The sequence below is a fragment of the Erigeron canadensis genome, chromosome 7 (genome assembly GCF_010389155.1).
Source record: "Erigeron canadensis isolate Cc75 chromosome 7, C_canadensis_v1, whole genome shotgun sequence".
NCBI classification, from domain to species: Eukaryota; Viridiplantae; Streptophyta; class Magnoliopsida; order Asterales; family Asteraceae; genus Erigeron; species Erigeron canadensis.
In genome coordinates, this window is record NC_057767.1 from 36,264,850 (window position 1) to 36,335,305 (window position 70,456).

Below are 70,456 nucleotides of genomic sequence, written 5' to 3' on the forward strand. Positions count from 1 at the left end.
TAGACACGGAAAACGGTCCGGCTGACAAATTTGTTTTGGAGGAATCTGCAGAAAAGGATGATGATAATGAAGAAGGCTACATGGATGATTCTCATTCAGATGAAGAAGAGACAGATGGCGTAGTTTTTGGAAGCTCGGAAGCTGCCAAGCAGTTTATGGAGGAGTTGGAAGGTGGGAGTTCCAATACTGGTGGAGAGAGTTCGCAAGACCGTTCACAGATGGTTGATGGTCAGATCGTTACTGATTCTGACGAAGAAGATGATGAAGAAGAAGACGGTAAAGAAGAATTATTTGACTCAGCTGCTTTAGCTGCACTTTTGAAAGCAGCAGCCGATGGTGGATCAGAAGGTGGAAACATTACGTTTTCATCTCAAGATGGTTCCAGGCTTTTCACTGTGGAACGCCCTGCAGGGTTGGGTTCTTCGTTCCAGGCCATGAGAGCACCCCAAAGGCCCGCAACCCGTTCCAGTCTTTTCAATCCATCAAATCTTATGAGTGCCGGTGAAACTGATACCATTTTAACTGATGAAGAAAGGAAAAAGCTTGAGAAGTTACAGTCCATGAGGGTGAAGTTTTTAAGACTTGTGCACAAATTAGGCCTTTCACCAGAGGACTCTGTGGCTGCACAGGTTCTGTACAGGCTAGCACTCATTGCAGGTAGACAGACTGGTCAATCTTTTAATATTGATGCTGCAAAAAGGACAGCTATGGAGCTTGAAGCCGCTGGCAGTGACTTGGACTTCTCCCTGAACATTTTAGTCATTGGTAAAGCTGGGGTTGGCAAAAGTGCAACCATAAACTCTATTTTTGGGGAAGAAAAAACCGTGATCAGTGCTTTTCAGCCCGCTACCAATTCAGTGAAGGAGATACGTGGTGTGGTAAATGGAGTTACAGTTCGGGTTTTTGATTCACCTGGCCTTCGAACCTCTGTAATGGAGCAAGGGTTTAACAGGAGTGTATTGGCATCAGCAAAGAAGTTCATAAAGAAATATCCGGTAGATATTGTTCTTTACGTAGACCGTCTGGATGCACAGACCCGAGATCATAACGACATCCCTTTGTTGAAGACCATAACCAGTTCACTGGGCGCGGCTATCTGGCGAAATGCAATTGTTACTTTTACACATAGCGCGTCTGCTCCTCCAGAGGGATCAAATGGAGTCCCTTTGAGTTATGAGATGTTTGTGACTCAACGTTCCCACGTGGTTCAACAAGCCATTGGTCAAGCTGTTGGTGATTTAAGAATGATGAGCCCAAGTTTGATGAATCCAGTGTCTCTTGTTGAAAACCATCAGTCATGTCGTAAGAATCGAGATGGTCAAAAGGTACTTCCCAATGGTCAGACTTGGAGACCCCAGCTACTTATGCTTTGCTACTCGATTAAGATTTTATCAGAAGCAAATTCTCTGACAAAACCACAAGACCCATATGACAACAATCGTAGGCTATTTGGCTTCCGTGTGCGCTCTCCACCTCTGCCATACATGTTATCTTCAATGTTACAGTCTCGTGCACACCCGAAGCTCTCGTCTGAACAGGGTGGCGATGGTGGTGATTCGGATGTTGACTTGGCAGATTTGACAGATTCTGACCAGGAGGAAGATGAAGATGAGTATGATCAGCTCCCGCCTTTTAAACCTTTGAAAAAATCTCAACTTGCAAAGCTTAGCAGAGAGCAAAAGAAAGCTTACTTTGATGAATACGATTACCGTGTGAAGCTTCTACAGAAGAAACAATGGAAAGAAGAATTGAAAAGAATGAAAGAGATGAAAAAGAGAGGCAAAGATGCTGTGAATGATCAAGTTTATCAAGAGGAAGAAGGTGAAGGAGATGCACCAGCACCTGTGGCGGTTCCTTTACCAGACATGGCATTACCACCGTCATTCGATAGCGATAACCCTGCTTACCGATTTCGATTCTTGGAGCCTACTTCACAGTTCTTGGCTCGTCCTGTCCTTGATACCCATGGTTGGGACCATGATTGTGGATATGATGGAGTCAATCTTGAACAAACTATCGCAATTGCCAATAAGTTTCCTGCTTCAGTTTCTGTCCAAGTCACCAAAGACAAGAAAGACTTCAGCATTAATTTGGATTCTTCGGTTTCTGCAAAGCACGGGGAGAATGTTTCTAGTATGGCCGGTTTTGACATTCAACCAATTGGGAAGCAGCTTGCTTACATTGTTAGAGGTGAAACCAAGTTCAAGAATTTGAAGAAAAACAAGACTGCCGCAGGAATATCAGTCACGTTTCTTGGTGAAAATGTGGTCACGGGATTCAAAGTCGAGGATCAGGTTGCACTCGGGAGACAATACTCAATCATTGGGAGCGCTGGCACAGTTAAGTTTCAATCTGATTCTGCTTATGGAGCCAACATAGAGATGCAGCGTCGGGAGCTCGATTACCCAATTGGCCAAGTCCAGTCAACATTTGGATTGTCTATCATAAAGTGGAGAGGTGATTTGGCATTGGGTTTCAATAGTCTGGCCCAATTCTCTGCTGGGCGTAATTCAAAGGTGGCGGTTCGGGCCGGTATCAACAATAAGATGAGTGGTCAGATCACAATCAAGACTAGCAGTTCAGAACATCTTTCACTTGCACTTGCAGCAGTTATTCCTTCACTTATCTCAGCTTACAAGAAATTGTGGCCTGGCACTGGTGATAAGTACTCTGCCTATTAAGCGTATACACTCAATCAGTACTTTATGATTATTGTTTTGGTTTCATTATTGTGTTTTTATCGAATAATATGCTTAGTCTACTATATTCAGAAAGCAAGCAGCTGAAAACTTTTGTTTACGTAATCATTTTGTGTAATGAACTCGGTATGAAGATGAGATGAAATTATGACGGAATATAGTAATTTTGCTTTTGATTACTCACGGTTTCCTCAGTTTCCAATATAGTATACAATTAGGATTGATAGACGCTTGATTGCTTGCCGATTTGCATGTCTTCTATGCATAGGCTCATAATATCAATTTGTAATGATGTTTGCGTCTCTAAACAGCCTATGGGGTTGTCAAAACTAGACCATAGCTTTAGAGTACAGCCAGTTTCAGTTTGCATTGGTAGTTTCGGTGTGGGTTACTTGAATGGTCTGCAGTCTTACCGGCTAGGGGCGTGCACTTTTTGGTTCATGGTTTAGCTATGCAAGTTCGTTTCCTGGCCTTGTCCTGGTTATGGGAATTACATTACATTACACTACTGATTGTAACTCAATAGTGTCGGTTTGCTCCACTATCAATAGTCACTAGTATGATGACTGGTCAGATCTCATCAACCCTAGCATCTTGGAACGTCTGATGTATTATAGCAAACCAATAAGGTTGAGTAGCTTATTTAGTGACAGTTATCTGATGATTCTGCATCACATTGACCTTTACTCCTTCCAAACACCATATGTTTCTTGTTTGGTATTTCATATATCCTTTTTATTTCTTTCGATCAAGTATGGCATGCTTGCTTTACTTTATTCAGAAAGCAAGCAAACGAAAACTTTCTTTTCCTTTGTGTAATTTCTAAAGATGAGATGAAATTAAGAGGGAACAGCATAAATTTAGTTTGGTTACGCGTGGTTTTCTTCTTCTGTTGATATATAAATGGTGTTCAAAGTCAACACTTGAATCAGACTCACATTAGTCGAGTTTGCATGTGTCTGTGTTCTTTACTCTTTTTTATTAAACAAGGAGACGTAATTTATAATTTATTTTTAGTTATTGACTGATAAGTGAGAATATGTCAATTACATAACTAAAATTACGTGTTGGTGTCTATGGAAAGCACGGAATGACAAGAGGTTCAACAACGTGGAGGTTAGCCCGGTGAAGATCACTCAAAGCATTAAAGTGCTCGGTACCTTTGGTTCAAGAACAGAGCAAAGCAATATAGGCTTAGTTGGGTAGAATGAGTAAACTTTAGCATACTGGAAATTTGTTTGATACATTATAATTAATTAGGTCGCGAGGACTGTGAATACCTTTCAAAAAAAAAACATAACTAAAATTACATAGTTAAATATTTTTCCAAAATATTGTACACGTTTTTAATCTAACAAATACGGTGCTTTTGAAGCTTAATTTATTTAGGAATGTATGTAACTAGTGCTAATATGGATCGACCATATTCATCAATACTATGTGATTATAGATACGGAGTAATTTTATTTTTTTTTGTGAGTTTTTAAATTTTTTTTTTTTAATCTTTTACCATTTGAGTAAAAAAATTAAGAAAACAAATAATAACCATTGGAGATCCTTGTGGGTATAAATTTCACTTTTTGACCACAAACACTGGCCCTCCAAGAAAGAACAAAAAAATGGGGCTGTGAAGAGGTAAAAGATAAAAGCCCTAACATCATCATTGACTCAACTAAAAGTCAACAATCTTCAAAAGTGCAAACATCGCCCTAAATTTGTTGGATTTTTTCATAGTAAGTCATATATCAATTTAATTTGTTATTAACAATAATACTTAACCAGATTTTAGACCCGTGTCAAATACGTGTATTTTACAACATTATCAATATAAGGATTAATATTTAGAAGAAAAAAAACTTACACGGTAAATGTAAAAATATATACTTAAAAAAGAATTAGGATATTTAAACATGTGTTGATTTATTATATTTTTTTTAACGACAAATTTAGCTCAACGACATGCCTTTTCATATACCTAACTTCAATTCCAGAGGAAACTCATTATGTATTGTCATGTTGATTTAATTATTATTGAGAAATTGATTATTGTGATTAATCAATTGATTAGTTGAGTATTTGTTTATTATTTTAACTAGATTATTATCCCGCGTAATACGCGAGAGAATATATATTTAATTAATTAATGACATATTATCGTTTCATAATATTGTAAATTGACAAATATAGATATAAGATGTAGAAAACGGATTAATTAGTATCATAATGCAAAAGATGTAAATTATTATCATGTTAAAATGAGCTAATTTATAAATAAACAAACTTTCATTGAAAACTATCGCAAATACATTCAAAGTTAAAATATGTCTAATATAGAGAGAGAAAAAAAGACATAAAATTTCATGATTTTATGTTTTTATAAACAATTAGTAAAACTTAAAATTTTAGTATTAAGTGACAGTTTGAAATTCAAGATGATATTTGTTTAACTGACTATAATTAAGAACTGAATATAGATTTGACTTCTTTTTTAAGTCATGTAACTATATTAGTCATGTTTTACGATCTTTCACGTAATTTAATGTTTATATACATACACACATAAAGAAAAATTAACAAAATAAAAAATAGTTTTTATATAAATTATCAAAGCATCATAGCAATATCTACGCATTACACTTACATTTGATATTTTATATGATTAGTGCTCAAGCGAGCAATAAATACCTTTTTTTAAAAGATAAATATCAACTTTTTAAAAGGTATTTAACATATATCAATTTTTTAATTAGATTTATATATATTTTTTTTACTTCTATATAAAAATTCAATTTTAGATAACTTTTTAAAGTTAGTGTTTCAAGTATCATTGTATGGAAAATGAATAAAACTTTTTTTTCTGGGTAACAGGCTAAGGAGTAAAAAAAGACTGAAATTTTGGGTTTTTATTTTTGTAAAGTCGACAGAAAAAATTTAAAAAAAATTAAGCTAAATATAAGAAGTTAATTATATAAAACTATGAGGACTAATGTTGTGTGTCTTCGATAAAGAATTTCGTAATGATATCATTATTTTATAATATTAATTTATATATCGAAGTTGTTTAGTTGTATATACATGTTGATTCCTATCGTAATTGATTAGATTTTTTGATAACACATAGTGTAAAAGAATGTTTAATTTCTAAGTTATAAGTTGACTTAGTTTATACTTACTTAAGTTAGATCAACTTGGATGTCTAAGCTGACCCATTAAGACAATTTAGGGGGCTATTTATAGTTATTTGAAATTAATTAATCAATTATTTAATATACTCTTGATGTTAAAAAAAGATTAATTCAATATACAAATAAAATAAATTGTGAAAATTTATATAATCTTTTATTTGTTTATTTATAGTAAAATATTAAGATTTAACTTCTAGGGAAACCAATATTTACATATACATATATATATATATATATAAATCAATAAAAGTATGTCAAACTTATTTATTCTTCCAATTTTATATATACTTTATTATAATATTAATTAGATACACAAATTTTAATTATCTAAACTAAAGAGACTAATGTTATGTTTATGTAATAATAAATTCGATAATGATATAGTTATTTTGATATAAAAGTTGTAACTAATTTAACGGTCCTTTTTCTGTATAAAAAAAATTAAGACATTCTTATGTATATAATAAAAAAAGAAGTATATATATATATCCCTCTTTACATACTAAAGGAGGGTTGCTCAGGTTTTACAAAAAGCTGAGTTGTCGGCATAACAACGATGCCACATTGGAAGTATGACGTCGTTGGTGATGATTTTCGTGTGTATTTCACGGTGTAAAGAGTGTGAGTAAGATAAGGTGAGGTTTGGGCGGTAAGAGTGTGTATTAAGAGGGTGTAAAAATGGGCGGGTCTTTTAATTTTTGAAAGTGGAATGAAAAGAGTGGGGGAAAATGGGGAGTGGACAGACTAAAAGAAAAGATACTAAGATAATGTATACTCAATTTTCTATCAGACTTTTTTTTTTCTCTCTCTAAAAAATAACATACATTTCATAATATATAATCTTCTCATCTTAGATCTTGATCTTGTTTCTGGTATACAAATAAAACAAGATTTTGATTTTAGATTTTGATGGGGGTATATGTATATGTATATATATATATTGATTATTAACAATGGAGGCTTTTATTGGTTTTGAGTTGTGTGGGTTTCTTTGATTTCAGTGACTGCATCAACAAAACAAAAAATGGTAAGTGAAAACCATCCACTTTATGGAAAGTAGACCATTTTTTGATATATCTATATCTATAATTCTATTATGGCATTTGAATATCATCAGATTCAAGATGAAGGTCAAGTTTCATTACAAGAGAAGACATAAAATAAAAGGTATTTTTTTTCCACCATTGTTCTAAAAAAGGTGAAGTTTCTTTCAGATCTAAAGTAATTTCTCTCTTTTTTTTTTCTATAAATATGAAGTAGTAGATGGAAGAAGCAGGGACATGAAGCAGGGAGTAAAGAGGTACACAATCACACTGATTCAATATGATTGGTGTTTAGTTCAAAGTGCAGATTGTTATTGGGTCAGCCATGGTTGGTGGGATTTAAGCTGGAGCTCAACATTGGTAATACTGCTGGTACAATCGGTATCTAATAAGCTATGCAAAAATTGACTGTATATATATACATATATTTGTATATCCATATGTATGCATATATCTATTAATTGATTTGTTTATATGTAAAAACCACTTTTGTTAAGGCGGATGATGATGATGATGATGATGATGATGATGATGATGATGATGATGATGATGATGATGATGGAGGAAATAAAATATGTTTATATGTTATATACTTTGAAATCAATATATATGCATATTCTTTTCATTAAAGGGAGTATAATGGGTGTTTTGGGTAATGAGCCAAAAAACGTCATTCTTGGAACGAATCAGGTTGGATTGGTTCATTGGTTGTCCTAAAAAACTATTATCTATTTAAAATCAGAACAGATCATTATTTATTTTGAATTCCATAGTACTAATATAAGTAGTCATCATTGTTATAGTTGGGGTTAATATTGTTTGTGATTTGTTGGGTCAACATTGTTATAGGTGGAGCCACCAGTGCCGCAACAGCTACTGGTGGTGGAGGTAAAACTGTGGGAAGGTTGTTGAAGGACATAAAAGAGAAGAAGAAAGAGGAAGCGAGAGTTCATAATGCACAATCACATGCAACTGTATCGGTTGCTGGTGTTGATGTTGTAGTTGCTGCAATTGGAGCCGCCACTGCTGCCTCAGTAGGAAATAGAAAGGATGAAGAGATAATGAAAACCGACTAGGCAGTAGCATCTGTCGTTACTTTAGTTGCAGCACAATGTGTAGAAGCTGTAGAGGCAATGGGTGTGGAGCGTGACCATCTGGCATCGGTTGTTAGCTCTGCGGTTAATGTCAAGTAACCTGGTGATACCATGAATTTACTGTTGCCGCCACTGGTAATTTAAGATTAATGTTGGTTTAGAGTGGAAGCGAAAGCTTCGACTCATTTACTTACATCAATGTTGGCTCATTTTGTCGTAATGTGTAAAACCAAATAAAATTAGATAAATGGAAACGGTTCTGGGTCAAATGGGTTGAATATGTCCCAAAATTATTTTTTTAATGGTTCATTAACCAACTTGATAAAAAGCGTGGTAGTATATAACACACTAAATATTGAAATATTGGAAAAGGTATCAAGCCAATATAGCTTCTACTTATAATTACCCAATTTGACATGTTCACTATTTGTATCATAACTTTTGTATAGCTCCACGTGGTGCGGCAACACTAAAAGCAAGGACTGTAAAAGAAACACGTAATATCCCCTCTGTACCTCGAGCAGAAAAAGGAAGTTTGTATAGCAATGGCACTGGCAGCAACTCAATTGGGAGTTTCAGTGATGAGTTTTTACTTCTCAAACGCACATGTAAAGGTTCGTTCATTAATTTAACTGTCACAACCTTTTTGGATTGTTGTACTGGATGTTTTAAGTGTTGATGAAGTTTCTAAATTATTGCAGGTGATCTTCACTGGAAAATAGTTTCTTTTTATATCAACAATGGATCAGGTGAGTCTTTTAAATGTTTTTGATATGCTAATCAAATCCTATCATTAGCTTTACTTAACTTTGAGCTCTTAAGCTTTATAAGGTATCAAAAGTATGGGCGTACGTCTTTCAAATGGAATAACATTTGCTGAAAACGGGGTTTTTAAAGTGGGTCAAATGTGAGTCTAAACACAGGTGGTCGGGTAACTGTCAAACGGGTAGAATTTGGTTCAGATGTTTAGTTAATGACATGGTTCATGTATTTGTCGAGGGGCTGATGCATTTTAAGGGGCAATCGATGGAGTTATGTTATATGCTGGAGCTTCTATAGGTTACCGGACCATATTGGATGCTCTTATTCTGGCTAAGACAGTTCTCATAGAGGTAAAAGTCATCTGAATATATTACCCTTTATAATTCTTGGTTGAAACGGAAATCATTTGTATTGTTGGAAATGGGATCGGTATAACCATTCTTGGTAGTTAGATTATATTTTAACTTTTGATTTGGTTTTCTTTATAAAACTGCCAAAGCTCTAAATGAAGTTGAAGCATTTGAACGACTTCACAGCAAGAAACCACAACACGCTTTCAGGTAGATTATTCAAATAATCAGGTCGGGCAGCTTGGGTAATCCAGTAACTCTTTGATGTAGATTGAAATGGGTCGGATCTGGCAAACCATTTTGTGTTCATTTGCTAAATGCAGTGACCATTGAGCATTTTATCTTGAGGGTTCCGACTACCCAACCTGGCCAAATAGATGTAAACAGCCACAATAAAATTTGAATTACTGAAACTCGTGTTATGGAGCACGAGTATAGTAGCGAGCGAGATGGTGAAGTCGTCCAATTACAGGTACATAAATATGCACTGTGTCTTTCACTTATTAATGATATTTACAATTGATTTATTTTTTCAACCATGATGGCAACTATGCTGCATGAAATGGTTAATACATAGCAAGTATGTCGCAAAATGGTTATGATGAAAGCATGTTGTATTAATTGGTTAAAAATAGTTAGTAAACTTAGTGATTATAGGCAGAGATTTCAAAATGCAGTAGGTTAGGAGGTTTCGGTAATGGTTTAAATATGCTTTTTTAAGTATGGGTTGAGAACAATTGGACCGGGTCGGATTGGACAAACTGACAAACAATAAACTTAGTGATTTCTTGCAGAGAGGTCAAAACGTAGTAGGTTAGGAGGTTTGGGTAATGGTTCGAATCTATCCTTTTAAGTATGGGTTGAGAACATTTGTGTCGGGTTAGTTTGGGCAAACAGACAAACAAAACTCTTTTAGGATATACGTGTCAACTTCTGACAGACTCAACGTGGAATTCACTCAGCTTGGAAGTCTATAAGTTTTAGGATACAAGACTATAAATGAGGATGTGTGTGTAGAAAAGTATATTGTATAGTGGGTTGTTTGATCATATAAGTGTAGTAGAAAATGAAGATGATGACGATGGCTGTTTAAATATGTGCATGTGTTCCAACAAAAAAAAAAAAAAAGAAAGAAAGAAAGAAGAGGCTGGAGAACATGTTTGTGTAGATAAAGTTTACGACTAAAACAAGGAAATGAGTTTTTTGACATTAGTTAATGCCTTAGGTTCCATCTGCAGGTATTCTTCAACTTCACTTCAATAGGGCAAAGTCATTTGCTTCAAATACTAGAGAGCTTCAATACAGCGGGATGTACAATGATGGTGACATGGTTTGGTTGGCAGATCCATTTCCTTTCCTAAAAGGAAATCATGATGTTTACTTTATTCATGACATGAGTACTATAAATTTGACTTTGCTTCTTAGTTTCATGTGTTATACAAGTTTAGAGGAAATCAAAAAGTTGATTCTAAAAATTTATATACATGGAATCTAATTTGGTTTGTTTTGAAGAAATCAATAATTCTTTATTGGTTAGTCATACAGCTTGAAGAATCATCATTTTAGACGTATGCGACACTATGTTTATGTTTATCTATATTGTTGCAAAAATAAAGATGAAACTGAGATCTTGGCTATTGTCATTCCAAGCTCAAGTTTTTGTGATCAGTGGATTATTTATAGTACATGGACATGATGGATGTAGCAAAACAAATCTTGAAAATGAGTATGACTATTTTGAACATTTTGCTTTTAGAATTTAACTCACGTTTTCATCTGAACAAGTATAAAAGTAAATATATTTTACTAAATATTAATTATTTCACCTTATCGGATATACTAAAAACGATTTTATTAAACTTACCCGCGTTTTCCGCGGGATAAAAATCTATGTTATTAGTATATCTTAGTAATTGGTTTTTATCTAATATGTTAAACTTATAAACTAATTATTTTATTTTCTCAAATATAATTTTGTATCAATTTACTAAAATCGATTTTTAAAAACGCACCCGCGTTTTTCGCGGGATTAAAATCTAGTATACACTAAATTCAATTGACCAATCACAACTCTCAATTTCTCAAAATTAATTAATTCAACACATGTCTAAATTAATTCACACTTTTTGATTTTTCATCACCAATTTACACTTTTAACCTAATTCAAAAATAAATAATAATTTATTGGATAATGTCTATCTAAGAACAAAATATAGCTAAAAGTTAAGGGCGTTACATATTTCTATCAATATTTTATTTTATATTATTAAGTGTAATCAATTTAATTGTAATAATGTTGTTATTAGTAATTGTAAACAGAATATAATTAGGATAATCATTGTTATTAGATTTAAAACTTCCCCTATGGGCCCTAAGCATCATGGGTGACGGGTACCACTGGGCTATTACCACATTAGTATGGTTCTCATTTAAGTAATTGAATAAATATAATTCAATGCTTAAAAGAAATTGTAATATAAGTTTTCAATATTTGATTTTATATTCATATTATAATATTATTATAAAAATCATATGTTTAATATTATAATATATATATATATACTATACTTTTTTTATCCTTAAAAAATAACCATTAAATGATGTTTATTAATACATTTAAATAGTTAGATTATTTTAATGATGTTATTAACATTTTTTTATTTGAGAATATATACTTTATTTATTTATATTTATTTATTTATTGATCATAGAATTAAATATATATATATATATATATATATATATGTGTGTGTATTATTATTTTAGTTATCTTTAAAAAGTTTTTATTTTTTGCTTTGGTTCTGGACTTTTGATGGTCTAGTCATGGGCTTTTTGGATTCTATCAAAGTCCATTCACAGCTAACATAGAATCCAAATATGTTTAAACATATAATCGATACATTAAAAGTTTTCAAGTGTACGAAGATAATATTTGATTAATTATGTAAAATAGAAGGACTAAAGTTGTGTTTTTTCAATAGTAAAATTGGAAATAACACATTATGGTTGTAATCAAAAGTTTGAACTCATCTAACGATCTTTAATTCTTTATAAAAGAATTTAGGACCTTGTTATATATATATTGGTAGATAAACTAAATAAACGGATATATATAATAAACATATAACTAATCTAGATTAGGATTCTTAACATCGACATTATTTGTTTAAAGAAACTGAAAATAGAACTTATTTAATTGTAGTATTTGTGTAGAATTATAACTTATATAATAATTGTGTTTATCTTTATTGTAAAATCTTGAGACATGTTTTTGGTCTACAACATTAGTTAATTTTATTGGTTGAATTAAGTCACATGTTTAATTTGATAATTTAATAAAATTGAGAGTTTTGATTGATCAATTGAAATTAGATCATTTGCCTTTTAATATATATAAAGATCCCGTCAAATACAAGGTTCAACCTCCTAAAGACTAAAGTGTACTAAACTTTATAAACCAGTAAAGTTGGATAAGTATTCAACACCTTTGCCTATATAGACGGAGGTCAAGGGTTTTATCCTCACGCCTTTCAGTGTTGGAGGTTTTTTTCTATCTTAGATAGATGCTGGAAGCAACCTCTCTAAACAGTCATGGTAGGCATAAGAGTGTCTACATTATAACCCCCCATAAACTGTCAAGATATTATGACCCAAAACATGTGAAAAACACTGTCTACATTTTAATCCCCCATAAACCGTCAAGATATTAAGACCTAAAACCCGTAGAATACGACATTGTGTGCTTACTTACCTTTTCTATAATATTCTGAATTGCCATTGCTGTATTGACTTTTCAAATATTTTGACAATTACTAGTCAACGTGCTGTTTAGCTCATATATATTGACTATACACTTCTGATACTTTAATGAAATTTTTGTCATTTAAATTTCAGAATTTTGGGTTTAGATATAGTAATGTATACTAATAAGGAACTGAGTTTTTGAATTTGTTGTATTATTTTACTGAATTTTTTTGCTACCATTAAATCTTTACGACTTTTGCAGGCGTATCATGGGAAAACTTAGAACAATCGATTCGTTTTTTAAGAGAAAACCCAGCGATACATCAGACAGTGCATACCAAGAAAGCAAACGTGCCAAAGTTTCAACAAGTGAGCCTGAGCAAGAGCAAAATCAACCAAATGAACATATTCCCGAGACGCCAAGGCCAAATAGTAATGAGTTGGATATTAGCTGTTTGGAAAGAGATCCAGCAAAGCGGAAACATATGTGGGATTATTCGGTTAATGAGAGGGAAAACGTAAGATTAGCTAATTTGAAGCTAGGACCTTTTCAGCTTCATTTACAAAAGTATCCAGCTAAAGGTTCAGAGAAGCATCCACGCCGATTCCAATATTCATGGTTTAAAGTTTTTCCTAATTGGTTAGAGTACTCTCCTACAACAAATGCCGCATATTGCTTTATTTGTTACTTGTTTAGTGACAAACCAAATGTTCGTAATGACTCAGATGCGTTTACAGTTAAAGGCTTTGACAACTGGAAGAAAGTTAATGGAAAAAATTGTGCATTTCTTAAACACCTTGGTTCTACACAACATAGAAATGCAACCATTTCTAGTATAAATCTTTTGAATCAGGCTGCCCACATTGATAATATCATAGAGAAGCAAAGTGTAGAGCAAGTTTTGAAAGATAGTTGAGCTCATTTATGCACTTTTTGGCTTTAGCGTTCATCTTTTGTCCTATATCTATGTAACAATGAATGCTTTTTGTTCTATATATGAGCTATGAATGCTTTTTGTTTCTATATATATATATAAAGACTATCGTTTATGTCTGAAGCTATTTGTCATGCTGTTAGTGATTTGCGAATTAGGGATCCAAGTTCAGTAAATCGGGCTTCTCTTGAAAAAGAGACCATGGGTTGTGTAGTATAAATCGCGGAGGTCAAAAGGCGCTTCCAAATGGTGAAATACGGATCACCATCTCCAAATGGTGAAATACTGAAGGTCTTAGCAGAAAAGAATTTCTTGAAAGAAGCGCTTGGCATTCGGAGGATAATCAGTTTCGTGCACGGTGGGCATCAGCACTCTGATTTTGCAAATGAAGCCAACGTTGAGGTCCAGCACCATGGTCAAGTGCAGTAATGAGTAAACATTGGGGTTATCGATTAACGAGTGGAAAGGCGATTTTGCATTGGCTCTCATATGTTGGCTTAGTTCTCTGCTGGGACTTGGTCACTTGCATCTTTGCTTGTTTAAGTATGCATATGTTGTTTTTTCTCTATCATTTTGTTAACTTTTAGGTGTAAACAGAATATGAACAACAGATTCTGTCTAGTTTGTTAACTTTTTTTTTAGTTTGCTCACTTTGCAAATGAAGTCAAGATCGAGGTCCAGCACCATGGTCAAGTCCAGTCAACATTGGGGTTATTGACTGAAGAGTAGAACGGCGATTTTGCATTAGCTCTCAATATTTTGGCCCAGTTCTCTGCTGGGACCTGGGACCAACTCTGTCCGAGCTGAGATCAACAATAAAATGAATGGTCAGATTACGGTCAAGTTTAACAGCTCTAAACATCTTTCTCTTGCACTTGCAGCAAGCATTCATGTGGGGAATTCAGCTATTAAGAAAATGTTCCCCAATGCTGCTGACAGGTACAAGTTATTCTGCCTATATAATGTCTCATTCAGTCTTATATGATTATTGTTTTAGATTCATTATTTTGTTTTTGCCTAGTCATATGCCTAGCTTCATTCAAAAGACACTGGCTGCAAATATTTGTTTGTTAGTTTTAGCCTTACGAACTGCATACAAAGATGAGAGACTTGAATTACACTTGGTTTTCTTTCATCTACTTGAAGTAATACATCGTTTTAATACTGAACCTTCACCCGTTTTAGTTATGCAATGTGGTTTTTAGGTATAAACAGAATAGAATGGATTGGGTTTAGTTTGCGTTCTGTATTTTAGTTTGTTTGGTCTCTGCTGATTATCAGGTAACAGCAAGTGACCAAAAGAAAGCAACCCAAAACTGTAATTCGGATGATCTGATTTTAGCTAATGTTTATGATTAGATTTTTCCCAATGTTAAGAGACCCATGAGAATAGGTGTCACAAAAGTTTCGAATTTTTGTCAACTTTTGAACACTAGGTTCTGAAACCACTGGTAAAATTTCAAGATCAAACTAGGAGAAGATGAGAATGCAGATATACAACCAAACTACACTTGGGTCATACTCCCACTAGCATAAAATCCATCTGACTACATATATAAGAACATAAGCCAAAAACATAAAACAGACCAAAAAGAGGTCATCACACTACTAACTTAATTGGACCATCCCGTATGCGGGCAATATGTAACACAGAAATCATGTCTCGACAGGAATACTTTGTCCAGCTGGTGGCTCGTTCTCACCCTCTTTGAAAACCTTTGCAATTTTATCAAGTGGAACCAACGGTAGAAATTGGGCCACGAGATAACCTTTATCAGCTGTGAAACACACTATATAGTTGTACTTCTCAATCACGAATGCAGCTGTGGGAACGGCTACATGGGCTACTTGAGGGAACAATGGAAGTTTGTTCATCGATCTCCAGGTTGATACAGCATACTTCTCAGCCACAGGTTCGTAGTCGGTGTAAAGCTGTTTAGCTGTTGGCTCGTATTTCACATACAATGTATGACCCAATTTTTTGGATGTTTTGAATGCCTCACAAGCCAAATCTTTAGCCACTTCCGGAAGGTTATGAACCACATAATTTGCTTGGTTTGGAAGCTGTTTCATCTGCGCTGGTAGGCGGCGATTTAGCTCAGCCAGCAAGTCACCAACCTACACATCATGAAAGCACCATCAGATTTGAAAATGCAATACTAATAATATAGTCAACTAGCAGTATGATAGAATACTGATTTAAATCAGATTTCAGCAAGGTTCAAGCCCTGCTTTAGTTTAACCTATATCATATACAAAAGGCTTCGAGGTAACCCGTCAACTAAAAGGTTGTGGGTAGTCTAATTGGGAATAAATGTGTAAAGAGTTATGCATTGTGATTTAAAGTGGTTTTTTACATAAATTTTCACTACAATTCGGACCCTAAGGACGGACAAATTGTAAATTATGTATAGGTTTGAACTTTGAAGTGTTGATACTTGATATGTATCTCTTTTAATAAAAAAAAAAAGACCACCCACTTTATTATCAAAAATATTTATTAAACTTTGACCCTAAGAAATACTATATCGACTTCAATGCAACTTGTCTTACTAGCGTCATATTGCACCAACTAAATTTTATTATTTCACTTTCATTTGTGGACTCTACCCACTACTTTTATCTACTATACAACAAATGAGGTCACACATAGATTCATAGAACATGCACATGATAGCATATGACAAAAGAATTCACATTCATATTAAATTTTTTTTTTTTATAAGGCGTTATTACATGCATAAAAAGTAAAAATAAAAGTAACGACCGTAAAATATAAATATATAAGTAATAATAACCTTTAAACAACAAGTACCTTTGAATCAGCGAACTTAAGGAGGTCAGCCGGGACATGGTGAAACCGATCGTACACCGGTCCAACAACCGTTTTAACGGTGCTTTCAACGGATTGAACACCGGGCTTTAACCGACCGGAGTTTTCTTTAGCATAAGCGTAAACAGTCGAGAAACAAACAATGAAATAGATCACCGCAGTTTGCACAAATTCTAGATATTTTAAATCATTCTTCTCTCCTCCATCCCTCTGTGCCTTCAATTTCATCACAATTATTAATTCACATCAAAATTTTAACATCATAAGAAAATAAAAACCATAAAAAAGTAAATAAATACAGATCTGATCAGAAATAGACACATACAAATAATTAAATACAAATATTATATATATATATATATAGTGTTTTTACCAATGTAAAATCAACTTCTATTTAACAGCAACATAATTACCTAAGGAATTATGAATATATCAATTTTTCAGAAATTATAACTGCAATTTACGGTAAAATCATCCTCAGCAGCAATAAAGAGATAGATACATATATAGATACACATAATATATATATATATAAATCAATTTCAAATAAATTAAGTGCGCTTTAGAACAAAATAATCATCAACAGCAATATAAACAATAAAATTACATATACAAAACAATGAAATTAGCGTGTATCTATTTCAATATATATATATAATGAAAATAATAAAAACAATAACAATACCAGAGAATTGTTATCAGTGGTGGTTTGATGATTGGCTTCAGATTCCGCCATGGTCCTTTCAAGAAGAATAGAAAGAGTTTTTGACGGAAATATTTCGATGTTAATGAAGAAGAATGGGAGAAATATATAGAATTTTGTTATATATTATAGAGATACAGGTCTAATACATACATGTAATGATATTACGTTACGGGTTTTTATATAAGGTCCGGATCTGGTGCGGAATTTTCGAGAATAGTTTTCGGGGTTTATATAATCAGAAACTTTTTTTTTTTATTTCTCTTTTTCATTGTCTATTTACATGCTTACACGTGTCGTGTGACTGTGGTAAGTTTGGTATCATTAAATACAAGTAAATCAATGCAAAATTTAGTTCCAAAAATAACCTATTTAATGATATCTATAAATAATAAAATATAGACTTTTAAAAAATTATTATAAAATTTCATCTGCTCCATTTACAAGTTTTAACTCAAAAATCGTATAACAAGGGTGTCCAACATACTTTCGGCTACTTTTTATATTTTTTTTCCCCCAAAGACTTATGTCAATTCCCATTTAGATTTAAGTTCTTCATAAGATTCACATCTTCTATTTTTCCTGTTTGTACTTATTTGTTTAAATTATTAATATAAATAATCATAATTGCACAGTCATGGTGGCTAGGTCTGAGCCAGTTAAGTAGATTACTCTCTCATCGATCACCCCTTATAACCTATCACTCTTACGATTCATCATCCTCACCAATTTCCCTTATTAATTCCCTTAAAGTTGAAACTTGATTATAATCAAAACAAATAAATTTTATTTGGATACCTCACTTTCACATGTGTAAGGTGATAAGGAAAGAAATGATAAAGAATAATGTTAAAAATTTCATTCTTGAGTTTTTTTTAATAAAAGAAAAGAAAAAGGAATGACAAGAAAAGTTAAGGATTTTTAGTCTTAAAATTTTCTTGCCAATTTAACATGATTTGAATGAAAAAGAAAAGATAAATATGTAAAAAGGACTACTTCACCTATCAATCTACTTTTAATAATTTATTTAATAAGGGTATATTTGTAAATTTATATTTTAATTTTTTTCATTTCCTTTCATGTAAACTCAAGAATGTAATTAACTCTTTATATTCCATTGTTTTATTTCATTTCTTCTTAAAACTTGGGGAGGATTCCCTCAAGTTATTTTTATAACTTGAGTTAAGTTGGGGACATCTTGACCCTTAATTGAAAATCAAGGGCTAAGATTCAATCATTATCTTTGAATCTTGGCTCTTGATTTTCATCTAAGAGACAAGATTAGTCATGTTAGTTTAACTTGAGGGAATCCTCTTCCAAAATAAAGAATGCATTATATGCATAAAATTTCTTTTTTTTTTCATCCCTATCCAATCTTATCATTTGGTTTCTTTTAATTTTAAACTTGAGAATTTCTTATCAAGGACTAATTAAAACAGGTAAGTCATATCTCCTACATGTTAATCTGACACAGATACTCATACCAAAAAAGACTAGTATATAAAGCAATGGGAAGTGATATTTGTATCACGATAATATATTACTGACTTGTACAGTCAACTGTGAAATTTATATATTGTAGTAAATTCATCAAAAGTGGTGGTACTATTGCAGTCGACATGAATCCATGATTGACTTATGGCTATATAAGCATAAGTTTTTTTTTTCTTTCAATTCTTTTAGATTTTCTATTGCAATCGTACTAATCTTGGTCATTAAATTAAGTGAAAATGATCTGTACTGTATCGTTTTACCTATCTTAGTTACTGTCATATTAAAAAAAGTTATAAGTTAAAGTTTTGACTTTGATAAACATACACCCCCCTAAATTTTACATAATTCTTCCTGCTTTACCTAAAATAGGTATTGGATGCTTTACCTAACCTTTCACCTTAAATTAACACCACGCGTACCCCCACCAGAGAATAAAGTGTAAGCCGACCAATCACTTTCCCCGGCAATGTCGCCGCAGAATGTCGAATAGGACAAAACTGGCAGCCAACAACCAGCATTAATTACACGCTGACTTTGACCAGACTTTCCGCGACGACATCGCCGGGGAAAGTTATCTCGAAAACCGCGATTCGAATTAGACCGTCCGTTGCCTCCCCTTATCCTCCATCCTCTCCTTATCACTTCACCCCCTTTCTTTCTTCCTTTGCCCCTTTTTCTGTCGACTTCCACCAAAAAAAAACCCCAAAACCTTTTCAAAAATCAAAAATTCACCCCATATTCTCCATTAATTCCGGCCAACTTTCCGCGGCGACTTTGCTTACCACCATCCCCACCTCTCTTTTAAATACCAAAAAAATCTCAAACCAAAACCTTATCTTCAAAACCGATCGTCACTTTTCCGGCCGTCGTCAATTTTTTCGGCGACTATTTCCGGCGTACGCCAATTTTTGGTATGTATTTTCTGATCATTACCCTTTTTTGTTTGCTTTAATTTGTTTTTTTATAGTTTTGGTATATGTTTATGTTTGATTTTTTATAGATTTGTTAGGATTATTAGTAATGTAAATTGATGTGTTAAGATTTGTGGTTTGTAATTGTTGTTATTCTTGTGTTATTGGTACAAATTGTTAGTGTTAATATGTTAGTGTTGTCAAAAATCCCCAATAGTTTAAGAAAAACTTTGTTAGAAAAAAATTTGTACAAAAAATAAAAGTATTATGTAGAAAAAAGTTATAAAAGATAGGTAGAAAAGATTATATAGAAAGAAATAATTTGTATGAAAATAAGTATAAAAGTTGATTATATAAGTATAAAAATCAAGTTTTGACAAACTTAAAAAAAATATAAAAAACAAGGTATAAAAAAATAAATAAATAAAATATATATAACTAGAGTAATTTATATAAAAGATGTAATTTATATAAAAGATGTAATTTATATAAAAGATATATTAAAAATGAAGTATAAAAAGTATATATAAAAAATAACTATAAAAAGATATATATAAAACTAAGTATAAAAAGGTATTAAAAAATTATTATAAAATACTTGTAGAAAATATAACAAAATATAAGTACGGAAAAAAATATAAAACAAGTTTGAATAAGTATATAAAATTATAACTTTTACGTATAAAAGTAATAAAAAGCTAAGTTGTAATTTATGAAAAATGTATATTAAAAATGAAGTATAACAAGTATTTATAAACATAACTATAAAAAGATATATATGTATAAAAGTAACTATAAAAATGTTGTAGAAAATGTAACATTTTAAGTACGAAAAAAGAAATATAAAACAAGCTTACACTAATATATAAATTTTAACTTTAAAAATATACGTATAAAAGTAATAAAAACATAAGTTGTAAATAGTATAAAATGTACTTAAAAAATGAAATATAAAAAGTATATACAAAAATAACTATAACATGATGTGTATATATATATATATATATATTTTGCTTGTAGAAAATATAACAAAATTTAAGTACGGAAAAAAAAGTTTAAATAAGTATAAGAAATAAGTATAAATAAATATATGAAATTATAAGTATATGAAATTATAACTTTCAAAAAATACGTATAATTGTTGAGTTTAAACAGATGTTGTAAATAGTATAAAGAATTATGTGACAATTTACCTTTATCGTATTGTTGTATGTATTATTAATATGGGTATTTTTTGTAACTTACAGTATAAATGGCTACAGTTCATGGTGGGGATGGTGGTAACGACCCACCACGTAAATCGTGGGTGCGAAAAATTTGGGGTTGCATCAGGGGAGGTGATAAGAAATATTGTGTTTATATATATATATATATATATATATATATAATTTATGGACTTCATGTGATATGCGGTAATTTTTTTTGTTTTGTAGCACCTAAAAAAGGTCGGGGGAAGAACAAGACACTAAACCTGGAGAAAGAGTTTCAAAAACATGGTCGGCTTGAAGTTGATTTTGACACGAAAAGGTTTAAGACGTGGCACGCAATGGGGGATTCGGGGTCTATGTTTAAGAGTTATATAGGGACATTGATTCGTGGTAGTGGGGTCCCTATGACTTATGACTCATGGTCGGATGTGCCGACGCAGGATAAGACGTTCCTAGTTCCAGCCTTAAATGTACAATCTCTATAATATTATATTCTTAAATTGATATTTTGTAAAAACTTGATATATCGCTAACTATTACTTAAAAATTGCAAGAACGGTTCAAATTGGATCACTTCATCGATTTGGACCCCAATGATCCCATACGAGGAGCATTTGACAATATGATCAAGGCTGATGCGCAACATATATATCGGAACTAGAAAAGCGGATTCAAATCAACCCACTTCGATCATAAGGGGGGTTTAGAGAAGATTGCAGAGTTGGAGGGAGCTGTTCCCGAGGGTATGGAGCTGGAGGACTGGTCCGCTTTGTTGCGCTACTACCAAAGAGAGGACCGTGTGAAAAGGGCCAAGACCAACAAGGATAACCGGGCACTCCAAAAACTTGCAGGGACACACGGTCGGGAGTCGGCATCTCAGTATGCCGACCGATATGCGGTAACTTGTTATGAAATATTTACTTGTGTTTACAAATACATATTCCCTAAATAATTGCTATTTTTATGATAATTTGATGTATGTGCTTACAGCGAGCTAATCCAGGAGTCGAACCTGATCTGGTCGAAATGTATGGCAACAGACACAAGCATGCAGATGGGTCATGGGAACACCCGACAGCTCAAGCTAATTATGTAAATTTCTCTTTTTAAGTTATTAGTATTACTTATTCGTTTTGTCAACCTTATATATATAAGTTATATTTTTAGCATTACTTATTCGTTTTAGTTTTACTTATTCATGTTATGAACCTTATATATTAGTTATATTTTTAGTATTATTTATTTTATCAACTTGATATGCTTTTTTAACACGCTTTTCTAGAGAAGCTAAAGAAGAAGGAGGAGGATGCTGAACAAGACCCCATCCCGACACCACAGCCAGATCTTTTTCCGGCTACATTTGGAAACCGGTCGGGCTAACGCCGTGGCCTAGGGAGGATCGTTCGGGGTGTGGGAGACAATGAGTATGACTATACTCATTTGACCCAGCCACAGGGTACATCTCAGATCCCTGATCTCAACTCCACTCCTCCGCAAGAGCCTTGGTTTGATCCCGATACTATATTTAATTGGTCCAGTCCTGCACAGGCTCATGGCTCGCAACATGGTTCCACCTCTCCGTATGGCTCGCATTTTGCTGTATCCTCTCCGTTCTCTGTTGCATCTATAAATTTGGGTAGTGATTATATAAATTTGGGTAATGATGATGAGGACAATGATAATTAGCCATTTCATATTAGTGTTTGCTTGTTATAAACGGTACTCATTTCAACATGTGTGTTAATTATGTTTGTGGTTTTCTTATAAATTTATTTTTTGCTGTGTTGAGTTATAAACATAATATAAATAATATTAATAATTATCGGTTGAGATATTAACATACAAACATATAAACTTTTTCAACCACATAACAAACAAACAAAAATGAATAATCATCCACAATACAACATTAAATTTTTATTATACCTAACATATATACAACATGTAATGAATTTAGTCATTTATAACAATAGGAGGCCCAGATGAAATTATTGGGCAGTTTGCATCTATCCATTCTTGATACGCTTGTTCTCGATGTGCGTACATTGATGCCACTGCATGCGCAGCGGGGGTTGCGTAGTATTTCCATTCTGGATTCTTGTAAGCCATTGGGTACTCACCTGCTAATTCAACTGCAATAAAATGGGATTCTCGACTTACAAGAGCAATAGTTATCGGTTGAGCCAACCGTAATTGATCCATGCCAGTTTGCATCGGGAACGCTGTGCGGGAGTCACGTAGGCTTATGAAGTTGATTATTATACCCAGCTTATTGGCCAGGAGGATATGGAAAAAAACTTTACTCATCCAATGGTCTTTGGGTCGCCATTTTTTATAATAAGATGTTCGTAGCGCCTCTAATATGTGTGGGCCCTCGGGCCCATACATTCGCATGTACCCATCGAGGTCAGATTCAAACTCATCGAGCATCTGCGTACGAACCCACTCCGAACCATATCCCTCGTCTAGCCCCAAAGCAACAGCGGTAGCTCGAAATCCACAACTACCATCTCCATCGACATTCTGTGCGCCTACAACGTAAGGTCGAATGTACACTGGTAACTCTGTTAGTGCCCATAGGTAATTTTGAGACAGCCTGGCGTTCCTCACTTCCGCAACATACCCAACCCAACTGGCCTCTGACTCTGCCTCTGACACCATCATTGGGGAATATACAGGTGCATACGTAGGTTGTGTCGGTGGTGCCCGGAACAAGTCATCAACAAAGTTGGCATACGGCTGCTCATAATGGACCTCATAGGCTTGAGACGGGTTCTCGAATGAAAATTAGTACATCATATGTAAATTGGCTCCATAATGACTAGGATTGAAATAAGAACAAAACAATTTCGATTTACAGGTAACATTAATCATATTTTGGCTGGAAGCGAAGTAAAAAATGACTCCATTATAATAAAGATTGAAAATACAACAAAGTAAACAGAAGAGATATATTGTTATTCAAAAGTATTTAACTTGGAAGGGATGTTTTTTAATGCATTGGTGTAGCTAGTTGGCTAGACATAATATTTATATCTATATCCATAATATATATATGTTTACGTAAGATAGATACATATGTTTACGTAAGATAGATATATAAAGGTAGAAAAGAGTATGGACATATATTTACTAATAATATAGATATATATTATTAATAGTTTTATATTATATATAAACATTTATATTATAAGTGTATGTACGGATATATATTGTAAAATGAAACCAAAATGTATGCATAGATACATACCTGAAGATCAAGACTTGCAGGAAGAAGCGAATGTTGTAATTTTTTATATTAATGTATTCTAAAAACGAAAGCGAATGTGGTTTTGAAGAAGCCTTTATATACTGAAAATGAAAACGAAAACGAAAGCGAATGTTGAAAATGAAAGGGAAGAAGCCTTTATATACTGAAAATACACTGTTTGATCTGCAGTGTGGTTTTGTCTTTATGGGACTATCCGCAGCGACATCGACAACGACTTTTCCTGTTGACTATGACTGTCGATAGACTGTTTTGTCTTATTCGACTTTCCGCGGCGATATCGCCGCGAAAAGTTTGTCTTATTCAACTTTCTGCGGCATAAGACAAAACAGTCTGTCGACTATTACTGTTGACTACGACATTCGATGTGACTTTTGTCTTATTAGACTTTCCGCAGTGACTTATCCTGGTCGGGATATCCTTTTTTGAGGTCGGCTTACCGTCTGGCTAAATTAAACAATAATAATAATTAAAAGTTCATTGAAACATCTAATCTAAAATCTAAAATATAAATAAAATACTCGTAACAAAAATAATTAAGGTTGTAGGAGGACAGTGTGTGGTATCAATGTTGACACGTGAAGATGTTGGTGGGGTCCGTAAGTGAATATAAATTCCCTCCCCATTCCAGCTTCACGATTAAGGCACAATCTTCTAGGTTACCTTTTCACGTCTTTTTCCATCCACTTGTTGTGTGGACTCTATGATGAGAAGGACGAAGGTATCTTCACCCGTTCTAGCGAGACTTTAATTATTGTATTGATACGGTTTTTGTTGTGATATTGTATTTGTCTTGAACAGCACTAGTTTCGTCAACATGTTGCTCAATTTTAATTAATTTGTCATTACTTTTTGTTATTGATATCATGTCACTATATATATGTTTACTAAAATTCCCACATATCAAATAGATATTTAAGGAGGTATTTGGTGTACTTTTAGTTTTTTTACTTATCTTGAGCGAAAAAAAAAACTATTTTAAGTATTTGCGTGAGTTTTTAAGCTTGTATTTTTTAGTTTTTATAAGTCACTTTTTGATAACTTAGAAATCAAAGTCTTTTAGCTTTTCTTTCTATTTTTCTTTTTTTTTTTCTTTCAAAAACCAAAAGTTAATCCAAACACTAAATAAGAGCTTATAAACTTAAAGCAAAAAAGCCAAAAGCCACTTATATTTTATAAGCATAAGCCAAAAAATATAAGCTAGGCCAAACACCCCCTAAATAAATACTGCAACCACGTTTAAAAGTTTGATATGTCAAATACATATATATTATTTTTGCAAGGAAACAAGAAATCAAAGACAAAGAAAAAATTGATTAAAAGTTTCTAGTACATAAATATATAAACCAAAAGAAAAGAATATGTGTAACAAACAAAAAATAAAATACATATATTTATTTATTTGACAAAACAATTGTTGAACGAAAATGTCAAATGTATTAGTTGGATACTGGAGGGGAAAAAAACTTTGAAAAGAACTAAGAAAAAGCCTCAGGGATAAAACTAAAAAAGAATGCGATGTGACAAAATCTGAATGATGATATGAGATGCGTCGTGAATGAAAGTTTTTATTGTATTAGTTGGAAAACAAAAGTTAAAAAAAAGTGTGCAAAAAACCAAGAATACGACGTTGAAAAAACTAAAAAAAAATGCAATTGTGGTAAAATTTGAATTATGGTACACTGTGTGAAGAAATTGAACCAGTGTATGGTGGGTTGTTACTGTTTATTTCGTATTTCTTTAATAAAAGTATTAATTTAGTATGACAAATGATATAATTTTTGATAAATAATCTAATAATTATTTAAAAACGATAAAACATGACAAGTGTAATTTATTATTATTATTATTTTTTCATCAAATGATTTTAACAAATGTCATTATCTAATTATTAAAAAAAGATTATTAGACTAATATATTAAGAGGACATATCATTAGGGATTTGACATATCATTTTCCTTAATTTGTTATAAGTTAATTTTTATTATCATTTGTTTTTAAACTCAAAGCCCTATGGGCTATGGCCTATGGGCGTAAGGCGAATTGGTCTATGATTTCAACTTTATGGGCTGCGGTGGTCAACGACAAGAATAAAAAAGGAACAAAACAAATTTCAAACACAAAAACATACATCAAATCAAACCTTAATAAAAAGAAAAAGAAAGTAAAGGATGGACGAAATAAAAACAATAATCCAAGAAGCATTTGGATCATCATCATCATCTGAAGAAGAAGAAGATAGCGACAACGATGATAGTCAACAGCAGCAGCAGCAGCTGGAAAGAAAGTTAAAATTATTTGGTGAAAACCCAAAATGGGAACAAATTACTGAAATCAAAGGATTAACTTTATTTACCCACTTTTTAACCTCTCATCAACAATCCTCTTTGCTACAATCTATCTTTCAAGGTCATCTTTTTCTTTTAACTTCTTTCTTATTTCCATTCCATATTTTATATGATTTGACATTTTTAACCTTGTAACTTACTAAATGATATAAAATGGTGTTTGTTATAGGTAAATCAGTTATCGTTGTTTAGAAATCACTCCACATTCCAAAACAGGAATTCACTTTAGTTTTTGATGTCAAACATATTATTTCCTAAACTTGTATGCTGCTGGTGGTACTTTATGTAAGTTTAGATATGGTTACGAGTCGTTTTCGTGTATCGTGTATATATATATAAAGATGAATGGCATAGTTTTGAAGCTGAAAGTAACCGGCTTGACATTATTTATAGATGTAACATCTAAGTAGTTATCTTCAAATGCATTACTGATTTGAACTTTGTAGCAAGTTAGACCCACATACAATACTTTTTGTATATATTGATATAGTTGAAAATGATTTCTAGAAAGGTATTTAAACAACTTCATTTCGAAATCAAGAAGTTAGCAGTTTTCACAATGTTTCTCGTTTGACATGTGTTTTCATAGTTTTGTGCAACAACTAATGTATCTTAGTGGCATTGGTCTAAATTATGTTAGAAATAGATGGAAAATTAAGGTTGGAGAATAGCGGCGGGCAAAAAAGATGGGTCAGATTGGGTTGGGTTACTGGTCAAAACGGATTTGATTTGAAACGGGTCTGGGTGGAAAATGTATCAAACATGGTTGGGCTGAGTTGAACTGAAATTTCTTAATACTCCTTGAAGAAGTCCAATCTTGAACTGCTCTTGATTGGACAGAACTTTTAATCTGACCTGCTCAACCCATTCAGTGTTTTGTGAACTACCTATGCGAACCTAGTAAGCAAATAAAAGTTAGTCAAGCCTACCTAATTTCCGTGAGACTGAATGGGATTGCTTTCAAGGAGACGATATCACATCACTTATCATAATGCTCAAATGAGCTAGACAGAGATGTTATATATACCCATGTCATTCTCAGCAAGGGACTTGTATTAACAAGAATTACTTATAGATGTCACACTCATTTCTTAGTAGTTCTCTTTATATTCGTAACTAATATGACATTTCTAGCAACTTAGGCAGTTAGTCCCACGTACCATACCCATGTATAAATCTTGATATAGTTAAAAATGATTTCTCGACAGACATATGAACAACTTCATATCTGAAATTGATAATTAAGCAGTTTTGACATTATTTCTCATCTATCATTGTTCTTAATTAATTGTTCTTCTGTAACTTATGGGTGCAGAAGGATGGTTCAGCGACGTCACTCATAATCAGGTTCGACAAATTACATGGCCAAATCATGACATATATTGGATCATTTTATCATATGATTACAGAGTGAGCTTTACACGAATAGTTCCGCTTTCCATAATGCTGTTGTATTTTTTCACGGCACAAGAATGTTTAACATGATAATATGGGTGGTTGTGTTAATAAGGGTTTTATATTCACAATTAAGTAAGCATATAACAATGCTATAAGATCCGTTTTCATGAATTACTCATTTGTGTCTATATATACGCCTCTTCAAATGGACTTATTTGGATGTAAGTATCCAACTGGAACCCTGTTATTGTCTTAGAACGAGTTAACCAATTTATTCAAGATGGGTTTGTTTATATAATGAAGCTCATGTAAGGTGTAATAACTACACACGTGCTCAAGCTTTCTGTTTTCATAAATCATGTTACTGTTGTTGCAGGCTATGAGGTTCGGTGATCTTCCAGCATGGGCAAAGGAGCTCTCAACATGTATTCGAGAGCTTATCCAGTATAGTGATTATGATCCTGAATCCATGGACACAAGCACTTGCAATATGGATAATAAGGACTGCATATTTCCATCAAAGCTACTGCACAGGGAGCCTCTCTTTAATCAACTCATCGTCAACTCGTACCAGCCAGGTGAGGTGCGACATGATATGTTTATTCGGTGTTATCATGTCTGTTACACAAATTTATGTTTACAAATACATGTTTGAGCTAATCGCCACACATAGATTTCGAATAATATCTTGATTACTTCACTGATCAGTTCAACTTTCAGCTTCTAGTTAGAACGATAGAGCCTAGAGGTGGCAATTTGGCCATTTACCTGAAATCGGGTCAATTTGGGTTATATGCTATGTCTAATGGTCAAAAAGCTTGATTAAGATTTAAACTGGTCAAACATCTTCCAAGGTCTATTGTAAGTGCTTACAACCTCAATAGTCGTTTTATTGGAGAACTTGGATTATCATGCTAATAAAATAGAAATTAGTCTTATTTAGTAAGAATTTATAAAGTTAAGTAAAAAGGCAAAATATATTGACGGGTGAACAAAATCGACCGGGCCATTTTTGATACGAATCCATTTTAATTGACATAATAATGACTAACTAGATACCCTCAAAGTTTTCGATGCCAATGTCTTCTTCTGGGATTCATTTCAGGGAATTTGTGCACATGTTGACCTAATGCGGTTTGAAGATGGAATAGCTCTAGTCTCCTTGGAATCATCTTGTGTGATGCATTTTAGCCGAGTTGAAGAAGAATTTGCAAGTAATGGAAAACAAGCCGAGGCCAAGATCCCTGTACACTTGACACCAGGGTCTTTACTCTTAATATCAGGTGAAGCCCGATACCAATGGAAGCATGAGATCAACCGCAAACCCGGTTTCCAAAAGTGGGATGGCCTAGAAATTGATCAGAAAAGAAGAACCTCCATTACATTAAGAAAGCTTTGTAAAAGTGAGTAGTATCCACTGCATTCCGAGTTATGGTGTCTTCAAATGCTATGTAACATCTAAAACATCTTTCCTTTACAAATTCTACCTTCTATATATATAATGTTATGTATCGCAATTTTTTATCCTATAGTACAAAATATAGATTTACAGACGTTAAGAACCCGCTCCAGACCATACAAAGCTTCACTAGGTCACCAGCTATCGGATTAATACGGCTGAACATCTGAGAACATAAGAAAATGGTAATCAATTGACCAAAGCTCATGGCCAATGCCATCTGGTTTGGGCCATTTTTGAGAAAAATCATGTCCCAAGCCAAACCCAGTCCTAGCTGACCCAAATACATAATAATGGCCATGGGTTTGCGGTGAAACCCGCTCTCGGCCCAGACAAGCCAAGCCGATAACCCCATTACAAAAGCCAACGATAAACATGTTAGGTGTATGGCCCACAAGGGTGGGATCCAGAATGGTCTGTCTAGGTCGTTATATATCTGGTTTTCTCCGAACCACATGATGTCTGTGAGGGTTAGAGCTACAGGGAGAGCGATGGCCAAGCCCAATGACTTGACACCTCCACTTGCTGTTGATGGTTTTTTCTGGGATCTTGTTCTGTTGTAGTTCATGTTGCCGGCCTTTTGCGTCTCCGGTGATGATTGTTAATTAGTCTTTTGTTATGTGTTTGAAAAAGTATTGCGTGGTAAGAAGACATGTTTGATGAGATCAAAATGTAGGTTTTAATATGGGATGGTTGAGAGGATTTTTAGGAGATGGTTTGTAAGAGAGAAAGAAACTTTTTTTTCGCGGCACATGGCATGAAACAAACGTTATAAGGAGACACGAGTTATGTAAAGTTCTAAATAAGTTTGGATTTTTTTCTAAAGAATAGCACAAAAGTAAACCGATTAATCAAGTTTTTACATGAATACAACTCTTACGTATTAATCATATCTTATAAATCCAAAAGTTGCAAACTTTTATTTTCAAATAGGCATTTGGGGGTATGAAGTATGAACATTGGCTGACATCTGTGACATGTCAAGTTCACATCAAATAATCCAACTATTATTTAACTGTGGTGCGTTTCAAATCATCTTCAATGCACTATACAAGAAGGATTGACACTTAGGGTAAACTACATTATTTTAATCGGGTATGTGCTATCACAAAGTGGCTTTTCAATGAAATTCTCACGGACATGTCAACTCTAAGATTTGAACCCATGATCTGTGACTATGTGAGTAATGCATAGAGAATTATTTAGTTTGTTTAAAAGCATCTAAAACTGCTTATTATTCATCATAGCTCATCAAATGATAGTTAGGCCTTAGAGGGCTCTTTATTAATTTCTTTCTTCTTCAGTTTTGTCACCTTATTTCTACTTCATTACTTTTAAGTTGGTTTGAAAATGACACGTCTATACCAAAAATACCATTTCACTTCTTTTATCTATTTCTACTTCATTACTTTTAAGTTGGTTTGGAAATGACATGCCCATACCAACAATACCACTTCACTTCCTTATATTTTGATATTTTTTTATTATATCTAACCATCCATTAAATTTTAAAGAAATAAAAATAAAAATGAGAGGTTGTTGGTTGGGAACCCACTTCACTTTCTAACTTCCATTTTACTAAACGGACGAGTTGCAAAGAATTTGAAAACTACAAAGAGCACGCCTTCATTTTGAAAAGTGAAGGGCAAACCGAAAAGACCATAAGGAGCCCTCTTATCGTACTCGTAAAAAGTTTCATACGAGCAAAAGAAGCATATGATCGTGATGGGTCATCCACTATCCAAAATTCATTCAATTAGCATGAATATCAAATAAAAATACTTTAAAATTTAGTTTGTTGTCTTAAAGAATGGACTACACTAATTTGTAGGAAATTGCTTGTATTAATCAAACGTCTTATGTTACAGTGATATCGATCACACATAGGCGAAAGCAATGCAGCTCCTTCTAGCACTCAGTCTAGTACTCTAGTGTACATTTGAGGAAATGTAATGTAAAACTGTCATAAAATGTAATGTAAAACTTTGTCATAGTAGCATTGCTATGAAAACTAATCAAATACAAAAAATCACTTAGAAAAATATCAATACAAATAACCGTCGGTGAATTTGGAGAGTAGGAATGAATAAAGCAAAACTCACAAGTATGTGCCAATTAATGGAAGTAATAGAGCCAAAAATGTATGCACGGTATGTGTAACAACAACATTAGAAAGAGTCTATTGCATCTACATTTGGCAAAATGCCACTCATGTTCTTCCCTTTCAAAAAATTGGCATACCAGTGTGCAGAAAGCTTTGGATATCGTGTTAACTCCTTGTCATACATATCGACGTAGTACAAACCATAACCAGTATTATAGCCATCTAACAGCTCAAAAAGATCAAGAAAAGACCAAACAAAGTATCCTTTCGTGTTTGAACCATTCCTGTTGTCATGTAATAGACGAAAACAACTATAAGAAATACTAGAGAAGGTCACTTCAAGTCTCTATCATTTTACCATGAATAGGTTGATTTGGGTTATGGTTTACAATAATTAGTCAAATGGGGGATAAACTGTGTAGCCAAAAGGGATCAGGTCAAATGGGTTGAAAGTTGTCCAAAATTAATTATCAATACTTACCATCTCCTTAATCATATTTATTTAGTTAACTATACATAAGAAATAGACCAAAAAAATGTTTGCAGGTCATACGCTCAACGCAACCAACCCGTCTGATTTGATCCAGATTTGTAAGTAACTATTTCAAGCGAACCTGTTCAACTCATTACCCAAGAACCCACCCATTTTGTAACCTGTAGAAATAGGCATGATTTGTTAAGTTCTGAAATGGATGGCATATGATGAAAAGAGGGAAGAATGGCATCATCCATGACTATGTGCTCTTTAGTCTTTTCTTTAAACGCTAAACAGCTTTTACCTTAGTGCATCCAACAAAGCACCAATATACGCCTGCAAGTATTCTATCCTTGGAGTGTCATTCAATGTTCCATTACGCGGTTGTACTTGGCCTGTGAAAAAAGGATATGCAATACCATAACAAATTAGTTTTGAAGGACGCATTTAAATAATTGATATTTACGTTTTAGTTTTTTACACTACTAAAAAATACTTTAAAAAAGGGGAAAATCGGAAGGAACCCCTTAATCCCTTGTACCGCATTGGTACCTACACACCACCCTGAAAGGATTTAGTGTACCTAGGTATTTGCACCTGAACGGATACCACCACATGGAGTAGATTAAATCGCCAAATTTTTGTTAGACTTCCCCCACAATGGGCCCCCACATAATGCACATCAAACAGACCACAGGAGTGAAACCGATGCATTCACTTACATGGTCCGAGCATTTCTAACTATTAGGTGAAAAAATGCTAAAACTTTTTAAGATCTGATATATTTACCATTTTCATGAATGTAGACAGGAGGATTTCCATATTCTTCTTTTAGGTATTTAAGGATCTTTTGGAGTCCCATTGGAGCCACCGGAAACTAAGATTGAAAAATTATAAAAAAAACGAACTTCAGTACTATAGGAGGATGAAGGAACATAATAACAAGTAAAAGAGTAACAGATACGATAAATGATCAAACCTGAGTTGGTGTTAGGATTCCATCGACTGCATCCCAAGATAAAGAAATCATTATAATTTTGTTAGCCGCAACTAGCATTATAGCTTTATGATATTACAGGATTTTAACGAAAGTACATGTATGACAAAAGCAAAACGTACATATTATTGTTGCGGCCATGTCTGCAACAACGTCCCTGACATCCATTTCAAGACTGCTTGGGTTGTCCTTGACATATAATGAGGAGTAGTGGTTTATGCCAACAAAGTCAAATGAACCCTTAATTCTCTCTGATTCTAGTTTTGTAAAAGATGGCACGCGGGTGCCTGCATTCTTCTTCACTATTTCTGGGTAGTCCCCGTTTACTAAGGGATTCAAAAACCTGATTCAACCGAGGAATGTACATATAGTCAGACTTTGATTGAAAGACAGTACTTTTGTTTATAAACCCTTAAATATATGATCCCGAGGGTTTCAAATAATAGGTTTTGGTTTAAATTTATGTAGCATACATGATTACTCACCAACCCACATAGAAGTCATTGGCTCTTTGGGTAGCTTCCACGTCTTCCTTAGTATTTGTATAAGGTTCAAACCAATAGAAAAAAATATTTATTCCAACAAAACCATGTTGCATGGCCTGCACTATTAATAATATCAGTTATGCAAACAAATAGCAAATGTTTCTTGCAGAGAAGGGTCATAAACTCATAATTATAGTTGATAAATTTTAATTCACACACTTATTAACAGGTCGATTTTGCATTTTATCTCTTATCTCATACGGGTCGTATTTAAACAGCTAAAAGGGGACAGGTCAAACTGAGATATTCACCCAAAGTCTATATTTAGTGCGCACAGCTTCTCAAAATGTGTATTATTACCTGTACATCATAACTGTGAATCTGTGATAATACTTCTTTTGCCTCATAATGACTTATCAGCTAGTTATAAAGGACAAAAGGGTGTCTAATTTTCAACCAGACCAAGCTTGCCTCATTTGAACCATACTAACAAATGACCCGTTTTAACTATTAACCTGCAGGTGTGTTGACCCATTACCAAACCCATCCATCTCATCACCTATTAACCTCTAAAAATAACATGAACTTGACAGTTTCAATTGCAAGTCATGCAAAGCACTGACTTTTACCTTATACTTTTTCCGGTACAGTCTTACAGTTGATGCATGTGCCAACAGCAAATGGTGAGCTGCAAGGTATGGTTCATATGTAGAGTTGCCTCTGGTACAGTTGAGAATCCCAAATGGAGAACAACGTCCAGGAGGTGTGAAGCCTAAATCATAACCACCCAAAGTAAAGACGTTTACTTCATTAAACGTAGTCCAGTGCAAAACTCTATCACCGAATTCTCTGAAGCAACAGTCTGCATATGCAACAAAGTCTTTCCTGAAAATACAAATAGTAAACCAAATAAAATTTATTGTATGCACCTTATAGGCTTATACAACACAATTGGTCGTAGAACAATAGTTTTCGTTAGGACATTACACTGCTTTTTTACTAATCCATCCTCCATATTCATCTTCAAGAATTTGGGGTAGATCATCATGATGTAATGTAACATGTGGTTGTATCCCTACATAATCAATGAGTTGCTTTTTTATATACAGACAATCGATAACCAAACAGTACTAGCTGACCAAATAATCCAGTTATACTATATACCATAGCTGATAAGCTCGTCGATGAAATTGTTGTAGTATTGTAATCCCTTTGCATTAATGGATCCTCTTCCATCTGCATAAACACAATTATGCATAAGAAAAACAAAAATAGTTTTGCTATATTTGGCATTTAATTAGTTCGGGGAACATGAACATACTTGGGATCAGCCTCGACCAAGAGATAGAAAATCTGAATGCTTCCAAACCTGTGTCTGCAATGAGTTGAATGTCTTCCTACAATGTTTGAATGCAGTCATGTAAATATTTAGTACAATGTGGGCTCATATAGAACATCATCGGTTGTGGAAGACCTGCATTACATGTACCTTGTATTTATGGTACCCATCACATGTGACATCCGCGTTTGCTCCATTGTAGAAGCCTAAGATTTTGAAGCCAAATAAATTTAAACTTGGCATCAACAAACATATACGAGTGCACATATCATGCTATTGAGTTTAAACTTTTGCAAACAAATAAACTAACTTATAAACAATATCCCTTTGTTGTCCCTCAAAAAGTCCTCTCCCCCTTCCCCCCGGGACTCCGGGAGGGAGGTCCTGGGACATCATCACTTGTGCTTGACTATGACAATTATCGAGTCTATGGTACCGACTTACATTAGTGAGTGTTGGCATTGCTCTGTCAGCACACTAATCAGTGACCTAGCTGATGAGTTGATTATGTATTTAAACTAAATAGAAGATTTTGATTCTTGAGTCTATTTTTAGGATTTTCCTTTTACTTTTGAACAGAAATTGAGTATATGTAGCCGAGTATTACAGTAATATGTAAAATTTTATTCAAATAAGGCCCCATTCCATAAGTCCGCTTTAGACCGCCCAAATGATATTTGTGTAATCAAGTCGAACAACTAGTTTCCAAAATGATACCATGATTTACACATACTTCAATTCCTAACAAAGATTTGATATATAACAATAACTTTTAACATATGATACATACATTTTATATATTTATGTAAACTTAATTAAATACCTTCAAAAACACTTGGACTCAGTTAAAAATAGAACAAGTAAACGTAAAAAACGACCTGAATGCGCAAAAGTGTCCCAAATACTATAAGTCCTCCCATCTTCTAGTACCGCTCCTTCAACCTGTCGTCATTATCAGGCGATATATGTTACGTTTGTATAAACGTAACAAACAACCGGATTGTATATATGCATTATATATATATATATATACTCCCTATGATGCAACGGCGGCGACAGATTGTGGTGATGGTAGTGTTGGTTATTGATGTAAATAAGACACTATGTATTTTAAGAGTTAAGGGTATATAGTAAAGGTATTTCAAGTAGATATTATAGATATTTCATGTGGACATGTTTATAATAATGAATAAAAAGAGAGACATTTTACTGTTATCAATTACTTAATTGAAAAAAAGCGAGAGACCAAAGTATAGATATGTCATATGTGTACAATTATTACTTATAATATATACCTGATAAGCGGAAGTACCGGCACCGAAAACGAAATCACTAGCGAAATCATTTCTGGTATATTTATTAGTATCAACATCATCATCACTACTAGAGTATTCACTGAATGCTACTACATTACGAGTATTATTTATATTTATAAGAACAAAAACAACAACAAGACATACAAAACTAGACATTTTGTTTTGTATACTCTTTTAAGTGGTGATGATGAATTAGATCTAGAAATAGTGAAACATGCTGTATGAATGTTTGCTTACTAAAAGGAGCGGATAGCATGCATTTAACTTTATTTTCCAGACTCCTTAATTGGACCACGTGTCACCCAGGAGATTTTGTATATATGGGTGGGTAGAACCAGTCTTTCCTTTTTAAGTAAAAAGTCACCTCAACGATTTTATATGAGTAACAACAAAAACTAAACTTTACAAATAACATAACTGGGTGTCATATTAGTTAGTTAATCTTTATTTATAAATTTTTTAAAAAGGCGTAAATTATTCGCTGATAAGGTAGCACTTTAATGAAACTAGACTTTGTTGGAAATGGCCTTAAATCAATTTTTTTTTATTTTAAAAGAAAAGCGAATAAATGGCTAACATCTCCCAACTTTGATACGTTCACGTCGGGTTCAAATTTTGGCAATGCCCTAAAGGGTTTGCTCTCCAATATGTAAATCAAGGGTTTTACACTTTTATTTTTAGGAAAATGACTTTTGTGTCTAATTTGTATACCTAAAGATAGTCATAAAAAATAGTTCAAGCCATAAGATCAAAGGTAGTAAAGATAATGAAAAAAAATTAATAAAAAACAAATGTCATATATGCATTAGGCTTATTTTTTTAAGTCTATGAATTAGGTATATATGTATATCATTATCCTTTACTTAATAAGGAAATGATTTTAATATTACTCGTAATTAATAAAAACAATGTTATAGTAATAGCGTGTACTAAGCTAGTCATAATAATCCACTGAGCCTCCTTCAATTCTTAGAATCCACTAAACAAACGATTGTTTTGTTATTGCTTTTTGTATGGGGTTAAAAGATAAATATTACATTTAAATTAAAACATGAGATATTTTGTCCCGTTTGTTTTCGACACTATCGAGAAAGCTTGTATTGTGATCAATATGTGTTCGACACCTTTGGTGTTCTTTGTCCTCGAAGCTGTGCGACTTCTGAAACGGATCTAGAAAGTCATTACTAGTAATTCCTGGATCCTTAAGGCCCAAAACGTTGTATTTAGTAAAATCAGGTTTGCTATTCAATACAGTGTATCGATGTAACTTATTATCCGACTACCTGTCATTGTAATGTAATGTCTTTCTGTGTTTTATAAAACAAGTTTTCTTGACAAAAAGAAATTAAAAAATAAATATAATAAAATAAAAAATATAATCTATAATATAACTAAAAGAAGGGGTTGGGGGTACACTTGGCACCCCTAATCCACCTCCTTGAGTCTAATCCTCCCTTCTTATTAATCTTCTAATTTTTTAATATTAATCTAAATTAATTTACACTTTTTGGTTTTTTATCACCAATTTACACTTTAACCCCAATCTAAAACAATTAATTTACACTTTTTGGTTTCCCATGACCAAGTTACGATTTAACCCAATTTAAAATAATTAACTTACACTTTTTGATTTTTCATCACCAATTTACACTTTAACCCAATTTAAAAATAATTAACTATACTTTTACACTTTTAGAATATAAGAAACTGTAAATTTTTAATCTAACTAAAGTTGAAAAAAATGGGGTAAACTGGAATCAATATTTATATGGAGTTAATTTTCGTATGTTTCTTCTTTGGGCGGATAATTTTTGGAGTATTTTGACCGATGAGATGGCTATTCAGCTAGCAAATTTTCAAGTTGATTTTGGTATATCTATTTAATATATTTGAATTTTAATTTTTTAGCTTTAATTAATAATTTTGAGCCTACCCGTCCGTTGAACAAGTCTGAACACTAGTTAATATATATAATATTGATTTTATTACATTTTTCAATAATAGAAAAGCAATGAGGTATAGACGTACGGAGTACCCACGTTACATCCACATATATGTACAACTTGTCCACTAAATAGGTTATCACGCATATTATTTGAAAATGTGATACGAGTAACATAATACATTAACATAATAAGTTTTTTACATGCATATATTTCAATGTATATTATACATTATGAGTTATGACATAGGTATATTCATATATACTATGCTAATTCCTGCTAATCACCAATAATGAAATTAATCATATACTAAATATTTTATAAATGAAATCAAGACAAATAAAGTTGGTCAATTTGTGTGAGTAGTAAAGAATAACGCAAAACTCACAAAAGTTACAATTATGTGCTGGTTAACACTTTTAGCCCTTTAGACCATTTCATTAATAACTCAACTCAATGATATTATTCATTAAAAAAACTAATGTTTTTTTCTTACACAACTTGAAAGAACCCGACTCGATAAACCGAAAATACAAGATTTTTATTTATTTATTTTTTTTTTTACCCCCACTGCGACTCAGTGGGGTTAGGACACCTCCCACTGCGACTCAGTGGGAATTCTCTGGTCGGCAAGTGAAAAACCTCCCACTGCGACTCAGTGGGGTTAGGACACCTCCCACTGCTCAGTGGGAAATCTCTGGTCGGCAAGTGAAAAACCTCCCACTGCGACTCAGTGGGGTTAGGACACCTCCCACTGCGACTCAGTGGGAAGTCTCTGGTCGGCAAGTGAAAAACCTCCCACTGCGACTCAGTGGGGTTAGGACACCTCCCACTGCGACTCAGTGGGAAGTCTTTGGTCGGCAAGTGAAAAAACCTCCCACTGCGACCCAACTAAATCCAACTTTTAAACTTACATTAACAACCTAACCAAATTATTTTTTTAATAGATAATAATGTTATATAATTAGTGTTTATTTTATTTTTTATATGAAATAACTTTAAGAAATTAGAATTATTTTTTTTTATATTCAAAATATGAAGTTATTTATCATTATAAATATAAATAAATTAATTAGATTTTAACAAAAATATATTCATCAAACATATATTATAAATTAATTAACTCATATTATATTATATACAAATTAAATTATAAATTCAAAAAGTAAAAAAGAAAATAAGAAAATAACTATAAAAAAAATATAAATATGCAGAATATATCTTCAAATCTCAAACATGTGGACACTTGATAGTATATATCTCAACTAGATTATTGTCCCGCGTAATACGCGAGCATGCATATAAATTAATAACATGTTATCATTTGATATAAATATAAAATTAATAAATACTTGATTTTATATAGTATTTTATTTGGTGGTGGTGACAGGTGGCGAGGTGTGATTGTTAATGTGAAAAAAAGGGGTACATGAGTAAAGATATTAAGGTTGTTTAAAGCTAAGAGTATTTTGGGTATAAAAAAGTGTCGAATTTATTAATATAGGGAAAGCCATTTTGCTTTATAAAGGATTATATATATATATATATATATATAGGGTAAGTTTATGTGAGAACTATTCACATATAAACATATTTAATTTCAAGTAAAATTTAATATGGTCATATGTGAACAAATTTGCTCACATATATCATTCATATATGAACATCAACTTATAATTTAAAGGTTCTCATGGTTCTTCCAATTTAAATGGTTCTCACATGAACATTTTCCTATATATATATATATATATATATATATAAAACATGGGGATAATAATTTATTCATTAGACATTAAAATAAAATAAAAAATTAACATGTGAGAGAAATTACACCCAATTTAAGTGTATGACAATACCACGTTTACTTTTCCCTATATATATGATGCATTTTTCACTTAATTTTGAGTAAAGTCGATGTCCTTCGTATTATGGATTATATGAATTATTTTATTTAATCCCTTTTTTAAACTATCATTAAAAACTTTGTATGAAAAGTTTATTATGATTTCTTAAAAATAGTTAGACTATAAATCTTAAAATAATTTTTATAAATTCATTTTATAATTTTTTAAATCGTTATTCTTGATTGATCATAATTCGTTAATATTAAACCCAATATAGTTTTCATTATAATTCGTATCCATAATCGTATGTTCCTTTTCTTGTTTCCTTCAATTTTTTGTTGATATATTTTGTCTTTTTATACTATCTTAGTATAAATTGCAGCACAATTCATGTGAATTTATATACAAATAAATTCATTTTATTAGTTACTATTTTAAAAAACTTTAGCATTTGAAAATTAAACGTATAAAGATGAATAAAGTAAAATATAAATGGTAATAATATATTGAAAAGAAATAATGCATGATAATGATAGTAATAGATTGAAAAGAATTAATGCATGAATATACATTAGAAAATAACAGTTATTATTAGTTTATCCTTAAATTTGATTTTTTATTTTGTTTAAAATATATAGTTGAAGAGCAAATGTTGTGTTTGACCAATTATAAAGTCAATGACATCATCATTTTGATCTAAGCGTTGTAATTAAAATTTAATACTCATCCAATGGTTATTGTTTCTTCATTATATATTTTAAGACTATTATCAATACTTCTATTCTTTTATTCTACTATATAAAGATTATACACCCCTTGTTGAAAAGAAGAGTTGCGAAATGACCATTTTACCCTTAATAGATTATTTTACACCATGAGTCCTTTATCTTATAAATATTTCCACCAGCACCTTTACATTTACATCAACCTGCACCATTCGATATTGTCACCACCATCAATAATCGCCACCATGACCACCCGTCGCCGACACCACCAACTGCCATCACGGCCACCACCGCCGCATTGCGCGGGTACCGTGCTATATATATACATATGATGTCATCTTCCACTTAAGTTTAAGTTAAGTGGATTTTAAACCTTTCATATTATGAATTATATCAATTATGTTATTCAAACTCTTTTTTATCAATTATTATTCAAAATTTGCATGGAAAGTTTATTACGATTTTTTAAAACTTTATTTAACTTTAAATTTTAAAATATCTCTAAAAAGCTCATTCTACTATTTTTTAACTCTTTATTATTGATAGATTATAATTCGTTATACTCAACTCAATACTATTTTCATTATGATTCCTAGCCATAAATGTTTATTTGTATTGATATCTTACTAAGCCATAGGTTTGTTTATTTTCTAACTTCTTTTTAGTATATTTGGTCTTTTTATATTATTTTAGTATAAATTGCAAAACATACTTTATGTGAATTTATATACAGATAAATTCATTTTATTAAAACTTTACTGTTTGAATAATATATGTATATAGATAAAATAAAATGATAGTAATAGGTTGAATAGAAATAATGCATAATAGAATGAAAAGAGTTAGTACATAAATATATATATTTAAAAATTAGTATTATTGGTTTATCTGTAAAGTTTGGGTAGCATATTCCAAATTGATGTCCGATAGCAATGATAGACTTAAAAATAATTACTTATGTTAAAAAAAAAGGGGAAAACATCTTAAAACTTTATGTTTAATATAAAATATATATGTATATTTTAGTGTTAGTTGTAAAACGCAAAAATATTTAGTTGTTAAAAATTGTTAATATTTTTATTTTAGCCAGATAAATTATTGTTGGATAAAGGTTATTATAAAGGTTCAGTGCTACATACTTTATAAAAATTATAATTGAAAAATAGCTTTATTTTACATGTTTCATAGTGATAAAAATGATTAACTTAGTATTGTTAAATACGTATATGCTTTCTTCTAAAACCTAAAAATTATTTATTTTTTAAAACTAAAAATAATCATGAATATTATATAGATTTCTTATTATTATACACTAATATATTTAGTTACATAAGGTTATACTTTATCTAAATGTATAAAGTAGAAGGACTAATACCGTGTTTACTTAATAATAATAAATTTGATAATGATACAATTATTTTGATCTAACGGTTGTAATTAAAAGTTTGAATTTATCAAATGGTCTTTAATTGGATTAGTGGGTATCAAATGGTACATGAGATTAGGGGAATCTCATCAAATTACCTTTTTTATTAATGATAAAAAATGATTAATTTATTAAATTTATTTATAATATTTAAATACTATTATAAAAGTTCAGGGTATATATTTTATAAAACTATAATTGATAAATAGTTTTATTTTACATGTTTTGTAGTGATAAAAAAAGATTAATTTATTAATTTCGTTTATAATATTTAAATAGGGCATAACCAAATTGCTTTTAATCTATTAAAAATTACCAATTGATTGTTGATTGTTTTACGGAAGGAGTAAATAAATCTCTAATATAATGATTTAGTAATAAAATATTAACATCTTATTGTTTGTTAAAAAAATTTGTAAAACTTGAATAGGATACAAATACGATGTAGATATCATACATATATTTATTATTAAATATTAATATATTTAATTACAAAAGGTTACAGTTTGTCTAAATATATAAAGTAGAAGGACTAATGTTGTGTTTACTTAATAATAAATTTGGTAATGTTACAATTATTTTGATCTAAGGGTTGTGATTAAAAGTTTGAACTCATCTAACGGTCTTTGTTTCTTTATAAAAGAATTTAAGACCTTGTTATATATATATATTGGTAGATATAATATTTGTCAAACATCAGTTGGCACATCGACTTAGTCGGTCGCATTGCAAGTTTTTTAATATTTTTTAATGTAGAAACCTAGGATATAATATTAAATTACTATATGAAATATTAAATTAGGCTTAAGGACTTTAAACATTTCTTAATGTAGAAACCTAGCCAAACATATCAGCACCATAAGTTTTACAACATCATTTTGAAAGGCAAAAGCTAATGTGAAGAATAGAAAGAGTCTTTTGCATCTACATTTGGCAAAATGCCACTCATGTTCTTCCCTTTCAAAAAACTTGCATACCAGTGTGCAGAAAGCTTTGGATATCGCGTTAACTCCTTGTCATCCAAATCCACGTAGTACAAACCATAACCATTATTATAACCATCTAAAATCTCAAAGAGATCAAAAAATGACCAAACAAAGTATCCTAGGGTGTTTGAGCCATTCCTGTTGTCATGTGATAGACGAAAGCAGCCATAAGAAATAACTAGAGAAGGTCACTTTAAGTCTTTAACAATTTATACATGAACGGGCTGATTTGGATTACGGTTTATTCGAACGGACAAATGGGCCAAATGAAACTCCTTAGCCAAAAGGTTTTCAGGTCAAATGGGTTGAAAGTCTTTTAAAATGTATTCTCAATACTTACCATGTCCACGCTTACGAGTTAACTATTTATAAGAAATGGATTGAAAACATTTGCGGTTCATACGCTCAACCCAACCAACCCGTCCGATTTGACCCAAATCTGTAACTAACTATTTCAAGCGAACCTGTTGCAACTCATTACCCGAACCCACCCATTTTGCTGCCCAATGTAGAAATAGGCATGATTCATTAAGTTCTGAAATGGGATGGTCTAAGAGGGAAGAATGGCATCATCCATGACTATGTTCTCTTTTCTTTAAAGGCTAAATAGATCTTACCTTAGTACATCCAACAAAGCACCAATATATGCCTGCAAGTATTCTACCCTTGGAGTGTCCATCAATGTTCCGTTACGTGGTTGTACTTGGCCTGTCAAAAAAGGATATGCAATACCATAACAAAACTATTTTGAAGGACGCATTCGACTAATATATCTCTATAGTTGGTTTTTAGTTTTTACACTACAAAACAATCTTAAAAAGTTCTTTCAGTATACGCTCAGTTGGACATGCCACATCTAACAGACCACAGTAGTAAAACTGATGCTATTCACTTACATGGCCTGAGGCCTGAGCATATCTGGGGGTGTAAGTAACTTTTACACTTTTCCTATTGTGTGAATGTAACTTTCATTTGGTTCATTGTATGTAACTAACCCGCTAAATTGAACGATTAATGTAAAAGTGTATACATGGCACACTATATGAGCTGCCACGTTGAAGGTTTTGATTGGTTAATGTAAAAATTTTACATTAATCGTTCAAGTTTAACGGGTTAGTTACATACAATGAACCAAATGAAAGTTACATTCACACAATAGAAAAATGTAAAAGTTACTTACACTTCTAGATACTTAACCCAACTTTATAAGGTATAATATATCTACCATTTTCATGGATGTAGATAGGAGGATTTCCATATTCTTCTTTTATGTATTTAAGGAGCTTTTGGAGTCCCATTGGAGCCACTGGAAACTAAGATTAAAATGTTATAAAAAAAAACGAACTTCAGTATTATAGGAGGATGAAGAAAAATAATAGCAAGAAAAAAAGTAACAGATACGGTAAATGTTCAAACCTGAGTTGGTGCTCCAATTCCATCGTCTGCATCCAGAGATAAAGAAATCATTATAATTCTGTTAGTCTTTAGTTCTATCTACCAAATATTGACTGTTGGATAAAGTGTTAAGTTCCCAACAGCATTTAACTACTTTTACAATCAAAACCAGAGAAAAGTGCAAAATTCTAGATCATATTCTCCCTAATTAAGATAGATAGGCTGCGACTAGCATTATATCTATAGGACGTTACAGTATTTTAATGAAAGTAGTTGTATGACAAAAGCAAAACGTACATATAATTGTTGCGGCCATGTCTACAGCAACATCCCTGACATCCGTTTCAAGACTACTTGGGTTGTCCTGGATATATAATATGGAGTAGTGGTTTATGCCAACGAAGTCAAATGAACCCTTGATTCTCTCTGATTCAAGTTTTGTAAAAGATGGAATGCGGTTGCCTGCATTCTTCTTCACTATTTCTGGGTAGTCCCCATTCACCAAGGGATTCAAAAACCTGATTCCAAACCATGGAATGAACATAAAAGTCAGACTTTGATTGAAAGATATGATCCCAAGGGTTTCAAATAATAGCTTTCGGTTAAACTTTGTGTAGCATACTTGATTACTCACCAACCCAGATAGAAGTCATTGGCTCTTTGGGTAGCTTTCACGTCTTCCGTAGTATTTGTATAAGGTTCAAACCAGTAGGAAAAAATATTTATGCCGACAAAACCATGTTGAATGGCCTTCATTATCAATAATATCAGTTATGCAAACAAGTAGAAAATGTTTCTTGCAGAGAAGGGTTATAATTATAGGTAACTATTTTGATCCACACAAGGTCGATTTTATTATTTATCTTTTATCTCAAATGGGTCGAATTAAAACAGCTAAAAAGCGATGTGTGAAACTGAAAAATTTACCCAAAGTCTATATTTAGTCTGCACAGCTTCTCAAGATGTGTATTAAAAACTGTACATCATAACTGTGATAATATTTCTTTTGACTCATAATGACTTATCAGTTATTTATAAAGAACAAGGGTGTTTGATTTTAACCAGACCCAAACTGACTCATTTCAACCATACTAACAAATGACCCGTTTTAACTATTAACCCAAAGGTGTATTGACCCATTACCCAGCCCGTCCACCTTGCCACCTCTAAAAATAACATGAACCTGACGACTTTAATTGCAAATCATGTGAAGGACAGACTTTTACCTTATACTTTTTCTGGTATAGTCTTACAGTTGCTGCATGTGCTAACAACAGATGGTGAGCTGCAAGGTATGGTTCATATGTAGAGTCACCTCTGGTACAGTTGAGAATCCCAAATGGAGAAGAACAACGTCCAGGAGGTGTGTTACCAGAATCATAACCACTCAAAGTAAAGACGTTAACTTCATTAAACGTAGTCCAGTGCAAAACCCTATCACCGAATTCTCTGAAGCAAACGTCTGCATATGCAACAAAGTCTTTCCTGCGAATACAAATAGCAAACCACATAAAACTTTATTGTATGCACCTTACACAACACAAGTAGCCGTGGAACAACATTTTTAGTTAAGAACATTACACTGATTCTCTACTAAGCCATCCTCCATATTCATCTTCAAGAATTTGCGGGAGATCAATATGATTTAGCGTAACATGTGGTTGTATCCCTACATAATGAATGCATTGCTTTTTTATATACAGACAATCAATAACCAAACAGTACTAGCTGACCAAATAACCCAGTTATACTATATACCATGGCTGATAAGCTCGTCGATGAAATTGTTGTAGTATTGCAATCCTTTTGCATTAATGAATGCTCTTCCATCTGCATAAACTCAATTATGCATAAGAAAAGCAAAAATAGTTTTGCTACATTTGGCATTTAATTAGTTAGGGGAACATGAACATACTTGGGATTAGCCTCGACCAAGAGATAGAAAATCTGAATGCTTCCAAACCTGTGTCTGCAATGAGTTGAATGTCTTCCTACAATGTTCAAATCCAGTCATGCAAATTTCTAGAGCAATATTGGCTCATATGGAATCATCATCGGTTGGGATGTTATGCGAAAGAAAAGATCGGCTGTGGCCCGTGGAAGGCATGTACCTTGTATTTATGGTACCCATCACATGCGATATCTCCATTTGGTCCATTACCTAAGATTTTGAAACCAAACAAAAGAAAACTTGGCCTCAGCAAACATCTACGAGTAATTAATATGCAGAGTTTCCTCTTATGCACATATCATGCTATTGAGCTTATACTAATCAGAGACCAAGTCTTCAATGACTTAATTCCAGAACGATTAAACTTAAATATATTTCTGTAAATACTTAAATACCACTAAAAAAAAAAGTTCATTTGTTCACACTTGGTTATAAAAAATGTGAAAAAATTTATAAATTTAATCAGATATAAACATGTGTAGAACAAAGTTACATTTAAAAATGTGAATAAATTTCAAAAGTTTTAATCTTTTCACACTTATAATTGTGTAAACAAAATGTTAACACTTAAAAGTGTGAAAACCAATTTGTAACACATGATTTCTTCATACCCTCCATTTGTGAAGAAAATAAGTGTTACAAATTAACTTTCACACTCTTAAGTGTGAGCAATTGATATATTTTTACATACTTGAAAGTATGAACTTTTCTTTTCCACATCTATAAGTGTGTAAATATTGTAATTTTTTTAATTTCTTCACACTTTGAAACGTAAACTATTTCTACACACTTATAAATGTGATTAAATTAACAAATTTTTTCACACTTTTTAAAGATATGGAAAAACAAGTGTGAATAAATGACATATTTGTTGTAGTGTACCTGAATGCGCAAAAGTGTCCCAAATACTATAAGTCCTCCCATCTTCTAGTACTGCTCCTTCAACCTGTCGTCGTCATTATATATTAAAAAAAGTAAGTAAGTAACGCCCAATGCCGTCTTTTACGGGTTTTTGGGTCCCAATATCTCAACGGTGTATGATATATATATATATATATATATACACATACACTGACACACGTCGTATTAATAATACTCGTATATACCTGGTAAGCGGAAGTACCAGAACCGAAAACAAAGTCACTGGGGAAATCATTTCTTGTATATTTATAAGTATCAACATCACTACTAGAGTATGCACTGAATACTACTAAATTACGAATATTATTAATAAGAATAAAAACAACAACAAGACATACAAAACTAGACATTGTGTTTGTATACTTTTTTAAGTGACGATGAATTAATTTCATAACAATGAAAATTGAAACATGCTGTATGATTGTTTTCTTATTTTTGAAAGGAATGGATAATTGGATAGTATTGCATTTAACTTTATATGCCAGACTATTTAATTGGACCACGTGTCACCCAAGGAATTTTGTGTATGGATAGAACCAGTCTTTCCTTGTTTTTAAGGTAAAAAGTCACCTCAACGATTTTATATAACAACAAAAATCAAACTTTACAAATAACATAACTGGGTGTCATATTAGTTAATTTATTTCGCAGAATAGATCTCTAATTTAAGATTCTCAATGAATAACCCTAGCTACCACTCAAAAATCTAAAGGGGAATTCATCAAGACTCATCATAAATTAATATGACATACTTAGAGGCTTAGGGCACCTTCAAATATTCCTAGAATAGGACTCAAACCTAAAAACTCTTGAGGAGAAACATATGTCCTTATCACTAGAACATTTGCTAATGGTTTTTTATTTTCATTTGCTTAATTACACACTGTATATGCGTACATTTATAATTATATATGCAAAAATGAGTAATATTTTTTCACATAATACTATAATAGTATAATACTTAAAAAGTACAAAGTTTCTCTTCTCTTTCAAATATCTTTTTCTTTTATTTACTGTCATATAAAAATTAACAACTCTTTTTTTATGAAAGTGTTATACAAAAGTTAGTTATGAATATATTGACTAATATATTCTTAATGAAATATAATAAGATTGGTAACAATATATATTTCATTGGAAGAATATTACTCGTGATACATAATGATAATAGTATTCATATACTGTATTTATTATTGAAATATCATTACATCTAATATAAATGGGGTTAGATGTGCATATATTCTATATGTATATCTTTGAGTATTTTCAGTTTTAATTGTTGAAGATTGGTAAGTCGTGTCATTCAAGTATAGTGAAAGGTTGTGTCTTGTGAACTGATCACATATATATATGATGAACATGCTGGCGTTATCAAAATTTGTCATTTTCGCTACATTGCTAATCCGCAGGTTAATCGCCTCTCTCTATATATATTAATATCTCTTCTATCTTTATATACTATCAACGGATATTTTACTTGTGAAATCGAACCCATTATCACTTAGACTATTACCCCATTAATTTCCACATGTTTTGCATTTGATGGATTATAGGTTTACAAATTTGGGTGCTCGTTGTTTAATCGTTAATTTCAGGTTACTTCAATATAATTAAGCTCTTAGAAATATTGTTGTGCTAATGAAATGTGCTTCTTCTTGTTTCTAGTGATAAGAGCCAATGGGAAAAGCAACTCAGCTCATTCTTTCGGTGCACAATCTATACATGGTGATCAAGGTTGCGTTCATAAACTCTGCTTGGGTAGAGTACTGATTCCTGAAGCTGACGTATGCCCTCCTCCACCTTATCAAAGTGACGCTGACTGTGTGGAATATTGTCAATCCGATATTGATGCTATATGTAATAAAATGGGAAATATTGTTGTGCTAATGAAATGTGCTTCTTCTTGTTTCTAGTGATAAGAGCCAATGGGGAAAGCAACTCAGCTCATTCTTTCGGTGCACAATCTATACATGGTGATCAAGGTTACGTTCATAAACTCTGCTTGGGTAGAGTACTGATTCCTGAAGCTGACGTATGCCCTCCTCCACCTTGTCAAAGTGACGCTGACTGTGTGGAATATTGTCAATCCGATATTGATGCTATATGTAATAAAATGGGATCATGTTGTTGCATCGTATAATTAAGAATTTGAAATGATCATCTATAGCTAATACGAGTATGTTGAAATTTATTTAACTTTTTGATATTATTTATGTTTAAATACATACACATGAAAGGTAATATAAATCTTGCTAGAAATTTTGATACTTGGGCTCGACACGATTATTTAACAGATTATCTCAAATTCGACTCGAATAAAAAACCAAATTGATGTTAAATATATTGCGAATCGAATTCGTATAGCTTTGCGAGCTGACAACATATCTAAATTAAAAAAAAGAAAAAAACAACAACAACATAAGGGGGTTCTAGTTTATTGTTACAAACTGAGGGACTCATTATCAAAAGTCCGATGTAAGCTAAACACTACTCTACTACGTGTGCACTTTGATCATCATCATCATCTTCATCCATCAAAATCCCCCAAATTTCAAAACCCTAACTTTAATTTCATCAAAACCATCATTTGATCAATTGTCAATGTCACCAAGAACAATATCTAATTCACGTCACGCAATTGACACGTGTACATTCCAGCTACACAGCTGGCGACCATTTCATCTTGTTCAGAAAACCACCCATGAAACCAAGATTCCCGACAACAACCTTAACAACAGCAACAACAACAACGCAAATTCTAAATCTTGCTCAAAACCCAACAAACGTGCGTGTTTATCTGACCGAGCAAGTTCATTTTCTATCGAAAATCTCGACATGTCGAAACTTTCTTTATTCGAAGACGACGGTTCGGCTAAATCGAGACGAGGGAGGGCACATTGGATGGCTAGAAAGAGACGTAGACGCGGGTCGAGATCGGTTTCGGGTAGAAGCTGTTCTGTTGGTGGTGGGTGTGTTTCGAATGCTTATGGGACGTGTTCGGATTTTATGATGGCGAATAACGGTGGCACGGATTCAAGTGGTGAGCTTTTTGTTAACATTAATAGTTTTCATAATAGTTATAATTATAGTAATGATCATAATGATAATAATGTTGATCATAGTAGTAATAATGGTAATGGTGGTGATGTGAATGGGGAATTATCGGATAATAGTGAGAGTAGGACTATTTTGAAAAATGGAAATGGAAATGGAGATAGGGAAGGATTGAGTTCGAGTAATGTGATTGGATTTAACGGAATGCATTGTTATCATTATAATGGAAATGGGAATGGTTTGGATAGTCAAGGAAATGAGTCAGGGTATGGAAGTGAACCGGGGTATAGAGGTGATGCGGAGTTTGGATACGGGGATGAGTTTGATGAAGAAGAGGATGATAATCGGGTTTTGTTTTGGGGTAATCGATTTGGAGGTACATTCTTCGTCTCTTTGTTTTATAAAGGTTGACATTTATGTGATGTTAAGTGTTATCTATCTTTGATTACATTTATACAGTTCTTGAATGTATCTTTCGACTTTCAAAGTTAACTTTTTTAGGCATGTCTTTATAAATATATGTGAAATGTGTGTAATTAAGAATGAGCGTGAAGAACAGTGGAGTGACAAAAGAAATGTCACACCTGGAAGTATCAAGACCTCAATAAAAGGTCCATGCTTTTTAGCATGGACAAATTGTTTATATCCCAACTCTGACTGTTTCCTGCTTTTCCCATTTAAAATCTCCACCCTAGAAGTTGTGTACTCTCTTAAGTCCCTACCCTTAATAAGTTAATATATCTTTTGTGGTTTTGTAACTTTGATTGCCGTCCCAAGTGTAACTTAAAGGACTATAATCTTTATCTCTTCTATAAGTTTATTTTTTTAACATATGAACGTAATCGATAGAAAGGTGAATTGTAAATTAGATGTGTAGTATCCTGTCTCAAGTTTAATCAGAATGACTGTAGATTTACCTTTCAAGATGTAAACTTTATCGATAGAAATGTAAATGTGAAATAGAAAGCATCTCAGTTGTTGTGATTGAATTTAGCATATTATCATAGGAGCTTTTTAATATTTGAAGATCAATAACAGTCCATGATAATTTTAGTTCCATGCGTATGCTTTATGTTCGTTTCTAGTGAATGTCATAGTAGCATGGTGATGTGTATTTAACCGAATTAAACAGAAGATTGAGACAAGAACTGTAGATAACACAAAAAAGGTAATAGTTGTATGATGATAAACATGGGATTTGAGTTCCCACAACTCCTAACTTGTATTGGAGTTCCAGCCATTCCTAATTGTTCATAAGAACCTCAATAATCAACTGTCTAAAACAATTGGGACTCAGCCCTTATTTAACAAAGACACTTGCACTAACTTGACTTTCATGTAGATACCGGCAATTATTTTAAATTTTTGAAACTCGACAATTCTTAGCCAGTCGATTCATATCACATGGTTCGCCAGACCAATCACAAAGTGTTGATACTTGATATACAGGTGTTCTTATTAAGTTAAGAATTCAGAAGGGCTTTTTTTTAGAGAGAGTTGAATTATATCATAAGAACATTCAGAAAGAAAACTTAGTGTGTTCTAGATGAACAGTTTATGAATCTCGTTTAACCAACTCTATACGACTAGAATGCTGCTCTGCCTTATTATCCATATTATTAATTTGCATCTTTTTGGTTATGCTACAAAAAACTGAAGATTGTTATTTAAGCACAAGAAACTGTACAGGCTATTTTTCTCGCATGGGTTTCTAATGGATTTGCATTGTCTGTCTTTGCATCAGATGCGGAAAAAATGAAGATAATAGGTGAGAATACATTGCAGAAAGCTCATCACAGGTGTCGACGCAAGAAACATGAGCTTAGAATGGTTGATGCTGTTTGACGACATGAGCTTTTGGTAATAACTATATATGTGCAATTATAAAGGATTATTATTGTAATGCAACTATCAGAAGACAGTTAACACTTGTTATTTGTGCATACTTGAACTTCATTTTTTTATCGTGTGGGAGAGGTTGCCTAAGATCCTCCAGCAGTCATTTTACTATAGTCTAATTTTTGTGGCACTATGTAAACTTATCTTATTGGCAAGAGAACATTGTACTGATTTGGTAAGACTTTCTTTTATTTTTTTTTAAATAACGAATTAAGGATGTTGTCTGATATGACAGTCCATATGTTTGTACATTCAGTTGATGAATATTCTAAAGTTAGTCTTTACTACAATGGATCCCATCAACAAATGATATATGATATTGTAAGAATAATAAGCTGTTCTGTGAAAACTAGTTTGCAGTTTTTTATTCCTGTAAATGTGTTTGATGAAGTAGATCTTTCAGTCTAACCAGGACCCGTTTATTGAAGAAGGTAAAACAGTGAAGGAAGAACTTTTTTTTTTTTTTTCTTGGCAGAAACTGCAGTAGCAAATAGTTGTGGAAACACCCGTTCATGCATCTTAATATGCTTAAGAAAGCAAGCATCTGTTGGGTCGAATAGCTTTTCGAGTAGCTCGTATCAGATCCTCATTCGTTCCCAAGTGGAGGCAAACTCTGCGCCACGGTCAGCAATCTGACCCAACCGTCAGATCAATGTAATTCCCTCAGATCGTTTTGCAACAACTATTTTTTTTTTGCTGAAAATTGGAGTTAAATCTGGGAGCAAAATATTTTATCGGTTTGGTCATGTTGATTACTCATACAAATGGCATTTAGTCATTTGCAATTGCTTTTGGGAGCACAATATTTCCCAAGACTTATATATTTTCTTCGCTACTTAATGCTATTCTTGATATAAGATGTGCATCCTGGTGTCTCACTATATAAAACTCAAGAGTTTATGTCAGTTTACCCCACTGACTAGGATTACGCTCCAACTTGACAATTGACATGATCGATTTTGAACTCTACGGACTTTGAGTTATAAGGGTAGGTTAAAAAAGACAAGTTTAAAAACACATTGGTCAAGTAAGACATGAAAAATTAATTTCTCACATAGAAGTGTGTTATAATCACAGATATGAAGCTATAAAAACCAAAAAGACCATTGGTTAGGGGTATAACGACTTGATTCTAACTGGTAAACACAAATCTCATAAATCTTGAATGATTTTTGAAGATGGTGTTTGAGTTTTAACTCAAAAATTTCATCATTATTCGTGCTTAAGGGTGATGCTTGCATATGTTTTTTTTTTTGAACTTTTTTTTCTCGTTAACTAGGTAATCTTTTTTTAAATAGCTAGTTTTCAAGCCCGAATTCGAAAAATTCGACTAATAACTCAGATAGCCTCTATACAGAATTTTATGCTTGCAAGTAACCTATCTCAAAAGCTCATAAATATCACTTAAGTAAATTGAGTTTTCAAGTAAGTTGAGCTGAAAGTTTTTTTCTAAATGCTCATCTTGTGAACCTAATCGATGATTAAGTTTCTACTCGAACTCAAATTTTATTATTTTACAAGTCGACACAATCGATTATGAACTCAAATAACTCGTGAAAAGCTCGACTTCTTTTTTATTAAACCTTCAGTCGGAACACGATATTATAGAATCTCACCGTATAATGGTGAATTATTACACGTAACCTAGACAACGAGATGTTGATCATGAATTCGAGAAATAGCTAGCTGGACTTAAGGGATATGAATTACAAAAACCATCAAACATGATGGGCAAAATTTGAAAAACAAAAAAAATCCCCAAAACAAAAACCTTAAACTACTATTCGCCTGTCTCAACAGAAATAACAATCCATCCTAAAATGGCAGCAAGAGGATTATCCGGAGAAGCTTTAACGGCATACAGATCATTATTAAGAGCAACACGGAGATCGTTCGCCGGAGACACCATCATGCTCGACGGTTCTGCGGCGGAGGTTAGAAAGAAATTTGAAGAGAACCGGCACGTGACTTCCGAACCTGAGATCCGGAAACTTCTAGATGAGGCACGTGAGGCCTCTGATTTTATATCTAATATGATCGTTCAAGCTAAGCTTAATTCTCGCGGCGGTTATGGTATATAATATATATTTTTACTGTAATTATTTTATAAGTTTTTTCAATATATATATTTTTTTATAATTTTGTGTATATATATGTATATATAGATACAGATAGATATAGATGTTGTTGTATGTGTATGTTATATGAGTTTTTATGTTAGGATTGAGATTTGTTGATTAGAAGTTTTTGATGATTTATGTAGAAATGATGAGATGAGATGTTTAATTAATTGTAATGTTAACCTAATTTTGGGGATTTCGGGATGGTCGACATAGACACAAGTTTGTTCCTTTTGCGAAACTTCGGTTACGCCTTAGTGGAGTTGATTAGAGTATTAGGGGTGCAAAGAAGCTATCCGGGATGTAACGTCAGTGCCACACGCTTTATCTCATCTACTTTTGAGACACCACTTTGACGCCTTGTTGTGGACCCGGGACCACTTTTGTAGGTAAAAGAAATTAGAACAATACTAAACTCAGTCGGTGATGATCTGGCGTCTAGACCATTGCCACTCTGAATTTCTTCTATTTGGGTGACATTTTTTCCTCTAATAACGGGAATATTACTAGTCTAGTTTACTCCGTTAGGGTAAATATTCACTTAGGGTAAGATACCTTGTTAATAGGAATCTACTAATAGCTGCTTGAAATTAGAGGGGGTAATATGTTATTCAACTTTAAGAAATGCACTTAATGCGCCGAAACTGCCAGATAGGATTTTGAGAATCGCTATTTGAAGCACATTCGTTACATTTCTCTTACAAATGTTATAATGTTTGCAAGCCTCTTATTTGGTGTTTTAATGGTCACTAGAGAAAACTAATTTACTAGATTTAGTGACAGTTATCTACTGAATTAGGGATTTCAAGTTTTATATTATGGTTGTAATCAGCTCTGTTCTTTTCCTTTATAATTGTGAAGTAGCCCTTTTGTACGGTTTATTTTGAATAGCAAACTCCCACACACTCTACTTATCACCTGTAGGTAGCCTTTAGTCAATGCAGTTTATTTTATAACCACTGCACCATGGTTGATTAATCTTGATTAAAAATTCAGCATTGTAAGTATGGGAAATAAAAAAGTTTTGAAAAGTTGTGTTCAAAAGTATTCACATTTTTTGAGGGAGTGTATTATTTTTTGTGATATGGGTAGGTATAATTGTTATCTTGATACCATGTGTCAAGCATGATGGTTATAAAAATTGTGTATTAGCTACTGGGATTAAATGATCTTTGAACTTGTATGGACAGCCCTTTTGTACTTTTACTATGGGATAGTAATCTTTAATTTCTACTTTTCTAGTCGACGATAGGAAGTGATCTACTTTTCTTCCATAGTTAATCTCGTTTATTATCTGCAGAGGTGAAGGCAAGCAAAGAACATGCAGGAGCAACACTTGAAATCCCTTCTGAAGAAATTCTTAAAAATTCTACCTGAAAAACTGAGGAGCTACAGAGGCTAGTGAGTGGGCGCCCACCAACAGGCTTCTTTGTTTCTTGATCTATTTTCATGTGATAGTGTTCTCGTACTTCTGGTCTGTAGTTCATCATAATTTTTGAGGCTTTTATTTGACTGAACTTATATAACCCTACATGTCATCTAGAGTCACATGGGTTTGTTCTTTTGCAATTGTTGTCGCTTGATTGTAATGAACACACGCTCTTAAATCATTTGCTCAACGGCAATTAGAATTGCTACACTATTGACTAGCCTTCATTCTCTTGACACCATTGATGTCAGATAAAGAGTAATCAGCAGGGCATTAAAAACTTCGTTATATGTCACCACATTTGATAAACTTTTGCCATATCCCAATACTTTGTCTTTAAGCTATTGGTTTTAACCATGTCTTTAAGCTATTGGTTTTAACCATTCTGCACTCATCTGCATTGTCACTGCCATTTTTTTTGTTCTTCTTTATCGACTTGGACAGTAGCTTTATGTGTATATAATGTTGCAAAGCTAATCCTATTTAATGCTTTGTATCCCCTTTATCGTGAACAGATCTACTTGCCGAGATGCAGTCTGGCTTTAATGTCGATCATTGTATCTAGTTAGATTGCCTTTATGTGCTTCCTTGAATGCAGGGCAAGAAGAAAATCATAGATGAATCGTAACACTTTCTAAATTCATGACGGTCCCACTTCATTTCACATGATCATCTAGAGGCCCTATCTTTCAGGTTACCCTACAACTTACCACTCTTTATTACTCTCACCCTCTTCTTGTTTAACAAGCACAAAAAGGAGTTTTGTTCAACACTTTCCACCTCATCATAAACTCCCTTCCTTTATATACTGATATTTCTAGGTCCATTTTTTTTACTCCATAGCTGCATAGAGTAGTCTTTAAATTATTCTTTTTCATTCGCCAATTTTGAACTTTTAGATGGCGTGTAGCCGAGCAATTTTAATAACATTTGTGTTACTATCATGGCTAGCAATCCCATCTTGGTCATGGGGATCTAGAAAACGAGGTAGTTATGTAAAAGATGCTTGTAGTGTCACAAGATATCAAGATCTTTGCATCGACTCTCTTTCTTCATACTCGAACAAAGCCAAAACCGACCCTAGTAAGTGGGCCCGTGCTGGTGTTTCTGTCACCATAGGTGAAACCAAGAATACGACCCGTTATTTAATTGGGCTGAAGAACAAGAATCGCATGAAGGGAAGAAACCGAGTGGCGGTTTTTGATTGTGTGGAGGTGTTTCAAGATGCATTGGACAGTCTTCACAAAGCATTGGGGGTACTTAGACAACTTAGTGCCGAGACATTTGTGAACGAAATGGAGGATATAACTACTTGGATCAGTAGTGCACTTACTGATGAAGACACTTGCTTAGATGGATTCGAAGGGCAAAATGGGGAAGAATTTAAGTTACTCGAAACTAAGGTTACAAAAGTGAGTTATTATACTAGTAATGCTCTTGCTCTCGTTACTAAACTTGCTTCAACTGGGCCATAGCACTAGTTCCCTTTGACCAGTAAGCCATCTTTATCGTTCATTAGGATAAGTAAGTTATTGTATTAGTAGCAACCAAGCTCCAAAAGTGTAGTATATGGTAAAGATAATAAAGCCACTGTAAAATGAATGAAACAACTGTTTAATGGTCTTCTTTATCTTCTCTTTTATATATACTTGCGTGGCTTAAAGGTATCCTGGTCGACGATGTGTCATGTGAACCACGTTTTTGCATGAGTTGATCAAGGATATATGGGAAAACCGAGTGTTTCGCAAAAAAATATCCTGGAGTTGAGCATAGGTCTTTCAACCATAGTATTAGCAATCAAGTATTTTATAACCCAGGCACAAATAATACCTTGGGCCTTACGGTACTGTTTACTGTTCTCTTGTTTTGTTTATTTTTCTCTAGTCGCTTACAGACTTCGTGTGTTTGTTTACGCCGATGAAACTGATTGTTTTTTATCTTCCATGACCGCGACTTATTTCATGAGTTCGGATGTTTTAGCTCTTGTTAGAAGTTGGCCATATCTCGCTTTTTTGCTAGTTACTAAATTTAGTAAACTGAGCTTAACAGATACCTGTCATGTGTGAGTTTGTAAAAACATCAGACACTGTTTCTTATCAGGATCATAAAAGGGCTTTATAGTCATGTGGAAGGATCCTCTAACTGTCTCTTTCTTCTTAAAACGAGCAAAAGTCCATATGATCTTGTTGCTTTGGTGGGTTAAAGAAAGTGACGGATTAGGTTGAGAAATCTCATTCAGCTAATGATCTTATTAATAAAGAACAGATGTATATCTATATATATAGTTCTAGGTTTATATAACATTATTGGAAAAGTCTTGGTGAACAAAGTTATAGATTTGAGCCATTAAAAGATCGTTGATTAAGGTATTTATAACTACAGCAGATGTAATCGCATCACATGTAGCGATCAACTTTTTTTTAAGGACTTATATTTTGATTTTTAGAGGCCTCTTATAATTTTTTTTTTTTTCCACTATAATAATACCATGTAAGAAAATGACATCAAACAAATAAGCAAAGTTGACTAGAGTCTAAAAAAAGACGAACAATATAATTTGCCTCATTACTTACCTATTGTTTCGTGCTATATTGAAAGGAGTTTTGTTTATCTTTAAGCAAAGCTTGATATATTTGTAGTGATAGCTATAAGAATTGTTTGTTTATAAGTATTTTTAGAAATTTTATAATGAAGCAACACCATATTTTTTCTGCTTTCTTTTTAATTACGATGTCATATAAGCTTTGCAATATTTTTCAAAAGAAAAAACAATTGCCCTTTAAATAATTATTAAAAATCCGGTATAATATTATAAAATAAAATATCTTTTTTTAATGACTTAGTGTGAGTAAATTGTTATGGGGGCGTTTGGTTGCGGAAAACACCCATTGTTTTCCAAGAAAACATGAAAAATAGAAAACGCGTTTGAATCATAGTTTTATAAGAATGTTTTCCAAGAAAACAAAAACAATGTTTTTCATTTTTCCATAGATAATTTGAAAACATCTTTTTCTTGTTTTCCATTTTCATTTTCTATTTCATTCTTCTCCCTTCCCTCACATCTTTAACATGTAGTCTAGTTTCTAATTAGAACGCGTTTTCAAAATTTTCATTTGTTTTTTAGGAAATAAAAACTCCTTTCAAATAGAAAATTAAAAATAAAAAACTAAAAAACATTTTCTACAACCAAGCGCGTCCTATGGTTTTCGTTTTTATGTTTTGTTCTTTTTTTTTTGGCATGTTGATTGTTTGTATGGTGGTTCTTTTCACTTCTTCATTCGGTTGAAAATTAAAACTTTAGGGGGCGTTTGGTTGTAAAAAACATCCCTTGTTTTCCATTTTTGTTTTCCAAGAAAATATGAAAAACATAAAACGCGTTCTAATCATATTTTTCTAAGAAAACAATAAACAAAGTTTTTCATTTTTCCATAGAAAACTTGAAAACACCTTTTTCTTGTTTTTTATTTTTCATTTTCATTTTTCATTTCATTCCTCTCATTCCCCTCACATCTCTAACATGTTTTCTAGTTTTCTAATTAGAGTGCGTTTTCAAAAATTTTATTTATTTTCTAGAAAACAAAAACTCTTGTAATTTTCTAAAAAACTAGAAATGAAAAATTAGAAAACATTTTATACAATCAAACGCACCCTTACGTATTTGTAAGTCTAATAAGTGTAACACTTCTAATTAAAATTACGCGCTCCATAATAGAGGGTTCTAATACCATTTGTGGCATAAAGAGAGCATTTCTATGGTATTAAAGAAATTGTTCTTTAGAAGACATAGTTAAACTATTTTTTATGTATAAACGTTCTGTGTTATATGGTGAACGGATCAGATCAATAAATTTTTTTTAGAACACTATATATTATCATAAGAATTACAGATCCTACAATACATCATACATTAGTTATGTATGAGATTTAAAAAAACTACACAAAAGAAATGTCGACAGAACTTATTTTGACTGGTTATCCAACTCATGTGATCCATTTGTTTTGCACACACAAACTATGATGAATTACATGCATGGTAACATGCACTTTTATTATTTGGCCCTCTTTCGTCACACATACGTACAAAGCATTAAAAATACGAGTAACTGTTTAAACTTATTGTTAATATTTTTTTAATGAAGAAAGAAAAGGAATGGGAGAAAATTTATAAAATGCATTTTTAAGATTTTTTAAAAGGTGGAAAGGAGAGAAGAGTGGAGGAGAAAGGAGAAGATCGAAGTTATAGTGTAAATTGTTTAAACATCTTTTCTTTCAAAATTGAGCTGATTTGTTACCCACCCTTTTCCTTTCCTTTCTTCATTAACAAAAACTAAAGAATACAAAATCTTTTGTGCCTACTTGAAATCTAAGATAACAAAACGAAAGTAGGTCAACCAATTAAAAGTAGCAGTTAGCATAGAAACACTGAGTTACAAAAGGAGTTCACTTTTTGTGCATTTGAAGTGTCTGCAAAGTGCCATGTGATATACTCGTATGCTCTAAGAAGTTGTGATATACTCGTATGCAAAGCGCTTGGTATTCCGACCATATTTTTGGTAACCCGACCAGATTATTAATGACAGGGGGCCGCTTTTACTCTACCAGATTTGCCATTAAAGACAGGGGGCCCACACTATTTTAAAGCGATATGGTCGAGATACCAAAAATTTAGGTCGGGATAAACCAGGCTTATAATTATTGTCCTTTTCGATCTAAATATTGTCGGATATCTTTGGATTCAAATGACCGTTGGAGAATTTGTGACCACCTTCATTTATATGCATTGACTATACTGACTAATGTGATTTAAGAGACAATTCCCAAAATATGTATGTTTTTAAAAAATATGGCTAACTCTATGCCACTTTTCAAATGTTATTCCTGTTATATACTTGTTAATAAAAAAATTATAAATAAATCATAGTTTCTCCCTCCTTTTAAATCTTCTTCCATTCCATCACAATTCCATCTTCTTTTTTAGAAATTATATCCCAGATTGTATCACAAACTCATGTAATTAGAAAAACTGCACTTCAACACATGTCTAGTTTCAAAGCCACATAAAAACATACATATTAATAATAGATAACTAATCATGAATTACATACGCTAGGCTGAGATTTTTCAAACTTTCTCTTGTTATGACCACTTTGACGATGTATTATGTACCTACGCGGGTCACTAGGGTGGCGCCGGTCCATCTCATTTTCTATTCGACTTTGACCTAGAGAGCAAGGGTGTCACGTTTTCTGTAAATTTTCCATATGCTTGGTGGTAAAGTTTTACAAATCAAAGCAACCATACTATGTATCCCATATGCTAAAAGTCTCAAATTAATTTGATGGGATCAAGTTAGTGATTGACTTGTTTTAAATTATATATATTGTGCATGAAAAAAGTTTGCCTGTAAAGATGAAGATGAGAATAGAAGTTAAAAAGAGATATGAAGTTTTCTATCATTTAGGAAAGAAGCACATTTTGGGAATATAATTTAAAAAGAAGCATAGAGTTATCCATATTCTTTAAAATAGGCATATTTTAGGAATTCACTCGTGATTTAACTAACAAGATATTTGTTTGACAAATAATGTTGTGGAGGGCCTAATGCGATTGATGGAAGGTGAACATGTTGGACCGTTTAATCTTGGAAATCCCGGCGAATTTACCATGCTTGTACTTGCTCATGTAAGCGTTTAAAATTGACTTTCACCCATGGAAGATTTAATTAATGAATCATCAAAATTTTAGGATAAAACATGGCTTTTCTTTCAAAGAGAAAGTTTTAGCTCGAAAGGCTTTAAAACATAATCCAAAGAAAAAACATAATCTGAGCTTATTAGTACAGGTGGTCCAGGAGACGATTGACCCAAATGCAAAAATAGAGTTCAAGCCAAATACAGATCGAGGATGACCCAAACCAGATATATTACTAATTAAGGCAACTGATCTTTTGGGTTTGGAGCCAAGGGTGGCACTTCCCAAAGGTTTGCCTATGATGGTATCCGACTTTAGGCAGCATATTTTTGGTGACCATAAAGACGATGGAGCCACACACTCTCTCTCTCTCTCAACGTACCTCGGCTATTGAGTCCCTTCACCCGTAACTAGTATAGCATGGTTGTCCAGGCCCAGAGGTGGGGTAAAAAGGCCAATATTTGCATTGTTTAGTAATTACTAGTATATTCGACTATTGTATATAATCTTTCATTATTTAATATTGTTCCTTAACAAATCTAGTTGGTAGCTACCTAGGATTACCTGTGATATGTTAATTTCAAAGAAGATTATTGACGTATAAAACCTTTTATATATATCTATACTTACGGTAACGTACACACAAAATCATAGGTCAAAACACACATATTATCATAATAATTGTGGGCCTCGAAGGAAGTGGGCCCGCCCTCACAACCAGCCCCTGTACCTATTAGCATGCGTCTCGCTATAATTTCATGTCTTTGTTAATTTTTGTGGGTTTTTTTTTTTCTTCCGGATTCAGTTTCTTGATAAGGTTTTGATTCCAAGATGATGAATAATGGTAATGGTTTTCAGCAGCATCATGTTCGACGATCTAAAAGACTACAACAAAAACATCGTAATGATAATAAATTATTACTACAACTCCCGGAGGAGGTTTTAACCGATGAGATACTCATCCGGTTACCGGCCAAACAGCTTGCTCGAATGAGGTGTGTTTCTAAACCCTTTAATGGCTATATATCTCAACCTCGCTTTATTAAGTCTCATCTTGATCGTAATTTAGTCCGTAACAACAGCAAAGATAATGAAATCCTTTTGGTCATAAACCCCAATACTGTGTTCACAAAACGAGTTCAGGTAACAGCACACCCCTCTCGATCCCCTGATATCCAACTCAATGATCTTATTAAGCTGCCCCCCGATTTCCCATGTCCTAACTCCGAATGGAAGGTTTTAGGTTCTGTTCACGGCTTAATATGTTTTACATGCGGATTTGATTATCAATGTTTCGATATATACATCTGGAACCCTTCTCTATTGGCTTTAATGCGTCTCCCAAACTTTACTAGCCCCTCTAGAACTCATGAGGATCTCTCGTATAAAATCCAGTTTGGTTATGATCCCAAATCTGATGATTACAAAGTTGTTAAGCTTATGGACCATTGTGAACCCGAAATGCAAGTTGAGGTGTACAGTATGAGAAAAGGGACATGGCAATTCATATCCGAACGCTTTCCCTCTAGAGCTCATCCGGTTGATTGTGGAAACAAAGTCATAGCTGGTTGTCATGATGGACATGTTTATCGATGGGGTATATCTTTTGAATTTGAGATGTGGGTAATCAATGAGCCTGAATCTTGGGTGAAAGTGAAACACTCTGCGTTATCACACTTTACTTGTAATATAAAACCTATGGGATTCACACCTAATAATGAATTTTTTTTACAGTGCTGGTAATTGTGATCCTTTAGCCTTGTATGATCCGGATACATCCAAGGTTAAAAACTTTGAGGGTTGTCGTTTTTTTTTGAAAACCAATATAGTTCAGTATGTTGATAGTCTGGTTTGGATAACGCCCGCTATGAAGCATGGTAACACCTCTTGTGTTGCATCTGGCCGGCTTCGGGTGAGATCTTGAATAGAGGCGTAAGAGGGATGGCGAATGTCGATACAGGAGTCTAGGTATTCAACTCTTCATGAAGTACTCGACTAAGAAATACTCGAAGAAGCACAATGTTAGTGATAAATTTCTGATAATAACTTATGAATCAACAAACAACAACACAAACTTATATCGATGAAACTCCACTTTCAATTTATTCAATGAACAATCATAATATTCTCAAAGACAAACATAGTTTCTTATGAAAAATAGCTAAACTGATAACATTATATTGCAATCATATGTCATGACAACAATGGATCTTTCTCTTACAACCTAATATTACTCATAACGGTAAAAAAAGAAAACAACAACGGCTGGAAAGATACTGACAACGGATACATGGCTGCGTTTATATAGACTGACACTTCACAATCCCTAGGAGAATGTTGGAGCAGCATTTACATAAGCAGTCCTTTATTTATTCTTCTTTTGACATAAAAAACGTATCTTCAACAATATTTATTCTTCTGGTACAGCACTTCTTAAAATGACAGTTTCTACCCTCCATAATCCAAATGCTTCCAGTTAAAGTCCTGCACATGCTCAACATAGAGAATCAAGAAATGGTAAAGAATTTCAAGGTAGGAATGTTAAAGTTAACAGTTAGAGACTGGCTTCGTGCAATTGCTTCAAACAAGGACCGCAACGTTTATGAGCTATGATTAAGCAAGGTCAGTTCTTGGTGTTATGTAGTTCTGTTGGCATGGGAGACTTGTTATATCAGTTTCAGTTTGCTTCAGACTTACAAATATTGTTTTGCAGTAAAATTCTGGTTCAATGTGATTTTTCAATATTCCTTTTGCCAAGGTATCTGATTTTGTAATTGTTTGACTATATTTTTTCTATTATTAATATTGGTTTGTTATTAATTGTTCTATTTCCATACGTTCCGCGAAGTAAAATTTTCAAAACGAAATGCCTGTTGCAACATGATTTAGTGTATGGGGGTATTTGGTTCGTTTTAGGAAGGTTGAAAAATGAGAATGTATTTTGGTTGCTATGTGGAATGTTTTGTTGGCATGGCGAAGACTAAAAAAAAACAGTAGCAATATGACTGGCACCACACTGTATTATATTGATTCCTCTGGAATTTTATTTGCTGCTACGGCTGCTGCCAAGATTTGGCTCCTAATGACACCTCTTGTGTCAACCGGCCCAATGCTTGTTTGGTGACTGAAGGCCTGTTGCTGAAGTGCTGGAGGAACACTCGTGAATCCCTCCACTGCTACCATCATGGGTAAGTTCATTGCAAAAACAGGTGCTGATCCACTGCTAGAATAATAAAAAGCATCTAGGCCGTGTGAGAGTCTTTGACCGACACTGTAACATGGTGCTGGAAAATGGTAGAGAATTGTGGACAGAGGTGAGTTTTTTTCCTTAACATGAGCAATCAAAACATGGAATCATATTTTCGTAACAAAGACAGGTTCATTAGCAATATGTTTCTCACAGGCGATTCGCCGATTCTGTCATCATTGTCCTCAGAAATCCAAAGTGATAAGGTATCACTCCTCATTATGTTTACACATTTGCTAAAGCGGTTTCCCTTTTTGAAACGGGTCAAAACGGGTAAATGACATGGAATCATATTTTCGTCAAAAGTTGTAGTTTGTTGAATATTAGTTACAGAAACTATAATACTCGTATCACATTAACGTTCTAATCTGTTATACAAGATATCTTTTGCAGTTCATAGTTCATACATCTTCCATACACATTCGTAGACTTTTGACCCGTTTCTATTTTAGCCAACATTGTAAGTCTACCCAGTTGACCTCTTAGAATCTTTTTTTTGTTTGGACTATCCTGTAATGGTGCAAATAATGGAGAACCCTAGTTTTATTCATGAAGGGATTATATTAAGAAAGCGCTCACTACAAGTATTTCTTCTTAGCTTATAGAAAAATAAATAACTACTTGATGAGATGTAGAGTTATTTAGAAGTAGCAATGTTTGATTATATTCAGAACTAGAAAAAACTTGGACCCCGCGTTGCGGAGTCTCAGTTGTCTTGTTGAAATGGTTACGTTATTTTGGTGTATTTGTATTGAACCTTCTACCACTTATTAATTAAATATAATATGTTTATTTGAAAGTGTATAATAACTCATAAAGTAATTCGTAATGGAAACCAAAATGGGATATGATATAGCAAAAACCTTAATATATTAGTTGAGAATTTAACCGTGTCCAGTGTAGCAAAATGCAAATAGTGGTACGGGTGTGCCACAAAAGTTCAGATGAATCAAAAGAAAAATAGTGTCAAGAATAAACCAAAAAGTAACCCATAGTAGAAAATTCTAGACGGATGCGATTTAGCAAAGTCCAAATAATGGTACGGGGTGTGACATCAACGAATAACAACTTACCACGTAGGCGAGTTACTAATCACAAAAAAAGAAAAAATGGGATCCGATATGACAAATCCGAATAGTAATACGGGATGTAAAATCAACCATTGATCCGGTGACACGTGGTGAGCAATGAGTGGTGACATGTGGCGGAAAATTAAAGGGCATGTCACTATTCATAGCCATGCCCTTTAATATATATAGTAATGTTAGTTTGTCATCTTTAAGTAGTTAATATTATTATAATATATATTAAAAACAAAGTCTCGAAAAACGTGTAAAGAATAATATATATATATATATCTTTTTCACCACATAAGTTTTAACCTTTATATTTTTAGCACTAAACTATAATACTTTTTAGTAAACTTTTTGTTCAATTTATTTTCACCACAAAATTTTCAATTTTTACACTTTTAGCACTAAACTATTATTTTTTAGTAATAGTATACTTTTTTTTCTTTTTATTTTCACCACAGAAGTTTCAATCTTTACACTTTTAGCATTAAACTATAATACTTTTTAGTAAACTTTTTATTCTTTTTATTTTCAACACAAAAGTTTCAATCTTTACACTTTTAGCACTAAACTATAATATTTTTTAGTAAACTTTGTATTCTTTTTATTTTCACCAAAATATTTTAACTCTTTACATTTTTAGCACTAAACTTTCATAGTTTTTAATTTTCTTTTATTTTAAGGTATGGGAAAGCGTGTATAGAATAATATACTTTTTATTTTATTTTTTATTTTCACCATAATAGTTTCACTCTTTACACTTTTAGAACAAAACTTTTATAATTCTTAGTAAACTTTTTAATGTTTATATTTTCACCACAATATCTTAACTCCTTACACTTTTAACACTAAATTTTTTTACTTTTTGATAATCTTTTATTTTAACTACAATATTTTAACCTTTTACATTTTAGCAACAAACTTTTTAACACATATATTAAAAAAAAATGTACAGGAAAACTTGTAAAGAATAATAAACTTTATATTCATTTTATTTTCACCACAACATTTCAACCTCTTATACCTTTAGCACTAAATTTTTAAATTTTTTGATTTTCTTTTATTTTCACCACAACATTTAAGTCTCTTACACTTTTAGCACTAAACTTTTACGTGAACGACTTTCACTTTCACACAAAACTTTTACAGTTCGTTTTTTAACTGACAAATGTCAGTTTTTAATAATTTGAATAATACATGTTTTTTTAAAAAAGTTTATGGCAAATTATTTCTTGAATAATACTGTATTTTTTATTAAATCCTTAACAAATGTAATGTCTCCCGGGGCAACGCCCGGGTGACATATCTCGCTCCTTAGAGGCTTGGAACTCTTCCCCACCACAGGAAGCTTGGGAATCTGGATCTCGTCTTGTTGATCGGAGCTTAAGGATAAATCGAAATTAGTGCTTTTGACATGGAAATCTTGTATTACAGTATTAGTTAACATGGTTAGAAGTTGAATTTTCTGAAATCATTAGCTTTACTTAACTTTGAGCTTTTAAGCTGTATTTATAAGGTATCGAAAGTATGGGCGTACGTCTTTGAAATGGAATAACATTTGTTGAAAACGGGGTTTTTAAAATGGGTCAAATGTGAGTCTAAACACAGGTGATCGGGTAACTGTCAAACGGGTAGAATTTGGTTTAGATGTTTAGTTAATGACATGGTTCGTGTATATGTCGAGGGGCTGATGCATTTTAAGGGGCAATCGATGGAGTTATGTTATATGCTGGAGCTTCTATAGGTTACCGGACCATGTTGGATGCTCTTATTCTGGCTAAGACAGTTCTCATAGAGGTAAAAGTCATCTGAATATATTACCCTTTACTATTCTTGGTTGAAACGGAAATCATTTGTATTGTTGGAAATGGGATCGGTATAACCATTCTTGGTAGTTAGAATATATTTTAACTTTTGATTTGGTTTTTCTTTATAAAACTGCCAAAGCTCTAAATGAAGTTGAAGCATTTGAACGACTTCACAGCAAGAAACCACAACACGCTTTGAGGTAGATTATTCAAATAATCAAGTCGGGCAGATTGGGTAATCCAGTAACTCTTTGATGTAGATTGAAATGGGTCGGATCTGGCAAACCATTTTGTGTTCATTTGCTATATGCAGTGACCATTGAGCATTTTATCTTGAGGGTTCTGACTACCCAACCTGGCCAGATAGATGTAAACAGCCACAATAAAATTTGAATTATTGAAACTCGTGTCATGGAGCACGAGTATAGTAGCGAGCGAAATGGTGAAGTCGTCCAATTACAGGTACATAAATATGCACTGTGCTTCTCACTTATTAATGATATTTACAATTGATTTATTTTTTCAACCATGATGGCAACTATGCTGCATGAAATGGTAAATACATAGCAAGTATGTCGCAAAATGGTTATAATGAAAGCATGTTGTATTAATTGGTTAAAAATAGTTAGTAAACTTAGTGATTATAGGTAGAGATTTCAAAATGCAGTAGGTTAGGAGGTTTGGGTAATGGTTTAAATATGCCGTTTTAAGTATGGGTTGAGAACAATTGGACCGGGTCGGATTGGACAAACTGACAAACAATAAACTTAGTGATTATTTGCAGAGAGGTCAAAATGAAGTAGGTTAGGAGGTTTGGGTAATGGTAAGAATCTATCCTTTTAAGTATGGGTTGAGAACATTTGTGTCGGGTCAGTTTGGGCAAACAGACAAACAAAATTCTTTTAGGATATACGTGTCAACTTCTGACTGACTCAACGTGGAATTCACTCAGCTTGGAAGTCTATAAGTTTTAGGATACAAGACTATAAATGAGGATGTGTGTGTAGAAAAGTATATTGTATAGTGGGTTGTTTGATCATATAAGTGTAGTAGTAAATGAAGATGACGACGATGGCTGTTTGATTATGTGCAGGTGTTCCAACAAAAAAAGAAAGAAAGAAAGAAAGAACTTGACTTTTTCGCTATGATCTTCCCAGTAGAGGCTGGAGAACATATTTGTGTAGATAAAGTTTACGACTAAAACAAGGAAATGAGTTTTTTGACATTAGTTAATGCCTTAGGTTCCATCTGCAGGTATTCTTCAACTTCATTTCAATAGGGCCAAGTCATTTGCTTCAAATACTAGAGAGCTTCAATACAGTGGGATGTACAATGATGGTGACATGGTTTGGTTAGCAGATCCATTTCCTTTCCTAAAAGGAAAACATGATGTTTACTTTATTTGTGACATGGGTACTGTAAGTTTGACTTTGCTTCTTAGTTTCATGTGTTATACAAGTTTAGAGGAAATCAAAAAATTGATTCTAAAAATTTATATACATGGAATCTAATTTGGTTTGTTTTGAAGAAATCAATAATTCTTTATTGGTTAGTCATACAGCTTGAAGAATCATCATTTTAGACGTATGCTACACTATGTTTAAGTTTATCTATATTGTTGCAAAAATAAAGATGAAACTCAGATCTTGGCTATTGTCATTCCAAGCTCAAGTTTTTGTGAACTAGTGGATTATTTATAGTACATGGACATGATGGATGTAGCAAAACAAATCTTGAAAATGAGTATGACTATTTTGTACATTTTGCTTTTAGTATTTAACTCACGTTTTCATTTGAACAAGTATAAAAGTAAATATATTTTACTGAATATTATTTATTTCACCTTATCGGATATACTAAAAACGATTTTATTAACTTACCCACGTTTTCCGCGGGATAAAATCTTGAAAATGTTAAACTTACCGGATATAGCAAAACAAATCTTGAAAATGAGTATGACTATTTTGTACATTTTGCTTTTAGTATTTAACTCACGTTTTCATCTGAACAAGTATAAAAGTAAATATATTTTACTGAATATTATTTATTTCACCTTATCGGATATACTAAAAACGATTTTATTAACTTACCCACGTTTTCCGCGGGATAAAATCTATGTTATTAGTATATCATAGTAATTGGTTTTTATCTAATATGTTAAACTTATAAACTAATTATTTTATTTTCTCAAATATAATTTTGTATCAATTTACTAAAATCGATTTTTTAAAAAGGTACCCGCATTTTTCGGGGGATAAAAATCTAGTTAGTAACTAAAGAACAAGGTGATTTAGAAAATAAGAAAGGGGTATTTCTGTCATATCGCATAGATTAACTTTCAACATTTACAAAAATAGAAAGGGCTATTTTTTTTTATAATATAGTATAGATATATATATCACACATGAAACCCTAACTTTATTTTTAATTGCAGATTTTATTTAATTTTGACATAAAATCATCTGGACAATGCAAATATGAGGTAATACATGCGTTTAAATACTTGTTATTACGCTATTTTATTTAGTTAGTTTTATTTAACCTTCCGTAGCTTGTAATTAACAATATATTCATGTTTATTTTTATTTTTTACTTTTTACAGTCGACTAATGGAAGAAGACATACCGGTAAGTTATATTGTTTAGGAAACTTTTTAGTGTATCATATTTGTCACATTTGCTATTATACGTATCCAAATCCAAATTTCGATTTTGTTAAGGTGACCTCCGTTCTGACGGAGGTGAGCTTCGTTCTGACGGAGGTGAGCTCCGTAATTCTGGCAGATTTACCTCCG

At 32.8% G+C, this 70,456-nt stretch overlaps 12 protein-coding genes across 13 annotated transcripts in view; 8 read left to right on the forward strand and 4 right to left on the reverse strand.

The window, feature by feature from the left end:
* LOC122609069 (translocase of chloroplast 159, chloroplastic) overlaps positions 1–2,878 on the forward strand; it is a 4,189-nt gene extending 1,311 nt beyond the window's left edge. The window contains exon 1 of the mRNA XM_043782128.1: positions 1–2,878. This exon is cut by the window's left edge and continues 1,311 nt beyond it. Within this exon, the coding sequence (XP_043638063.1) occupies positions 1–2,681 (2,681 nt within the window). The 3' untranslated portion in view covers positions 2,682–2,878.
* Positions 2,879–7,164: 4,286 nt separating this feature from the next.
* LOC122609436 (VAN3-binding protein-like) lies at positions 7,165–10,636 on the forward strand. Its single transcript, XM_043782478.1, has 9 exons — positions 7,165–7,184; positions 7,235–7,299; positions 7,777–7,961; positions 8,004–8,116; positions 8,183–8,244; positions 8,471–8,635; positions 8,723–9,133; positions 9,344–9,605; positions 10,372–10,636. The coding sequence occupies exons 1-7, from the start codon at positions 7,165–7,167 to the stop codon at positions 8,791–8,793; spliced, it is 681 nt and encodes a 226-aa protein (XP_043638413.1). The 3' UTR covers positions 8,794–9,133; positions 9,344–9,605; positions 10,372–10,636.
* Positions 10,637–13,023: 2,387 nt separating this feature from the next.
* Positions 13,024–13,907, forward strand: LOC122608711. The gene is made up of 2 exons (XM_043781807.1): positions 13,024–13,051; positions 13,140–13,907. Coding segments are annotated over exons 1-2 (657 nt in total). The 5' UTR covers positions 13,024–13,049; the 3' UTR covers positions 13,795–13,907.
* Positions 13,908–15,307: 1,400 nt separating this feature from the next.
* Positions 15,308–17,557, reverse strand: LOC122606808 (stress-related protein-like). 2 transcript variants are annotated; one of them, XM_043779665.1, is made up of 3 exons: positions 17,331–17,557; positions 16,628–16,855; positions 15,308–15,930 (listed from the first exon to the last, which is right to left on the reverse strand). In XM_043779665.1, the coding sequence occupies exons 1-3, from the start codon at positions 17,379–17,381 to the stop codon at positions 15,469–15,471; spliced, it is 741 nt and encodes a 246-aa protein (XP_043635600.1). In that variant the 5' UTR covers positions 17,382–17,557; the 3' UTR covers positions 15,308–15,468. The 2 variants fall into 2 exon arrangements, with proteins under 2 accessions (XP_043635600.1, XP_043635599.1); XM_043779664.1 differs by having other exon boundaries at positions 16,628–16,861; positions 17,331–17,556.
* An 8,685-nt stretch (positions 17,558–26,242) lies between these two features.
* On the forward strand, positions 26,243–29,499 carry LOC122609437 (alkylated DNA repair protein ALKBH8 homolog). Its single transcript, XM_043782479.1, has 5 exons — positions 26,243–26,262; positions 26,433–26,638; positions 27,893–27,924; positions 28,352–28,558; positions 29,081–29,499. Exons 1-5 carry the CDS (start codon positions 26,243–26,245, stop codon positions 29,384–29,386), a joined length of 771 nt encoding a protein of 256 aa, XP_043638414.1. The 3' UTR covers positions 29,387–29,499.
* Positions 29,500–29,501: 2 nt separating this feature from the next.
* LOC122609438 (translocator protein homolog) lies at positions 29,502–30,002 on the reverse strand. The gene has a single exon (XM_043782480.1). It carries the CDS (start codon positions 30,000–30,002, stop codon positions 29,502–29,504), a length of 501 nt encoding a protein of 166 aa, XP_043638415.1.
* A 1,444-nt stretch (positions 30,003–31,446) lies between these two features.
* Positions 31,447–36,365, reverse strand: LOC122606960 (beta-glucosidase 11-like). The gene is made up of 13 exons (XM_043779864.1): positions 36,130–36,365; positions 35,713–35,776; positions 34,985–35,040; positions 34,817–34,892; positions 34,660–34,731; positions 34,483–34,570; positions 34,125–34,380; positions 33,496–33,611; positions 33,133–33,353; positions 32,993–33,018; positions 32,803–32,890; positions 32,318–32,408; positions 31,447–31,822 (listed from the first exon to the last, which is right to left on the reverse strand). Exons 1-13 carry the CDS (start codon positions 36,304–36,306, stop codon positions 31,603–31,605), a joined length of 1,551 nt encoding a protein of 516 aa, XP_043635799.1. The 5' UTR covers positions 36,307–36,365; the 3' UTR covers positions 31,447–31,602.
* Positions 36,366–42,856: 6,491 nt separating this feature from the next.
* On the reverse strand, positions 42,857–47,748 carry LOC122606943 (beta-glucosidase 11-like). The gene is made up of 13 exons (XM_043779842.1): positions 47,527–47,748; positions 47,303–47,366; positions 46,581–46,630; positions 46,385–46,460; positions 46,228–46,299; positions 46,051–46,138; positions 45,696–45,954; positions 45,104–45,219; positions 44,767–44,987; positions 44,491–44,516; positions 44,300–44,387; positions 43,692–43,782; positions 42,857–43,212 (listed from the first exon to the last, which is right to left on the reverse strand). Exons 1-13 carry the CDS (start codon positions 47,731–47,733, stop codon positions 42,981–42,983), a joined length of 1,590 nt encoding a protein of 529 aa, XP_043635777.1. The 5' UTR covers positions 47,734–47,748; the 3' UTR covers positions 42,857–42,980.
* A 2,056-nt stretch (positions 47,749–49,804) lies between these two features.
* On the forward strand, positions 49,805–52,521 carry LOC122606843 (putative uncharacterized protein DDB_G0286901). The gene is made up of 2 exons (XM_043779721.1): positions 49,805–50,771; positions 52,140–52,521. The coding sequence occupies exons 1-2, from the start codon at positions 49,943–49,945 to the stop codon at positions 52,238–52,240; spliced, it is 930 nt and encodes a 309-aa protein (XP_043635656.1). The 5' UTR covers positions 49,805–49,942; the 3' UTR covers positions 52,241–52,521.
* A 1,534-nt stretch (positions 52,522–54,055) lies between these two features.
* On the forward strand, positions 54,056–56,063 carry LOC122606845 (mitochondrial zinc maintenance protein 1, mitochondrial). Its single transcript, XM_043779723.1, has 2 exons — positions 54,056–54,367; positions 55,715–56,063. Exons 1-2 carry the CDS (start codon positions 54,115–54,117, stop codon positions 55,789–55,791), a joined length of 330 nt encoding a protein of 109 aa, XP_043635658.1. The 5' UTR covers positions 54,056–54,114; the 3' UTR covers positions 55,792–56,063.
* Positions 56,064–56,663: 600 nt separating this feature from the next.
* On the forward strand, positions 56,664–57,485 carry LOC122606844 (pectinesterase inhibitor 6). The gene has a single exon (XM_043779722.1). The coding sequence runs from the start codon at positions 56,743–56,745 to the stop codon at positions 57,316–57,318; it is 576 nt and encodes a 191-aa protein (XP_043635657.1). The 5' UTR covers positions 56,664–56,742; the 3' UTR covers positions 57,319–57,485.
* Positions 57,486–62,365: 4,880 nt separating this feature from the next.
* Positions 62,366–63,277, forward strand: LOC122609439 (putative F-box protein At1g47790). Its single transcript, XM_043782481.1, has one exon. The coding sequence runs from the start codon at positions 62,366–62,368 to the stop codon at positions 63,275–63,277; it is 912 nt and encodes a 303-aa protein (XP_043638416.1).
* Positions 63,278–70,456: the final 7,179 nt, after the last annotated feature.

What these genes read in the sequence shown, in the direction of transcription:
- LOC122609436 (XM_043782478.1), top strand. Translation starts at nt 7,165, where the DNA reads ATGAAGCAGGGAGTAAAGAG. An exon ending in ATGAAGCAGGGAGTAAAGAG is followed by an intron (nt 7,185 to 7,234) that starts GTACACAATCAC and finishes TTCAAAGTGCAG; the next exon opens with ATTGTTATTGGGTCAGCCAT. An exon ending in GAGCCGCCACTGCTGCCTCA is followed by an intron (nt 7,962 to 8,003) that starts GTAGGAAATAGA and finishes AAAACCGACTAG; the next exon opens with GCAGTAGCATCTGTCGTTAC.
- LOC122606808 (XM_043779664.1), bottom strand. Translation starts at nt 17,381, where the DNA reads ATGGCGGAATCTGAAGCCAATCATCAAACCACCACTGATAACAATTCT. An exon ending in CCACTGATAACAATTCTCTG is followed by an intron (nt 16,862 to 17,330) that starts GTATTGTTATTG and finishes ATGAAATTGAAG; the next exon opens with GCACAGAGGGATGGAGGAGA. An exon ending in TTAAGTTCGCTGATTCAAAG is followed by an intron (nt 15,931 to 16,627) that starts GTACTTGTTGTT and finishes CATGATGTGTAG; the next exon opens with GTTGGTGACTTGCTGGCTGA.
- LOC122609437 (XM_043782479.1), top strand. Translation starts at nt 26,243, where the DNA reads ATGGGCTATGGCCTATGGGC. An exon ending in GCTACAATCTATCTTTCAAG is followed by an intron (nt 26,639 to 27,892) that starts GTCATCTTTTTC and finishes TTATGGGTGCAG; the next exon opens with AAGGATGGTTCAGCGACGTC. An exon ending in ACTCGTACCAGCCAGGTGAG is followed by an intron (nt 28,559 to 29,080) that starts GTGCGACATGAT and finishes GATTCATTTCAG; the next exon opens with GGAATTTGTGCACATGTTGA.
- LOC122609438 (XM_043782480.1), bottom strand. Translation starts at nt 30,002, where the DNA reads ATGAACTACAACAGAACAAGATCCCAGAAAAAACCATCAACAGCAAGT.
- LOC122606960 (XM_043779864.1), bottom strand. Translation starts at nt 36,306, where the DNA reads ATGTCTAGTTTTGTATGTCTTGTTGTTGTTTTTGTTCTTATAAATATA. An exon ending in TGTACCGGAAAAAGTATAAG is followed by an intron (nt 33,612 to 34,124) that starts GTAAAAGTCAGT and finishes TTAATAGTGCAG; the next exon opens with GCCATGCAACATGGTTTTGT. An exon ending in AATGACTTCTATGTGGGTTG is followed by an intron (nt 33,354 to 33,495) that starts GTGAGTAATCAT and finishes CGGTTGAATCAG; the next exon opens with GTTTTTGAATCCCTTAGTAA.
- LOC122606943 (XM_043779842.1), bottom strand. Translation starts at nt 47,733, where the DNA reads ATGAAATTAATTCATCGTCACTTAAAAAAGTATACAAACACAATGTCT. An exon ending in TTGGTCGAGGCTAATCCCAA is followed by an intron (nt 46,300 to 46,384) that starts GTATGTTCATGT and finishes GAGTTTATGCAG; the next exon opens with ATGGAAGAGCATTCATTAAT. An exon ending in TGGCTTAGTAGAGAATCAGT is followed by an intron (nt 45,955 to 46,050) that starts GTAATGTTCTTA and finishes TTGTATTCGCAG; the next exon opens with GAAAGACTTTGTTGCATATG.
- LOC122606843 (XM_043779721.1), top strand. Translation starts at nt 49,943, where the DNA reads ATGTCACCAAGAACAATATCTAATTCACGTCACGCAATTGACACGTGT. An exon ending in TTGGGGTAATCGATTTGGAG is followed by an intron (nt 50,772 to 52,139) that starts GTACATTCTTCG and finishes TCTTTGCATCAG; the next exon opens with ATGCGGAAAAAATGAAGATA.
- LOC122606845 (XM_043779723.1), top strand. Translation starts at nt 54,115, where the DNA reads ATGGCAGCAAGAGGATTATCCGGAGAAGCTTTAACGGCATACAGATCA. An exon ending in TAATTCTCGCGGCGGTTATG is followed by an intron (nt 54,368 to 55,714) that starts GTATATAATATA and finishes TATTATCTGCAG; the next exon opens with AGGTGAAGGCAAGCAAAGAA.
- LOC122606844 (XM_043779722.1), top strand. Translation starts at nt 56,743, where the DNA reads ATGGCGTGTAGCCGAGCAATTTTAATAACATTTGTGTTACTATCATGG.
- LOC122609439 (XM_043782481.1), top strand. Translation starts at nt 62,366, where the DNA reads ATGATGAATAATGGTAATGGTTTTCAGCAGCATCATGTTCGACGATCT.